The sequence below is a fragment of the Cicer arietinum genome, chromosome 6 (assembly GCF_000331145.2).
Source record: "Cicer arietinum cultivar CDC Frontier isolate Library 1 chromosome 6, Cicar.CDCFrontier_v2.0, whole genome shotgun sequence".
Lineage (NCBI taxonomy): Eukaryota > Viridiplantae > Streptophyta > Magnoliopsida > Fabales > Fabaceae > Cicer > Cicer arietinum.
The window spans coordinates 67435256-67506245 of NC_021165.2; the positions used below are offsets into that span (position 1 = coordinate 67435256).

General features: G+C 31.9%; 9 protein-coding genes and 1 long non-coding RNA gene across 18 annotated transcripts in view; 5 read left to right on the plus strand and 5 right to left on the minus strand.

Annotated features, from left to right (window-relative positions):
* Positions 1-989: 989 nt before the first annotated feature.
* LOC101489335 (E3 ubiquitin-protein ligase SDIR1-like) lies at positions 990-6101 on the minus strand. Of its 6 annotated transcripts, none has more exons than XM_012717697.3 (9): positions 5852-6101; positions 4708-4944; positions 4526-4580; positions 4381-4433; positions 4048-4276; positions 3777-3891; positions 3058-3103; positions 2525-2650; positions 990-1712 (listed from the first exon to the last, which is right to left on the minus strand). In XM_012717697.3, exons 2-9 carry the CDS (start codon positions 4939-4941, stop codon positions 1587-1589), a joined length of 984 nt encoding a protein of 327 aa, XP_012573151.1. In that variant the 5' UTR covers positions 4942-4944; positions 5852-6101; the 3' UTR covers positions 990-1586. The 6 variants fall into 6 exon arrangements, with proteins under 6 accessions (XP_012573151.1, XP_012573149.1, XP_004507171.1 ...); XM_012717695.3 differs by having other exon boundaries at positions 4708-5068; positions 5852-6099; XM_004507114.4 differs by having other exon boundaries at positions 4708-4835; positions 5852-6091.
* A 6665-nt stretch (positions 6102-12766) lies between these two features.
* Positions 12767-14346, minus strand: LOC101489011 (E3 ubiquitin-protein ligase RDUF2-like). Its single transcript, XM_004507112.4, has one exon. The coding sequence runs from the start codon at positions 14269-14271 to the stop codon at positions 13165-13167; it is 1107 nt and encodes a 368-aa protein (XP_004507169.1). The 5' UTR covers positions 14272-14346; the 3' UTR covers positions 12767-13164.
* A 2421-nt stretch (positions 14347-16767) lies between these two features.
* LOC101488797 (uncharacterized) lies at positions 16768-18445 on the plus strand. Its single transcript, XR_190096.4, has 2 exons — positions 16768-17951; positions 18239-18445. It is a non-coding gene; the product is annotated as an uncharacterized lncRNA (long non-coding RNA).
* Positions 18446-29382: 10937 nt separating this feature from the next.
* On the plus strand, positions 29383-35732 carry LOC101515591 (pumilio homolog 2-like). Of its 3 annotated transcripts, none has more exons than XM_004507109.4 (10): positions 29383-29587; positions 29836-30590; positions 31643-33123; positions 33209-33350; positions 33429-33536; positions 33635-33847; positions 33932-34042; positions 34375-34569; positions 35013-35187; positions 35269-35732. In XM_004507109.4, the coding sequence occupies exons 2-10, from the start codon at positions 29961-29963 to the stop codon at positions 35304-35306; spliced, it is 3093 nt and encodes a 1030-aa protein (XP_004507166.1). In that variant the 5' UTR covers positions 29383-29587; positions 29836-29960; the 3' UTR covers positions 35307-35732. The 3 variants fall into 3 exon arrangements, with proteins under 3 accessions (XP_004507166.1, XP_004507168.1, XP_073226094.1); XM_004507111.4 differs by having other exon boundaries at positions 29912-30590; XM_073369993.1 differs by having other exon boundaries at positions 29383-29547.
* A 1695-nt stretch (positions 35733-37427) lies between these two features.
* Positions 37428-39940, plus strand: LUX (putative transcription factor LUX). 2 transcript variants are annotated; one of them, XM_004507108.4, is made up of 2 exons: positions 37428-38669; positions 39726-39940. In XM_004507108.4, exon 1 carries the CDS (start codon positions 37722-37724, stop codon positions 38634-38636), a length of 915 nt encoding a protein of 304 aa, XP_004507165.1. In that variant the 5' UTR covers positions 37428-37721; the 3' UTR covers positions 38637-38669; positions 39726-39940. The 2 variants fall into 2 exon arrangements, with proteins under 2 accessions (XP_004507165.1, XP_004507164.1); XM_004507107.4 differs by having other exon boundaries at positions 37429-38669; positions 39518-39940.
* A 1412-nt stretch (positions 39941-41352) lies between these two features.
* On the minus strand, positions 41353-43585 carry LOC101514716 (pentatricopeptide repeat-containing protein At5g59600). Its single transcript, XM_004507106.4, has one exon. The coding sequence runs from the start codon at positions 43201-43203 to the stop codon at positions 41551-41553; it is 1653 nt and encodes a 550-aa protein (XP_004507163.1). The 5' UTR covers positions 43204-43585; the 3' UTR covers positions 41353-41550.
* A 512-nt stretch (positions 43586-44097) lies between these two features.
* On the minus strand, positions 44098-48040 carry LOC101514388 (protein TOC75, chloroplastic). Its single transcript, XM_004507105.4, has 7 exons — positions 46822-48040; positions 46497-46718; positions 46294-46401; positions 45979-46170; positions 45635-45883; positions 44749-45003; positions 44098-44632 (listed from the first exon to the last, which is right to left on the minus strand). Exons 1-7 carry the CDS (start codon positions 47986-47988, stop codon positions 44393-44395), a joined length of 2433 nt encoding a protein of 810 aa, XP_004507162.1. The 5' UTR covers positions 47989-48040; the 3' UTR covers positions 44098-44392.
* Positions 48041-50205: 2165 nt separating this feature from the next.
* On the plus strand, positions 50206-52732 carry LOC101514063 (uncharacterized). The gene is made up of 4 exons (XM_004507104.4): positions 50206-50343; positions 51056-51343; positions 51551-52399; positions 52525-52732. Exons 1-4 carry the CDS (start codon positions 50259-50261, stop codon positions 52566-52568), a joined length of 1266 nt encoding a protein of 421 aa, XP_004507161.1. The 5' UTR covers positions 50206-50258; the 3' UTR covers positions 52569-52732.
* Positions 52733-52870: 138 nt separating this feature from the next.
* Positions 52871-56947, minus strand: LOC101513727 (D-xylose-proton symporter-like 3, chloroplastic). The gene is made up of 14 exons (XM_012717708.3): positions 56624-56947; positions 56439-56542; positions 55481-55559; positions 55319-55378; positions 55153-55219; positions 54918-55042; positions 54733-54834; positions 54277-54654; positions 54085-54132; positions 53927-53989; positions 53759-53839; positions 53562-53660; positions 53283-53420; positions 52871-53172 (listed from the first exon to the last, which is right to left on the minus strand). The coding sequence occupies exons 1-14, from the start codon at positions 56819-56821 to the stop codon at positions 53038-53040; spliced, it is 1677 nt and encodes a 558-aa protein (XP_012573162.2). The 5' UTR covers positions 56822-56947; the 3' UTR covers positions 52871-53037.
* Positions 56948-67546: 10599 nt separating this feature from the next.
* Positions 67547-70990, plus strand: part of LOC101513414 (uncharacterized) — a 7589-nt gene continuing 4145 nt past the window's right edge. Inside the window, exons 1-8 of the mRNA XM_073370031.1 lie at positions 67547-67866; positions 68271-68360; positions 68554-68676; positions 68955-69122; positions 69226-69312; positions 69450-69577; positions 70456-70512; positions 70751-70990. The exon at positions 70751-70990 is cut by the window's right edge and continues 555 nt beyond it. Coding sequence (XP_073226132.1) covers positions 67846-67866; positions 68271-68360; positions 68554-68676; positions 68955-69122; positions 69226-69312; positions 69450-69577; positions 70456-70512; positions 70751-70990 — 914 coding nt within the window. The 5' untranslated portion in view covers positions 67547-67845. The remainder of the gene's footprint in view (positions 67867-68270; positions 68361-68553; positions 68677-68954; positions 69123-69225; positions 69313-69449; positions 69578-70455; positions 70513-70750) is intronic.

The window sequence follows — 70990 nt, forward strand, 5'->3', positions numbered from 1 at the left end:
AATTTTTTGTAGATCAAATTATAATTCAGATGTCTATTATAAAAAATCGGAGGGAATAATTTATAAAAAATTACAAAAGCAACTATTATAACTATAAAATAAAATAAATTTTCTAACCTAAATTCCAACTAAATTATAATTATTAAAATTTGATCTACTATCTTTCTTCAATATATTTTTGTAAATTTATAATTTAAAATTCTTATATGCAATATAATAGGCTAAATTACATTCGTGGTCCCTTAACTTAATTTCAGGTAACGTTTTAGTCTTTTATCTTTTTTTTTTCCCGACTTGGTCCTTTATTTTAATTTTAAGTGACAATTTGATATTTTATGTTTTAAAATTTCAACAATGATATCCTTTTTTATACAAAAATTCAAAAAAAAATTTAATCAAAACTCATAAAATTAATTATATTGTTTAATATAATACAAATTTCATCAAATTCGTAAGGCAAATCTTCAAATAAACTCATATTTTCATACTTTATTTGATATTTTTAAGAATAAAGGACTAAATCGGGAAAAAAAAAGATAAAGGACTAAAACGTTACCTGAAATTAAGTTAAAGAACTATATGTGTAATTTTAGCCCAATATAATATTATAATTTTTATTTATATATTAAAATTTTAAAATTTCGATCACCCCAATATTTTCGTTCAAAATCTGCCACTATGTGAACATGTGTTGGGTTATGCCTGGTCCGAGAATCACCGCATTAGACAAAGAGCAACCACAAAGTAGGTTAAAAATCACATCTTCCCGAAAACTTCAAAGAACTTTTTCATTCAAGTACATTGGCACTGCGGTTGGCATCGCATGAATAGGACACACCATCTAAACATCGTTGTTGGAAAGACTTTTGATACAAAGAGTCGATCACATCAAATCATTGACTCTGATACTAGAGTTGAATCATGAAGGAGTTCGAATGATCGTCACATTGAACTAAGAGCAACCATACAAATCGATTTAAGACCACATCTTCACCTAAAACCTTAAAACATTTAGTATACGGATCATCTCACTTACATAGTATTCAATATCTATTTTTCTATCAAAGTAATCTTTGCTTTACACTTATACACCAACACCATATACATATCAGTATACCTTGATAGTTGAAAGGAAGAAGTCAGAATCCAATATTAGCTATTTGGTAAAGTCCTGAAGGCGTAGTTTAAGTAGAGCCTCATGCATACTGATACTGCTCAAATCTAATTAACAAAATATAAATCTAATGCTATCTTGTAGTACTCAGTTTAATCAAGGAATTGCTAACACGAGTAAAGCCTACAAATTTCTGACACAGTAAAAATCATGCTGGAAGGAGTAAAGACTGCAGGCTAATGTTCTAATATGTATCACACCGTCATCACCTCTCAGTCCCACTTGATGAATTCATCAAAATTCAAGAATTTGTCTGAATAGAGTGCTATACCTTCATTACTTTAACAGACTATAGATAGATTACATTCTTATATATGTATGCCAAGCTATGGGTGTAATCCAATTCCGAAAATATATACATACTTATGTAACTATATATATCGCGCACTTTACAGCCGTATATGAATTAATACTACACAATATTTGAACCATCTGACCCTCTCTCCCTGTTTCCCTGCCTTACCAACTGCATCCTAAATTTGCACACAGGACATGTTCCTTGCTGCCGAAGCCATTGGTCAATGCAGTTAGCATGAAACTGGATGGAAAGAAAGAAGTAAATTGATCATTTATGTATTGTGCAGTACATACAAACCACTTGCAGCTTTGAGTAATATTCAATTACCAAAGATAAGGAGGAATGAGTTGCAATTGAAGTAAAGTGGCAGCAATCATGCCTTAATAATACAAAAACCGTAAAGGATTTTTATAAATGAATCATGGTTACTTCCCTTAGTTGATGTTTGACTTTAAATGGTGTAGTCAGTAATTACTGCAGTCAATGAATTCAAATCATTTGATAAAGATCGGATGACTCATATTCCAATTTTCAACAAATTAGGTTCAAAACACAAATTTCAAATATGAGCTCTCCGATCTTCGTTCAACAGCTCCAATTTGTTGACCGCATTAACTGCGTCATTTTTTAAATCTGGAAGGGACATGTGCAAGGTATCCTTAGGAACACCACAGATACCTGTTTGGTGAAATATTTATTGGCTTTTGGTTTAGACCAATTATTAGTAAATTAAGTAGCAGAAGCTGACCGGAATGACCAAAATTGACAGCATGATTTAAGAGTTATGGAGAACTATTCTCCCAATATCAAAAAGAAAAACAAAGTAGAAATTAGCAACCACATATGCTTTAGCTTAATTGGTCAGCTTAATGGATTTGACTTGGATGTGGCGATAAAACTAAGCAACAGACAACTATACATCTTGGGAGGTGGCATTGAATTAACACAATAAACCTGTTACTTCCAGAATCAATCACTAAGCTCCATTGATGCTAAATAATTTTTTTATAACAAAAAAAATTGATGAAAGCAAAAGATAGGCAGTACTAAACCTGATGCAAGCATGGCAAGCTACGCACAAGTTCCGCTCTCTTAACATGGTCCAGGCATACAGTACATGTCAGCTCATCTTCTGGACCTCTGACACTTCCCTCTGTTCCTTTGAGGTCTTGTTTAATCTGATTGAAACATTGGAAAAAAAAAAACTAAAAACCATTTCGTTTCCAGGAAGAAAAAAAAATATAGGAGAGCCATTGAGTGGGGAAATTCATCCTCAGCTTTATATGAATATGCCATTATCAACATGCATTAAGAAGACTCATATATCCATAAGCTATTTGTTTTTCCAAAAGCATATCAATGAAATACATTACACCATGGCTAATTATCAGATAATTACAGTCTATATGCCAGGGGATTGCCTATAATATTTATAGCAAGCGAAACATCACATACATAAAGCTAACTACCAAAACTTAAAGCAATAGATACATTGACATCATTAATACCAAGAAACGCCTTCATAGCTCAAACAAGTGAGACCGAATAAACCAAAAGCAAAGATTGATATAACTGAGATATTTACCTCAGCTGCCTCTGAAGACGAGGATGCCAAACCAGTGGAGCCATCTCTGTTAATATAAACAAATTATGTCAACTTTTTTATCATGGCTTAACACTTCTTTACAAAATGCATATGCGGAAAAAGGAGAAAACTAATTCTCTTAAGTCTTAACCACTTAACCTACTTTAAGAACCTTAAAAATATAAAAATGAAACAGACCACTGGAAACATTTTTCTCAAGAAACTATTATTAAATACTGCTTCCTAAGCAATGCCATAATAAGGCAGCCTCTTCCTCAGAAATGGTCAACTAGTAAGCAATGCCCACCAATCCGTCCTTCTAGATCATCATTCTATTACCCAATGAATCAATGATTGTGTTTATTGTGCACAATGCTTAATTATCTAATTTGAATTGCAATCAGCGGTTTCTGAACAATATGTCATTAAGTTTCCAAAATACAAAATCAGTAATAATTATGGCATATAAATTCTAAACCTCTGGTAAAATAAACATTAGCAGCATCCCAGAGGCATGTCTATTTCTGCATGGAGTAAGATTTATATTTTATACTCGGTAATTTCCTTAAAATAGAAGAACGTGAAAAAGGGTGGATTGACCCAACAAACACTGTCTTGCAAGAAAAGAAAATAAAGAACAAAGATGCAAACAAATACAGCAAGCCTTTTTTCTGATTCATTGGCATTAAAAGAAAACTTAAGAGACTATCACGACTTACATTGCTGGACCTGGAACTTTATATTTGTGAATAGGCAAAGCATTTATCTCTTCCTCAGTCATTGAAGGAGTACTAGAAGCAGTATCAGAGTTCAGAGCATGCAAAGTGTCATAATCTGCCACAAAATAAAGGAAAAAGCGAATGAATATGCATATTTGAACAAAAATAAAGCTAAATAAGCTTTCATCATCTGGCATACATTTTAGGCATTGTCAACTTAAAAGAAAAGGCCAAAATACACATCCAAAAGTGAAACTCAGAAGCATACTACCTAGCTCATCAAATTCTCGGTCAAGAAGTGTGAGCTGAAGTCTAAGTCCCTGCAATCTTCCTCTAGTTGCAATTGCAATAGATGGTGGCATGTGAAAGCGTAATTCAGCATGGCCGAGAAGCCCAGAGGCTGCTGCAGCATGAGCCCTGGCATGTGCTTGCAGCTGTTGACAAGTTGCATACATCCTCAGACTTGTAGCCATCACGAAGACAGCCAGTACTATCCAGAGCTGAAAAGGATATGGGTTAATGATTACTTTTTTAAATTAATGAAGAAGAGAGGTAAGATGAAAACTAGTAGCATATGTACATTAAATTATAAGTAATTACTTACCAAAAAATAATGTAACATCTGAGGGGAGTTCAATATCATGAATATAAAAATAACTGTCAATTAAGTATATGAGTAAGTCAAATATAGACTAAGATTCAACATATATGAAGCAGTAAAGTGTTAGATACAGAAGATATTAGCTTACCTGTAATAAGAAAAGCTAGAGAATTGCTATTAACAGGCCGAGATGGATGAACACGCTGAGGTTAAAAAAGAGCAACAAAAAATTAAAATCTAAATATATACAAGCTGAGTTGTATGAGAAAAAGCTAGCACATTGTACAAAGATTAACATCAAGACACAAAAATAAATACGAATTAGCATACCATTGAGGTTCTTTCAGGAACATATTCTGAAAATCCGGTTTCAATATCTCCCCTGCTCCCTCGAAAAGCAAAACTCATGACTGCAAAGGAACTCTTTCGACTAGGAATATAGACAACAACAACACAGGCTGCAAGTATTATTAACACGATACACTTATCAAGATAGCTTTGGCAATCTCTGAAGCATCGACACTTCTGATCGAAGATGTGTCCTGGTGTCCGACACCGACACATTGACTACAATTCAATTCATTCATTTTCTCAAATTATTCCCGGCATTGATGTGTTAGTGGCATGTCTGTGTTAGTATACGTGCTTCATAGTTGGCAATTAACATTATACAGAATCCCAAGTTATTGAACTGATTATGAAAGAATCAATAAGCACTCATCCATTCAAGGAACAAACAAGCATATATAAAAACAGAATTTCAGGCATGCATTTCTGAAGCTGCAAAACTTCAACAGATTAATGATTAATCACAGCAAATATCACTTTCTTTTTCGAAGCACATCCAATATTATAATAACTCATCTTGACTAATTTTCCTACAAATATATCATTAACTTCATCAAGTAGAAAGCAATCCAACATTCCAAAAACTACACTTTAAAGCTAAATGGATCTATTTTGAAGATTACATTTTAGTAGAAAGCATATGCTTTTATTAATTGAAGCATAAAGGGCACTTCAATTCCATCAGATATGTAAATTAAAAATGCAAATTGTAGAAAAAAAAATCAAAATTAAAAACAGATAGAGCAAAAATAAAAAGAGAAACAAATTACATAATCAATTTCATGCAAATTCTCAAACTTTGAAAACACGGAATACCTGAAAAGTTTATAAAAATAGGAAAAACACAATCATCGTTGCAGCCACCAAAATTAAAACCCCGATACTACTTTTGATGTGATGATTTCAGAGACTAATATAATGCATTGCACTTTTATATGAATAATTAACACATAAGGTAATTTAACTTCCCTTTCGTTCAAGTTTCTCGACGATTCTAGTTTTCTGAGCATCCAAAAAACAGTGTACAGTACGAAAACAGTGACAATAAAGCTAAGAAAACGACGCTTTCACACTCCTCGTGAGATGAATAAAAGAAGAAGAAAAAAAAAGGGTTAAAAATACTTACACGAAAATTAGATTGTAGCGGAGAGTGGATGAGAAGTGGTACGCTTGTACTAAAAGCGTTGGTTTGTTAGTTTCTACGTTGTTCGTGTGGTGTGATGATGCGGTGGGGTACAGTGACGGAATGGGAAATGTTATTTGTAAAGCAAAAATGATACTCTCACGATATACAAATAATATGAAAGTTTAATTGCATTTTTTATCATGTGTTTTACTCAATTAAGACTTTAGTGCCTCAATTAAGACATTGGTACCAAAATTTGAGAGTTCCATAAAAGATATGATAGTAGTACGTGATAAACAAGTTATTTGATGAAAAATGCATGCTTGACTAGGATCTAAATGAGAAATTTTAGACTTTTAATCTCATTTAGCATGTCATGTACCTATGTCAGTCTCTAGTTTCACGTCAACTTGAAGAGTGCTAAAAAATCTATTGCTAGTATTTTTCTAGGTGAACTTGGGTAACACCTTGGATTATGAAGAAAATCTATTTTGGGAATATTTGGATTATGGATGACCAACCTACAAATTGAAATTTATGTGCTAAATATTAAAGTTGTATTGAAATCTTACGATAAAATTATCGGACTAAAGTTATTGAATTGTTAGATGTATAGATATATTTGGACAACCTCACATTTGAACTAGCTTTTAGCAATGAGATCCGAGTTATGTATTTTTCAACAACAAAAAATTGTCAATGAAGCATACATGACTTTAATTAGTGGTAATACTTATCCATAGTTTTTTTTAAATAATATAGAATTTACCTTTTTCTTCTTGTGTTAAAGACACACACAAAAATAAAAAGGATCACACTACATTTAAGATTTTTTTTATTCGAAAAAGTCTAGTAATAAAACTCACGTATTAATTGTGAAAAGAGATATTTCAAATTCAAATATGCTTCTCAATATATCATGATTCATGTGTCTCATAACCCTTTTACCATGTACTTCAAGACCACACTAGATGTAAGGTTGATATTGTTACGCCTCTTATAACTAAAATTTATGAATGGTTATTGGGAAGGGAGAGGTCAAGCTCTCAAATTCTTGGAGTAGAAATTCCATTAACATGTTTATCAATTCTCCCATAACATAATTGTAAACTCGCATTTTGTTTAAATTCAATAAAGAATTCAGTTTCCCCGTTTCATTTATGTATTAAACAATTCCAACACTAGTATCACGTAACAAAAATCAAGAAAAAATTCATGGTAATTACGCGCAATATGGAAGCTCGTATGGAAGTTGTTGGCTTTGCGTGAAACGTGGGAAAAACATATGAAACAAGAGAGGGCGAAGCGGTTGGAAACCAGGCGCCAATTGAATGACTTGGCTAATGTTGTAAGGCTAATTCACGCGAGGTAGGAAGATGATTCCAGCGATGGGAGTCGCAATGTGTTGTATGAAGAGAGGCTAGGAAATTCCCTAGACTCGCGAAACAAGGTCTAAAGGTGGAGAAAATTAGAAATACTCGTCTTTGATGGTGAAGATGCATATGGATGAAAGACTAGGGTGGAGAGATACTTTGATCTAAAAGGAATGTCTCGGGTAGAGAAGTTGCAAGCGGTAATGGTGGCTATGGAGGGAAAGGCTTTGACATAGTACCAATGGTTGGAATTTTCTGCTCAACATCCTACTTGGGACGATTTTCGTGATGTTGTGATTAAGTGTTTCCAACCATATATGGTTGAAAGCCCTTTTGAATTGTTACTAAGTCTCAAACAAACAAACAAGGTCAGTAGAAGAGTATCGAGAAAAGTTTGAATTGTACGCAGGCCCACTCAAATGTGCATAACCAACATATTTGAAAGGAATCTTTTTGAATGCACTTAAGGAAGTGATAAGAGCATAATTAAAATTACACCTAGCAGAGACTCTTGCAGAATTAATGGACTTTGCTCAAAAAGTTGATGAAGAGAACAATTTAGTCACCAATGGGAGTAATTCCGTAAGTTTTGGGGGTAAACCAACGAGAACTTACAATAATACTAGAACGGTGACATGGGAACTAAGGGTAAAGCAACAAACACAAACTACAATGTCATGAGTTGGAAGTTCTTCAGGGGAAGGAAGTGTTGCAAAGTCTCTTGGAACTTTCAAAGGCAGAGAATTCCAGAAGGTTAATCGAGGCTAAAATGCAAGAGAAATCACATAAGGGATTATGTTTTCGCTGTGATGAGAGGTTTAGTTCAGGCCATGTGTGTGTTAACAAGCAGTTGCAAGTGTTGGTTTTGGGTGAGGAATCTGAGAAATGTGAATTGCAAGAACTGAATCTAGTGGAAGTTGTAACACCCCAACCCTTACCGTTACCGGTGATGCTACCTCACGACCTTCTCGCCCCCTATCCACCCAGTGAAAATAGTGAGTTTTTGCCTTCTGTGGGATTCGAGCCTAGTATGTGGGAGATAAGTATCGCCTCTACACATTTCCACTACCAATTGAGTTGAGTTTTTGCCTTTCGTGGGAGTCAAACCTCGTACCTAGGGGATAAGTACCTAGGAATATGTGGAGGCGGTACTTATCTCCCAAGTACCGAGCTCGAATCCCACGGAAGACAAAAACTCGTTATTTCCACTGGGTGGATAGAGGGTGAGAAGATCGTGAGTAGCACCGCCGATAACAGTAATGGCTAGGGTGTTACAGAAGTGGAGGGAGAATTAAAAGAACTTAAATTGTCTATTTGTAGCATTGTTGGTCTTACTTCGAAGAAAACCATTAAGATTTGGGGAATGATTGGCGAGGAACATGTTACAGTCCTTGTAGATTGTGGAGCTTCACATAATTTCATTTCAGCCATTTTGTAAAGGCACATAATTTGCAAATGTTTGCAACCTCCATATACAAAGTGGAAGTAGGAGATGAGAGAAAACTTGATTGTGAAGGAGTGTTTCCTCAATCAAGTAATGTTGGGGATGGAATGGTTGGCTGGCCTGGGAGAAATGAGAGCCAATTTTTGTGAGTTGACACTTAGAATTCCTATTGGAAAAGGTTATCAAACTTTGTAAGGGGACCTCGATTTAACTAGAGTTGTAGCATTTCTAAAGTCCCTTTTGAAAACGTTAAATGATCAAGGCCAAGGATTCTTAGTGGAATACCATCAACTACAAGCCAAAACTCAAGTTAAAGATGAAAATCTAGAATGGACAGCAGCTATTTTCGAATAATATGGTAATGTTTTTCAAGAACCTCAATGTCTACCCCCTACTAGAAGGCAAGACCATGCTATTATCTTGAAGGAAGGTGCCAATATTCCCAATATACGACCTTATAGGTACCCTCACTATCAAAACAAATGAAATAGAAAGATTAGTGGATGATATGTTGAATTTTGGTATAATTAGACCAAATGTAAGCCTCTGTTGTAGCCCAATCATTTTAGTGGAATAAAATGGCAGGTGGCGCTTTTGTGTAGATTACAGGGCTTTGAATAAGATAATCGTACCATATACGTTTCATATTCCTATTATTGACGAGCTGCTGGATGAATTGGGAGGCATAGTGATCTTTTCAAAATTAAACTTGAAATCGGGGTATCATCAAATTCGAATGCAGGAAGCAGACATTCCAAAAACAACTTTTTTAACTCATGAAGGACATTATGAGTTTATTGTCATGCATTTTGGAATTACGAATGCCCCATCTACTTTTCAATTCCTTATGAATGAAGTGTTAAGGTCGTACTTGAGAAAGTTTGTGTTGGTTTTCTTCGATGACATCTTGGTTTACAGTACAGATGAACAAGAGCAGCAAAGACATTTATGGGTTGTTCTAACTTTGTTGAAATAAAATCAATTATTTGCCAACAAGAAAAAAAATGTACTTCTGGGCAGACTCAATTAGAGTATTTGGGTCATATCATCTCAGTAAGTGGAGTTGTAAGAGATCCAAAGACATCAATGCCTTAAGAGGGTTTTTGGGGTTGACAGGGTATTATCGAAGATTCGTCAGAGATTATGGCAAGATAGTTAGGCCCTTGACCCAACTTTTGAAGAAAGACAACTTCCAATGGAATAATGAAGCCAAGGTTGCCTTAGAACAACTCAAGATTTTGGTTGCAAAATTACCAACACTCATTGCTCCAGATTTTTCTAAAACCTTTATCATAGAAACTAATGCATCTAACAAGGAAATGGGTGCAATTTTATTGCATAAAGGGAGACTAGTGGCTATTCTTAGACAAACATTATCTAACAGAGCACAGTCTAAGTCAGTTTATGAAAAAGAGCTTATGGCTATTGTGATGGTTGTTCAAAAGTGGTGACATTACCTGCTAGGAATGCATTTTGTCATCATCACCGATCAGAAAAGTCTAAAATATCTAACAGAACAACGAGTAGTGGGTGAAGAATATTTCAGGTGGACTTCAAAACTCATGGTACTGGACTTTGAAATCCATTATAGGCCTGGAAAAGAAAATGTTATGGTTGATGCACTTTCCAGAAAGATGACATTTGCAGTTTTGTCTTCAGTTCACTTTGAAGAGGTGAAAGATTGGGAGTCAGAAACTTATTGAGATCCTAAATTACAAAAATTTGATACATTATCTAATCCAAGATCATAATGTTCATTCAGGCTATACATTTCAAAATAAAAAATTGCTCTATAAAGGGAGATTGGTGCTACCAAAAGGATTTTCAAGGATTCCCATTTTGCTAGAAGAATTTCACAACTCAGTGGTGAGGGGACACTTTGGTTTTTTCAGAACCTATAAAAGAATTTATGAGGTTGTGTATTGGGATGACATGAGAAAAGATATCCAACAGTATGTGGCCAATTGTGAGGTGTGTCAACTGAACAAGTATCAAGCCTTATCTTATGCATGCCTTCTTCAACCACTGCTTATACCCAATCAATCAGGTTTGGACTGATATATCTATGGATTTCATTGAAGGATTACCTAAGGTTCAAGGTAAAAATGTATTTCTTGTACTTGTGGACATATTGACAACATATGCTCATTTTCTAGAACTTAGCCATCATTTCACTGCAAAAGATGTTGCTAAAATTTTCCTTCAAGAGGTAGTAAAGTTACATGGCTTCCCTTCTATTATTGTGTCTGACATAGATAAGATTTTCCTAAGTCATTTTTGGTCAGAGTTGTACAAAATGGTGGGTCCGATACTCAAATTTTGACATGCTTACCATAAATAGATGGACAAACTGAAGTAGTCAATAGGTGTTTGGAAACATACTTGAGATGTCCCAAAGGCACTAAGTCCAAACAATGGCCCAAGTGGCTAAATTGGGCAGAATTTTAGTTTAATACCAATTATCACAGCTCTCTAAAATTAACCCCATTTAAGGCACTATATGGTCGAGACCCACCTCATCTCCTAAAAGAGATTATTATCCTTCGGTTATTGAAGAAGTTAACATCATGACACGAGATATGGACCAAATGTTGCATGATCTAAAAAGCAATTTGGTCACAACTCATAATCAGATGAAAAAGTACGTTGATCAGTCCAGGCATCCTATTTCACTAGGGGTTGGAGATTGGGTTTATTTGAAATTACATCCCTACAAATTGCGGTCCTTGACTAAGAAGAGAAATGAGAAATTAAGTCCTCATTTTTATGGACCATATCATATTTCAAAGCAGATTAGAGCAGTTGCATTTGAGTTAGCTCTTCCACCAAAGAGTAAGATACATCCAGTGTTTCATGTGTCCCTACTTAAGAAGGTTGTGTCTTTTTCAGCTACCCCTCAACCTTTGTCACCTATGCTCTTAGAGGAATTAGAATTGCAGGTTACTCCAGTTGTTGTACAAGATGTCTGCAACGCTCCCAATGGCATATCAACAATGTTGATTCAATGGAATGACCTACCATATTTTGAAGCAACATGAGAATCTGTTGAGACCATTATGGAGCAATTTCCTTCTTTTCACCTTGAGAACAAGGTGACTCTTTTGGGAGGGAGTATTATTAGGTCACTTATAACTAAATATTATAAGATGAGGGTCAAGAGTTAGAATTTTAACTGGGAACTGAATTTGTATGGTTGTTATTTTTTATGTAGGCAGTTATTGTGTCAATTTAAGTTGTAAATCAGACAGTAATTGATGCTCTATAGTAGTTATGGAGCAAATAAAAGTAGGAAATTAGAAAAAGGAAAAAGAAATTTTTCTGAGTGATTATTGGAAAGGGAGAGGTCAAGCTCTCAAATTCTTTGAGTAGAAATTCTTATAACAAGTTTATCAATTATGCCCCTAACATAATTGTAAACTCGCATTTTGAATTTCTCATTTCATTTATGTATTAACCATTTCCAACATATACCTAAAAGAAGAGCAAAGTGAAATAATACATCATACCAATACAGTGTCAGGTTCTCAACGTAATACATCAAAATCAAATGTAGAAGGAAAGAAAGTATTCTGCAGGGCATGGATAAAACAGCATGTTATTCAATCTCATTCAGCCCAATTTCGAAGTTTGAGAAAAAGAGGGTATACAATGAAATAGATGTTTAACACTTACCATTTCATTACATAATACATAATTTGTTTTAATACCCAAACAACGAAAGATCGTTCCACTCAATTTCATTCCATCTCATTTCTCCTCATTATATCAATTTAAACATAACCTTAAGGAATCCTCGACACCGTCAAGAAGAATTACCACCGTATCAGACCAAAAACAGTGAAGAATACATATAACTTGACAAGGGAACTAAAGAAACATAGCCTTTATCTTTTGATAGCTTGGTTCATGATCATGTTGCTATGAGTAGTAAAAGTGAAGGAATTCATGAAACATTGGATACAGCCTACACACAAACTCTATCAAGCAAGATCCCAAAAAACAAATCATAGTGGATTATACGCTATCATCATTATATTCTCAAAGCATCAATAGTGCACAAGTTGAGAGAGGCAAAAAACAATAATGAAAGAATTCTCAGAAATAATAACATGTGACTAACATGGTATAATTATATAAACAAATCAAATAATTAAGTTCACGGGAAAGAAAAGCATTATTCTTCTTTTCCCCTAATGTATGTCCAGTCAACTACCACAGCTGGTGCCAACCAGAAAATGCAGAAGTAACAACCTTTCTCAGTTCTCGAGTTTCAAAATTGCAGCTTTCAGTGACCAACAAACAAAAAAGCATAGCTTCTATTGAATTTGAATTTAAATCAAACCAAAAGAGTCCCCACAGAGATGTGAAAACTAAACTTGCTTCTATAGTTGCTAATTACATGCTATTTACAATATGAATCTCTAAAACCCAAAGTAAAAAACAAAAAAATTGTATTTTTTTTTTTTGCAAAATTGCATGTCAATTCCATTACATAATCAATCTTCCAGAACCAAAGTCCTCCTACGTCTCCTTGAATTTCTATTGAACATTGAATTCACTAAGCTACGGCTTCTACTCACAGAAACATTCTCAGAACCAGAATACGAAGTTGATAGAGAGGACGAAGGAGAACCAGACCTAGAACCGATTCTTCCAAAGAATGAGAAGAAATTACGAAAAGCTCTTCCAAATCCACGACTTTCCCTAACCCTATTGCTTCTAATCGTTCGAGAAATTCTTCTCGGAGCTCCGTTTGCGTTAAGACCGCCATCCATCTCCGTGTACACAACCGGAAAATGACTCTCCCCCGCACTCCGTCCACCGGAAAATCTACCGACGGCGAATCCACCACCAGGCAACCTCCATATCGTTAACCCTATCGATTCTTCGTCGATTTGACCAGAAACCCTAGTTTCCATAGGGTTAATATCGGAAGGAAGCTCGTGGCGGCACACAGGGCACGAGTTCCGCACCGTTAACCATGGAAGAATGCAATCGGAATGGTAAATATGCTTGCAGGGTAGTTCACGCGCTTCCACGCCCAGTTCAAACGCTTCTTTGCAAACTGCACAGTGCATTTCGCAACTAACTTGCGCCTCACAGATCTCAACCGTCGGCATCGACTCGATTGCCGCCTTTGAAGCCGGCGGATTCTCCGGCCGTCCAAAACCGTTCATTTCGATCTGCGAAAACTGCTCAAGCAACCGATCGAAACCAGATCCAAGCAAAAACTCTGAAACTGTCGGCGGCAGAGGGCGGAGACCTGAACCGTCGCCGTCGTCGTAAAAAAGTTCGAAGGCGCTACCGCCGTCTTGATCGGGGCCATCGTCGCCGGTTCCACGAAGGACGATGACAGGGTTGAAAGGGGAACGACTTCCAGCGTCGCGGCGTCTGCGGCGGAACCCTTGCCTCCTTGAAGAGATGGTGTCGTCGGAGAAAGGACTGAGACGGTGGTGCGGCGATTCACCGGCTTGGATCTCTTCAACGAAACCGCCTTCGCAGTGAGGGCATACGATGATGGTGTGATCTGAAAGGTTAATGAAGCGGGTGCAGCTGTAGCACCAGTACGACGCCGTTCCGGGTTGCGTATCTGAATTCATCATCTTCTTCTTCGATCTTGTAGAGAGAGATAAAAAAAGATAGAGAGAGAGAGAGAGAAAGTAATGTGAAAATGATAAGGGTTGCGTCAATTTAAGGGATTTTGAGAAGAAAGAGAGGAGCGTGTGTGAAACTGTGAAGAAAGAAACGAGAAACGTTTGCGTGTTAGGCCACGCGTTTCTGGTTTACAAAGAGGAACAAACAAGGCAATTTCTCACTAATTACTATACTAATTCGTTAATCAAATAATTAAATATTAGTTATTTAATTATTATTACTTGAAATAGTTACAAACAAAAATAAAATCTCAAAATAAGTAAAACGGCCCTCATACAAAAAACTATGAAGTATGACGGACTTGGTGACCTAAGGCTTGAAAAAATAAGCATGATTTTATTCTTACAAAGAAAAGATAAGTATGGTTGAGTAGAGACATTAGCCACTCTAAAAAAAGAGCAGAGACATTAGCCTTATCCCAAAATAATGTAGAGGGAGATAGTAACATGAATTTCCTAAAATAAATAGTATCTTTTTCTGAGTCATTTACATCAAACTCAGATATTAATCTCGTATCAATAGCAAGTCTAGATAATGTGAGTTGTAAGAGTATTTTGAGGATTATTTCGGGTCAATTACATTAGTTACAACAACGAAATTAAATAAAAATCAAATTATTTAGGTTAAATTATTTCAAAATATTTAATTTATTAATTAGACTATCATTTTATTAAGAGTAATCTTTATAAAATAAAATATCATCTTAATATAAAATAAAAGATAAATAAAAATTACTTTTTTATTTGTAAGAGAGACAAATATAAAACTTTTGTATATATTTATAAACATTTAATTAGTTTCATTTTATTTTTTTGGTTGAAATACTATCTCATGGTCCTAATTTTCATCTATATAAAAAAAGAACAAAAATTATTTCTCTATCTCATAATAGTTATTTCATTTATTACTTTTCTTGGTATTAAACTATTTGTCATTTTGTATTATCAATATTAATTACCTTTGTCTAATAATATACTTTCATTTATTATATATAAATTCATTACATTTATCTATTAACTACAATTAATGAGATTATTTGAATAAATAAAACTTATATTGTCATTAAAATCAATACAATTAATTTTTTTTAATGATTATGTACAACTCAAATAGAATATTTTAAATGAGACAAAATAAATATAAATTATTAAAAAGAAATATACAAATAATCATCTCATACATCAATTGATTTTGTAAATTATTTTTTCAGTTTGTAATTGATTTTCGATTTAAAATAGTTTTATAATGATAATTATAGCATCGATGAGACTAAATTTAAAGTATTAAAAGTATAATATATTGTATGGTTTGACAGACGGAGACAGAAATATTAATTAATAATTAGATTGAGAAAATGTGAGCCACAAGTTAGGGTAAGACTAAGAGGGGAGAGGATGGTACTATAAGATGTTGAGTGTTGACCGTGGACTGCGTTGCAAAGAGTATAGACGCCGATTTTGATTTGAATTTGAATGAGAAAATTTTGAAATAGTGTTTACGGAATACATTACTGTTTGCTGTGAGCGGAGATAAGATTCTTTAAACGAGGAAAAAGAGAAGGAAGTCATTCGTCATTATACTCATCTCCACGCCTCATGATGTGGCGTTGTTCTTCTTCATCTTTTCGTCTAAACTCTAAACAAACATCAACAACTTTCCCTTCTTAATACACATGTATCTTGACCGATGACCTTTAGGGTCCCACTGCAAAAAAGTTTTTTTGTTAAAATTTAAATTTGAATTTATTAAATAACTGATTCTTAATTAAAATTTAGGTATATATTAATATCTTTAGTAATAATTCAAAAAATTCCGTTTACTATGCTATTAAAGTTTCATTTTATATTATCACTAATGTGTCACAATTCTTTAAATGTATAGAGTATAATTTATCCCCAAAAAGAAAGTGTAGGGTATAAAGAATGGATGCCCACTTTCAACTCATTGTATTATATTGAAATTGTTATATTCAATAATTGCATTCATTAAATGATATTATATTATATAAACGTATTTTAAAATCAACTGTAAATTAAAAAGTATTATTATATAGATCATTTGTAGAAATTTTGATTTTAATCATAATTTTTATTTATTAAAATACATCAGAATTAATATTATATACAATCATATTATTTATGTAATATTGTCGTTTTTCTATTTTAAACTATTTGAAAAAATATTTTACATTTCTATTTTATAATTCAATATTTTTATTATTTTAATATATGATCTCAGTTTTCATCTAATTTAAACGATGCAGCATATTTAAATAATATATCACGTGAAAATTTAAATGATGCAACATATTTAAATATCATGTAACGTAAAATTTTAGTGGCACATGACATTGAATTTTTACGTCGTGAATATAAAAAAATTATAAAATATGCATTATATTAGTATAATAGTATTGTATTCCATTTTTGTCTTGATAAAAGTTTAAGAGGCAAATCAATTAAACTAGATTTAAGTTTTTTTAATTTAAAGACATGTGTGTTTTTTGTACATGTTAGTGAGTAGTTTTGTTAGTGAAAATGGAAAAATGTTAGAAGCATGGATTGAACCTTTTTTACTATGTCAACACAATTTTGAATCGAATCTCTTTCAACTATGTGACTGAAAGAGAGAGAATAATTAATAAATAAAGATCAACATAGAATTTCACCAAATCCCATTTTCATTTCCCCCTTTTTATTACTCATTTTTTTAAGTAAATAAAAATTCCATAACTGAACCTTTCCTAAAATTCCTAATCTCCTCTTCAATTTCACAACCTTCCGCCTTCGGCTTCAGCCGCGCCGCCGCCTTCGCCTCCGATTTCAGCCACGCCACGACGCCTCATTTGTCTCCTACGCTGTTAGCGCAAATCCACGTCGTTTTCATTTTTCGTTTCTTAGTTAGGTTTTGTTGAATTGTAGTTTTTTAGTTCTCTTGCTACTTCCATGGATATTGTGTGTGTTTGACATCAAAAATCATGAAATTAACTTAGTATTGAGTGTTTCAGGTCTATTTTGTGGTTTTGATTGTTTGGCACTTCGAAGGACTTTTTGTCTAAGAGCAAAATTTGTGGTAAGTTCGATGTTCTTCTTTTAGTTCTACATTCCTTATTTGTTTATTTTTTTTTTTTTCTTAATATAAATGTATAAAAGAAAGTAGAGCTATTGATTCTTTCTTTGCCTTGCATAATTTATTTGACTGCAAATGTTTTAAACTTATTTCTAAGTATGGTTGTATTTGTTTTGGCTTATTTACTGTCATAGGAGTGTTCCTGTGATATAGTTTTGGTTTTCTGCTAGATTTTTATTGGATTCATAACAACCTTGTAATAATTGGTGTCTTAATAGCTTGTGGAGTTTTTTTATAGGAAGAGAGATCTTGATAAAGAAATCATGACATCTTGAAAAGGTGCAATTCAATGCAACTCATGAGGCTACACAGTGGAGATTTTGAAAGGACTCAAATTTTGTTTTATGTTTTTCTGTCTTGTGTAGATGGTTTTTCAATTCTTGCTTTCTGTTTTGCTTATGATTTTGTCTATGTCAAATTTGGTTCTGTTTTGCTTGTGTAGATAGTTCTTTCAAGCTATTTGGTGTTCCTCTTTGCGGAAAAAAGAGATTGCATCCAGGTAATGCTGATTAATTAATTGACAAGAATAATTAGTTTCATGTTAAGAGCTTTTCATGATCATTGTTAAGTTTGTGTTGGATACTGATGTTTTTTTTTTGTTAACATTTGAAGAGAACTATCTTTTCATGTATAGCTGAGGCTGATATTTTTAATTTCGATTAATTAGAGTTTGTTATTTTTTTAAAATTTTCCATTACTTATATATATATATACTAGATAACCTATGTAATTTAATACTTACAATAAATTTATGATCTGTTTGTTATATGTTTTTATGTTCTACAGTGTTTGGGTCATGATGAATAAATTGACAAGGAAGCTATCTAAAATTCCAGAAAAGGTCAGAGGAGATAGAATCTTCCTTTAGTATAAGACTTTTATTAGGCAACTATGACTTTTGTGTTTTATAATATCACATTGAACTATAAATGTTTGAAATACATGTATATGATTATATTTTTAATGGAGATTCGAGTACTTTGATAAAATTAATTACATATTTTATACTTGCTATAAATTATAAATTAATTTGTGAAGGTTAAAAACTCCCGCAAATTAATTAAAAAAACCCGCTAATTAGTGTTTTTTAGTGAAAATATAAATAATAAATTTTTATTGAAAGTTGTATATTCATTATATTTTGAAATAGTTAACTTTTTCAATAAACTCTTGTTTTATTTAGAATTCTTAAACAATGTCCTTATAATTAGTAAGACCCAAAATTATAATCGAGGCTTGATGTTTTGAAATGTTCTATATTTTTTAAGATTTAAAAATAAAATGTTATTCCATGTAACATAACAATTGATACCATGCCAATTAAATTAAAATTCCTCTATAATAAAGTCATAAGAAAAAATACAATCTGGATACAAAATAATTGTATAAAACATACAAAAAATATAGCAAAAGTAGAATCCTACATAATAATATTGTACACATAAAAAAAAATTAACGATACTAATAATATTAATTTCATTTAACTCATTTTTTAATTAATTTATTTGCACTATTAATTTTAAACACTTCTTATCCGTATAGAAATATTACAACTTTATTTGACTCATTAAGTTGTTAATTTATTTCATTAACAAATTCATTGTAAAATTCCAATACTGAGATAAAAATATATTGTAAAACATTTAATAGTCCAAATTGTGTAGCTTATTCAGCACAATCAACTATTCTACCTTTCAGGTATCATCAAACATAAAGACAAAATCACTTTGAAAAAAGATTAATAATTTGGTGGGGTTTGGGGTCGCATATATAAGATGCAATCCTCCACCACCCAAAGCAAACAAATATATGAAAAAAACCAAAAATAAAATAAAAAATCTACTACTAAAAATTAAAATATGTTTCTTTATAGGTGACATTTTGGATATACGACTTAACGAGTGTCCTAAAATATAGGATATATTAGTACATAATTTGCAAAAGCAAGGCAGACTGATATTTTTTTAAATGGATGTTAAACAAAAATCTTACCCAAATTTTAATAAACTAAAAGGTTGAAAAATTTTAGTTTATTGAAATGAAATATTAAATTAATAGATGAAAAAGTCGAAAACCATGAGAAATTTGTGAAATGGGAATAGTCAAGAAATATTAATTTAAGCTCAAATTACAATTGTATTATCAATTTTGAAATGATGAATTGTATCGAAAAATGTAATTATTGCTATAAAATTAATAATCAATAGTGAACCTTTTTCATAGCTGCTAGTTTCAATCTTACTATTATCTCCCAATGCTAGCATTTATTTGATTTACTGCAAAAATATATCCCAAATATACGGGGAAGTATGTAAAACTAAAAACAAATAAAAAATCAAAAAAAAGTTAATTAATTAACAAAACTTTTTGAAAGTAAATTACATTAATACTATCTATCCCCTCCAATGCTTATCGTTTTAGTTACTTTATTGATTGATAGTATTAAATATTAGTAGTACTCAATAAATTATAATGAAAAGATAAAAACGAAATGCAAAGTACAATATAGCCACTTGTTTGGGCGAGAAAAAATCACTATGTGACTACCTTATTTTATATCTTATATATATGTGTGATATTTTTTTATTACATGAGCCAGAAAAATGAAAAAACAACCCAAAAACTAAGGCCTAATAAAATACACTTTTCTAGTGTCTACTAGAAGTGACTATTAATTATAATTAAAGAGTTGGTTGTCAATAATATCTGCACAAAGTATTCTCTTTACACACAAAAAATATATATATTTGTACAAGTATTTTTTTCACAAAAATATGTTTCAAAACAAAAGTTCTATCCTTCTTCATGTAATTTTTAATAATCTCCAACATATTAGCATATTAGTAATATCGATATGTTTCCTTAGTCATCAACTCGACCACATGAAATAAATCAAAACAAATATGACTTTTCTAAAATGTGTTTGCCATCACAACTTAATATCAATTAAAGCTAGCTTGAATCTCTGCATATAACACATTCGACCAACCAACACTCCCATAAAAACCAAAATAAAAATGTATGCATGATTTCTCACTAAACCCCTAAATCCTAATTGTCCAGGATTAGTCAATGCACTGCATACTTTACGAGTAGATCCAGAAGTAGGAAGGGAATGTTTTCCAAATGCGTCAAGAGTTACTTGCAATTGAGTAGATATATATACTATGAGTGAAACTTTATGTGGTTGAATATCATCAAAAATATATTTATTACGAGAAATCCAAATATTTCACATAACCAAAGGAGCAAGGACCTCAAAGTCAAATACTAAAATAGCAACTAATTTTGATGTATTCTCTAGGCCAACGCGCCAACAAAGAATTGGAACTTGATGAACTTCACAAACTGTCCAAAGATCAGTAGCTCAAAGACAAAAAAATAAACAATGAAAAATGGATTCTTCCTCAGTAATACATAATGAACAAGTCGGAGGAACATTGATACCTCAGTGAAAAAGAATAATTCTAACAAATAGAAAATTATGAAAAAAAAATTCCATATAAAGAATTGAACACTAGACAAGGTGTTGAATATATGATCTCCGAATAATATTTCTCTTGTGGATAGGCTCCATCCACCTTCCGTTCGAATAATATTTTTCTGAAAATGATTATGTATTTTTTAGATTTTTAAATTCTCTAACTTAAAATTGATACATTAAGTCAACTAATACATAGTAAAAAATAATTTAGGCCCAAAACCCTCTCTCTTACTGAATTGGGCGTTGTGCCGAACATGTGCATCTTTCGTTGACCTTATTGAGAGAAAATAGAGTATGTTTTGAGGATAAAGGAAAAGTAAAGAGAACATAAGCGTGAGTAAGTACAGAGTAGTACTCTATCTTGTATGTAATTTTTTTTTTATTTTTGAATTAAATATGTTTTTAATTTTTATAAAATTTTAATTTTTTTATTTTTTATTCTATATAAAATTATCATTCATTTAACTTTAGTCTCTACAATTAAATGGACATATATTTTTGAATAATTTTTTTAAGCATACTAATAAATGACCCATGGGGTTTAGTTCAAAACATATATGGTGAATAAAATAATTAGTTAAATATTATATGTTCTTTTAAATAGTTGATTGAAATCAATAATTTTATAAGTATATTTTTTTATTTAAGTGTTTTGCATAAATATTAAAATAAATTATAATATTATATTGTTAACAATTTATAATTTATATAATCAAAACACGATACTATAGCGTTGAAACTTACATAATCAAATTATTATGCAATAAAGATAAATGTCAAGTCAAACTTAAAAAGAAAATTTGGTCAACAATACATAAATAGTTAAAGTCATGATTGTTAATGAAGTTATAAATTCATGGTATTGAGAAAGATTTTACGAAAGTCATATGTCATATACACAAATGACTTCGTATTTATTTTAAAAATATGAAACAAATTATTCTGATTAACTGTCACAAATTTAAATTGAATTTGATTTCTCGATGAGAAGTCATCGTGTATAATCTAAAAATGAATAACGAAATTAATTAGATGTAAAGGGGGAAACAAGAATAAAATACATTAACAATATTTAACTAATTGTGTTCTTAAGATCCAAAAAAAATTAACTGTGATATGGTTGTTGTATATTCTGATAGAGTAACATCAAAAACATTATATGCCAAATTTAATATCGGTCTCTTGACTTAATGAGTAATACTACTTGAAAAAAAAATTAAATCTGATTAATTAATTATGATTAATAATTTTCTCGTGTATATTTTTTTTACAGTTAGTGTATTATAATTGTTCTTATTTTTATATATAAGGTGTTAAAAAAATACTAATATTAACTATTTTTTTAACCACAAACATTTGTCCGGTGTATAACTTGAACACTAAATATTTCTCCTTTGTTTCGTGCTTTTTTAGATTAATCAGCAACAAATATTTGTGTTGTCTTATTTTATGTATTAATGATGTCTTTTTTATGTATCAATGATAAATATTGGTCCGATAATTTTTTTATATTTATCGTTAACAAATATTGGTCATGTCATTTTTTTATATTTATCGTTGACAAATATTTATTATATGTATTTTTAATATTTATCGACAACTAATATTTGTCCCATATTTTTTTTATATGTCATCGATAACATATATTTCTTTTTTATATTTATTAGTGACAAATATGTGTCACGTACTTTTTTATGCATCAATAACATATATTTGTCTCATATTTTTTATATTTATCAATGATAAATATTTGTTCCGTATTTTTTATATTTTCAGTGATAAATATTTATGCCTTATTTTTTTAATATTTATTTGTGACAAATATTTAACTTATGCTATTTTTATGTATCAATAACAAATATTAGTTATGTATTTTTTAAAACTTATCTGTTATAAATATTTATCTCATGTTTTTTATCGTTGTTAAACATGCATCTCATTTTTTTTATATATCAATAACATATATTTGTTAGTGTTTTTAAATTAACCAATAATAAATATTTATCTTGTATTTTTTATATTTATCAATGATAAATATTTATTCTGTGTTTTATATATACATCTGTGAAAATTTTTTGGCCCGTGTTATTTTAATACATCAATTACAAATATTTGACTCATATTTTTTATATTTATTAATTATAAATATTTTTCTCATGATTTTATTATATTTATTACTGATAAATGTTTATCTCGTGAATTTTTTAAAAATTTATTCGTGAAAATTATATGTCTCGTATTTTTTTATTTATCAATTACAAATATTTGTGTAGTGTTTTTTTATGTTTACTTACGATAAATAAATTTTTTGTGTTTTTTTTTATATCTATCGGGGGACAGATAAGTATAGTATAATATGTATATATCAATAGCCTATATGTATTTTTTTTTTCTTCATGTATCAATAACATATAGTTGTCACATATCTTTATATTTATCGGTGATAAATAATTATCTTGCATTTTTTTATATTTATTATTAATAAATATTATCTCATATTTTTAAGCATACATTTATGACAAATATTTGTCCAATGTTATTTTTATGTATCATTGGCAAATATTTTTCTTGTATTTTTTTTTTATATTTATCAATTATAAATATTTTTCTATTTTTTTATGAGTAATAATTATTTGTATTGTATTTTTATCTTATTTTTCCAGGATAAATATTTATTTTGTATTTTTTTGTATTTTTTTTCGTGACAAAAATTTGTTTTATGTTGTTTTTATGTATCAATGATAAATATTAGTCATGCGTTTTTTTTAATATTTATCTATTATAACTATTTATTTTATGTTTTTATATTTATCAATGATATGTGGTTATCAATAAATTATTTTTTAATTTATCAGTAATAATTACGCATCACATATTTTTTTATGTATTAATGACAAATATTTATCCTGTAATTTTTTATGTTGATTATTGGTAAATATTTGACCGTATTTTTTATATATTTATTGTTGTTAAATATGATGCCCGTATTTTTTTATGTATCTATAATATATATAATTGTTCAGTAAATATTTATCTTGTATTTTATATATACATTGTGAAAAATATTTATCCCGTATTATCTGTATGCATCAATGACATAAATTTAGCCCATATTTTTTTTATATTTATCAATTATAAATATTTTTATTTTTTAAAAATATTAATCAATGATAAATATAAACCCCTAAATCCATTTTTTAATTTCTATTCATATTTTTATGGGTCGTGGTAGTTTATTAGTTCTTTTTTACAAGGACTAAAAATTGATATATTTGCAGAGACCAAATACATATTTAAACTATATATATATATATATATATATATATATATATATGTGATAAATATTTTTCTCGTATATTTTAAAAATATTTATTGGTGAAAAATATGTGTCCCATATTTTTTTACGTATCAAGGACAAATAGTTGTTTGGTGTTTTTTTTTTTGTTCATTAGTAATAAATATTTATCTCGTGTTGTTTTTATATTTATGAGTAACAAACATGTTCTGTATTTTTTATCTATCAATAATCTAAATTTTTTATATTTATCGATGATAAATATTTGTCCCGTATTTTTTTAAGTATCGATGAAAAATATTTATGTTGTTTTTTTTTATATGTATCAATAACAAATATTTTTTCCATGTTTTTTTTTATATATCAATGACAAAGGTTACTTTATAATTTTAATATTAGCTTTTATTTTTACAATTCGAACTTAGGAGTTCATGTTTGATTTTTTTATGAAGGAAAAATAAAATGATAGAAAGATGAAGCAAGAGGGAGGTTAATAAGATTTATGATTTGAAATGGAGAAATGTAATGAAAAAGGGAGAAAAAAAGGGAGAGAAAATAAATAATCCACTAGTTAATAGACAATGTAGGGGACTTTAAAAGATTTTACATAAGTTTTGGTGTTCATTGTTTCTCTTGATTTGCTCTCAAAATTCAAGTATTTTCAATATCTCTTATTCCCTCCTAAGGGTGTGTTTGACAGATTAGGAGGAGAGATAATATTTTGAAAAGAAAAAAAAAATGAAGTGAAAAAAATGAAGGATTTCCAAAGGGGAGCGACTTAGAGATTTATTTATTTTCATAATACAAATCACCATAATTTAAGGGAACTTAAAAATTATATTGAAAAAGGATTGGGAGGGAACAATATGTAGCATGATAACATAGGATTGATGAGACACCTTTCTTTCGAGTTGTATCTGAAAGGTCCCCAAAGGAGAGGAACAATCAATTGATGAATGTGCATTACCTTTTTTAAATGGACTATGATGAATTAAGTTATGAATGTGCATTACTTTTTTTTTAATGGACTATAATGATGAGTTAAGTCATTTTAATATGTCAAATGAGAAGTTCATGTTTTGAATTGATTTTAATTGAGAAGTTCGTTAGACGGTTATATTGAAGTTTATTATAATGTGAAGAAGGAATTTCATTAAATGTATTATTGAATTGTATTGAATACTTTCTAAAAAGAGATTACAAAGAGAAAATTTATCTTCTTTTACTAAAAAATCATATATATATATATATATATATATATATATATATATATATATATATATATATGAAAAAGAAAACATAAAATAACTTCTTAACTAACTTGTCTATAATTAATTCTAATTGTATAACAGACTAATTAAAAAATTAGAGGTTTACGGCTACAAAATTGTCACTGCCAATGACTATTTATTGTATAAATTGAAAACATTCATCCTAAATGCAGCGTGGTCACTATGGTTAATTAATTTTTTTTTTGTCTTCACTTTGTTTATAATATTTATACACTATTAATATATAAATTTTTTTAATAAATATTTGATTTTATATTTTTTAAAATAAATTTATATTTTGTGATATACGTTTATGTATCAGAAAATTAAAAAAAATTGATAAATAAATATGTTTGAAAACTTAAAAAAAATCAAAATATAAAGTTTGAGTTTTCTAAAAAAAATTATATTATATAAAACTTGAATTTTTTTTCTATAATACATTTGTATTTCGAAACATGAACAAAAATTTCATAACATAAATTTTGAATTTCAAAAATAGAACTATATAAAATTCAAAATTGAATCTATTGAAATATGAAGAAAAAAAAATTATTATTATTTTTAAAAGAAAAAATAAAATAGATAAACGTGTGTAAAATATAGAGGTAATTAAGGATATAAATGTGGAGGATAGAGTTTATAGGGTATAGTTTTCTAATATATGTTTACGGCTACAGAAATTTTCACCGCCAATGACTCTTGTATACAAATTGAAAAAATTAATCCTAAATGGGGCTCAAGCACACAAAGACTTTAAGCTTAAAAAATAACTTATTTATTAACAGAGAAACAAAATATTTTTTCAAACAAAATAGTTTATAATATTGTTAGTTATATTACAAAATTATTAACATTCATTTGTTAGCTCAAATATAAAGTGTAAGGATATAAACTCTTTTGTCTGTGGTTCAAATCCAATTTATGCTATTAATTTTTGTTTATTTATAATTTTAAGATCATTCATTAAAATAATTTTGATAAAAAATTGAAAATAAAATAATTTTAGTGTATATTTTAAAAATATATTTAATTTATATACACGTTGTTAGTATAAATAATTTTTATTTCGCTAATCAATTACAACCGTTATATTATTATAAATATTTAATTTGTATTATAATTATTTTTAAAGTTGCATGCACGTTGGTAATATAAAACTTTTTATTTTGATAATATATAAAATTAAAATCTTTTAAAAATAAAAAATATTTCTTTGAAAAATGTTGTTCGTATAAAACCTTATTTTTAATATACATGTGTAACAAATAACTTTTTAATTCATTTTGTAAAACTTTTAACGTTTGTTATTATTTGATATTTAAATAAACATTCTAAAACAAAAAATAACTCATTTTTAAGGTTTATCATAGACTTTCAAATGTTTGATGGATATGCTGAAATGATTATTTACAATGTACTTTACTTTATAATAAACAAGAGGTATAATTATGTGGTTTCTTAATTTAATATCAAGTAACACTATAATTTTTTTATTTATTTTTTTCTTTTAATTTAATATTTTATTTAATTTTAAGTACCAATTTAATCATTTATATCTTAAAATGTCAACAATGTTATATGTTCCTTACAAAAACTTATAAAGTTCATCAAAATATTCCAAAAAAATTCCATAAAATTCAATACAAATTTTAAGAAAATTCATACATTTATCAAATGCATAATTCAAATCTTCAAATAAACTTATATTTCAATCTCCAACAACATCAAATAAAGAATAAAAATATGAGTTTATTTGAATATTTAAGTTATGAATTTGATAAAATTTGCATTATATTGAATATGATGAATTTTTTGAAATTTTATAAAAAAAATGATAACATTGTTGACCTTTTAAGACATAAACGATCAGATTGTTACTTAAAATTAAATAAAAAAGTTAAATAAAAAAAATAAAAAACTGAAATATTACCTGAAATTAAATCAAAATACCGCAAAAACAATTATGCCTTCTATATATACACCATAAATGAATTCATTTGTCATTTTAAATATACAACATATATACTAGACATTGCCTCAGTTAAAGTTGGGTCAAATAAAACTTTTGGTCCTCATGAATATATTACACTATATTTTTAGTCTCTTTAATTTTATTTTTCAATCAATAGTTCTTAACATATTTTCTATCACACATTTTTTGTTTATACTTTTAACTCAACTTATATGTATTATTCAAAAATTTTAATGTTTTTTAGTTGAAAATATGTTTATAATATTATAGAAATATCCCCTACAAAAATTAAGAATTTTTTAACAAAAGATAAATTAAATATAAATTTTTAAACGCTAAAAATTTAATAAATTCTAAATTTTGGTAGAATAAATTATTATATTCTAAATATACATCTAAAAAATCATTCAAAACATAAAAAAAAACACATATGAATTGATTTAAAAATAAGAACTAAAATTGTTGAGAAAAAATATTTGAGAAACTATTGTTTGAAATTGTTTTTAAAAAAAATTAAAAACCAAATACAATATTATATGTTTATATATAAAGATTAAGAAAAAAATTTAACTTAACCATTTAAAGTCTATTAGCCTAACAATTAAAAGCCTACATGATTTTATATCTCTATGGAGTATGGACCATTCATGCATGCAACTCATTGCATGCTAACTTGTGATTAACACTAAAACGTTTATCATATATTTTATTATTAATAATAAATAAGTGTTGTTACAATTAATTAAATTCCGACCACGTAGTCATGTATTTTTGCAATTCACAATTTCGACCATTGACCTTAATTGAATATATAGTTATACAATGAGATACTGCATCTGAACTTAAATATAAATAGATTTAAGTTAAGTATAAATAAAATTTAATTAAAATATTGATATATTTAATTAAAAATTTAAACAAAATATATTAATTTTATTAAAATTTAATGTTATTTATATTTAAAATTAGAGAGAGTGTATATATATTTATTTTCCTAAACTTATTTTTTATCACAATAAAATAAAAATATATAGTATGAAAGCCATAATAACCAAATAATTCATTAGTCCAGCATGTCAATGTCTACGTTCAATTTTTATAGGGCTGTTGTAATTTTTTCTTCTTTCTAGGTGACTCTATTTATCACCATTTAATCGTGCAAGTAAATAGTGATCCTCATTATCAAAATACTCTTTTTTTCTTAAATTAATTATTGTCATTTTAATAAAATAATTTATCTTAAATTTCATGTTATTTTATATACTAATAAATAATTATTATTTGTTTTCCTATCATATTATTTATTATTTATTTTTCAATTCATTCATTAACATATAATACTTTTATAAAATAATTCATAATTTTTCTTTTTCATACAACGTTATTTAATTTGTATGAAATTCAAATAGTGACATAATTTGGAGCAGGGTAATAAGTTACTAGTAAAATTATTTATATTCTTGCATTGAATTTATGAATAAATTGCTATATCAAGTAGGAATGATTTCACAGCCCAAGAAAAATGAACCACTCCTACAATTTTGACAAATTTGGCATGACTAGTACCAGAAGTAACATACCCTTGTACCAGTTTGAGTAATAAAAAGGGAAGGAACAGAACCTAGGAATAAAGTGTGGAGGAAATTGGAAAAAACTCATGATTCACAACACAAACAAAACATAACAGGAAGTGAAGAGAGAAAAGAATGGTAGTTACTGTTACGAAATTTTACTGTTCTTTGCCGATTTTACTGATCTAGCGAATCTATTACACCGACGTGTCAGTCGGTCACAGATACTTGTTGTGAAAACACTTAACACGAGGATTCTCTCTCTATGGCAATGGCATTAGTCGGTTATCACTTGGTCAATTACCCTAAGGTTTAGGAAATACATAAAATTATTATTATTAAAATAATAATATTCTGGAAAAACTCTCCAAACCTAGAAACAAAGAAAATTAAATTATATTTTGGGTTTGTTTGGGTTGGGTTTTTTTTTGCTACTATCATCTGTTAATTCACTGGTGTATTTAATCCTCCTTTCTCGACATGGAACAAAACCCTAAAGGTTCTTGCGATAACCAATAGCCGCCAGATTAATTTCTAACGTACTTTCTCTCTTTCTGTTTTTCAATTTTTTCATCATCTTAACCTCATTTTTCTCTCTTATATTGCCATAGTTTATAACTCTAATTTTGTTGTCAACAATTATGTTACAAATGAAACTTGAAGTTAATTTCACTATCATGCTGTATGTTTGATTCATGGGATAGTTCTGTTTCACCTTGAGAAATTAGTTATATATTTTAAACTTTTTCTGATTCTAGTAACTGAAAGTGTAATTTTTTTTTTGAAGGTGCAAATATGGGGTATCACTGTTTAGCTTTGCGATGAGAAAAGTTTGAATTTTTTTAAATTTTTTTTTGGATTAGGGTTTGATATCTAGTGGTGGGGTAGTGATCAAATTGAGATTTTGGAAGAATGTTGTCTGAGTTGGGAAGAAGACCGATGCTTAGCAATAACGAGGGTTGTTTTGGTGATGAATTGGAGAAGGAAATAGGGATGTTGCTCCGCGAACAGCGTAGACAAGACGGCGATGATCACGAAAGGGAGCTTAATATATTTAGAAGTGGATCAGCTCCTCCAACTGTGGAGGGTTCTTTGAATGCAGTTGGAGGGTTGTTTGGTGGTGGTGGTGCCGCCAGTTATTCGGATTTTCCTGGGACTAAAGATGTGAATGGAATTGTTTCTGAGGATGAGCTTAGGTCTGATCCAGCTTATCTGTCATACTATTATTCCAATGTGAATTTGAATCCTAGGCTTCCACCTCCTTTGTTGTCAAAGGAGGATTGGAGGTTTCAACAAAGACTTAAAGGTGGAACTTCAGTTGTTGGTGGAATTGGTGATAGGAGGAAAGGAAACATGACTGATGATAATGGTGGTAGATCAATGTTTTCGACACCGCCGGGTTTTAACTTTAGGAAACAAGACAGGAGTGAGGTGGATAATGAAAAAACAAGAGGTTCTGCTGAATGGGGCGGTGATGGTCTTATTGGTTTGCCTGGATTGGGGCTTAGAAACAAACAAAAGAGCCTTGCAGAAATTTTTGAGGTAGTTTGGCTTCCCTTGTTTGTTATCTGTTTATATATAGTTTGCTATCTGTTGACTAATTGACTCTTTTTTTAACTTTGATAATAACTCACTTTGTTTTTATTAGTTGTTAAGGTTGGTTGATAACAGATTTAGTTAGGTGTTCAGCTATTTTTCTGTTGGACATAAAAGATGGTACTTTTAACTTTTGCTATTTAATGATGTATTGGATAATTGAATTCAATAATTTTGTCTGTATTCTACAGTTCATTTTTATCACTTCCTCTGCTCTCATCTTGTTATACTTAACATGGTATCAGGGGACAGTCTTCTATACTGCAATCTATTATTTTCACCATGTCCATTCTCTACTGTATTTGATTATTTTGATCTGCTGGATTTTGGTGTTTTTGTTTATCTGTTTCATCCTTGACCCATCATAACAGACTGGGTTATGAGATGGAAGGTATGGATGGTTAATTGGTTCACATATAATGTGAGGTTGCCTATGCTCTTTTCTCATTTGTGCACTAAATATTGATTATAATATTTTTATGTGTGATCTTGTTCAACAGTTTTGATTAATGACTGCAATTCTTTTGATTAATGGAATGCTAACTGACAACATGCATCTGTGGCTTTTGGCTTCTATACCGTTATTTCTAGCTCATTGTGATGGAAATAACAGCATAGCATTAAATGAATTTGACATAATCTTTTTTTATTTTTTATATACTTCTCTACTATTGTTCCTTATATTAATTGTCCTTTGATTGATTATTTACCTACATCTAGTTAATTTGTTGCATTCAGCATAAAATATCTGGGCTGACACTTCTTTTAGCCGAAATTTTGTACACTTCTATAAAATTTCAAACTTATGTGCTTTTTTAGATTTTAGTGATTGACTTGGCTTGTGGTGTTTACACTTACGTTCAACAGTTTTTGATGAATTTTATATGGCACATTTTTATACCTCTCAGTGTTGAAGCAGAGCTTTGTAAAGAAAATGTCTACATTGAATTTTGTATCCTTTTTCTTCTATCCATAGTTTATGACCATTAATTTTGCAGGATGATATGGGACGTAACACCTCTGTCACAGGCCATCCTTCTCGTCCAGCAAGTCGTAATGCATTTGATGAAAATGTCGATATCATAAGTACAACTGCTGAAGCTGAGTTGGCTCATGTGCGCCATGATCCAACAGGATCCAATGTTCAAGGATCATCTGCAACTCAAAATATTGGTCTGCCAGCTTCGTACTCTTATGCTGCCGTACTAGGATCATCCATGTCTAGAAGCACTACACCCGATCCACTACATGTTACTAGGGCTCCTAGTCCATGCCTCACACCTATTGGTGGAGGGAGAGGCGTTGCTTCCGACAAGAGAGGCATTGTCAGTCCAGATGCATTTAACGGTGTTTCATCTGGCCTAAATGAGTCAGCTGATCTTGTGGCTGCATTATCAGGGATGAAATTGTCATCAGATAATATGTTAGACAGTAAAAATCATTTGCAATCACAAGTTGAATCAGACGTTGATAATCATCAGAGATACCTTTTTGGTATGCAGGGTGGTCAAGATCACAGCAACCAACAATCATATCTAAAAAAATCTGAATCAGGGTATTTGCAGAGTTCAGCAAGCAAGAACAGTAGGAGTGGGTCAGACCTCAATAATTTATCCCTGCATAGACAGGCTGAGCTACAAAACTCTACCTCTCCTTCCAACAACTCGTATTTCAAGGGATCACCTACCTCCCATTATAGTGGAGGAGGTAATTTTCCGAATTCATCGTTTCCTAACTATGGCATAAGTGGTGGGTATGCTGGAAATCCAGCATTGACATCCTTGATGACTAACCAATACGGCACAGGTAATCTGCCACCGCTTTTTGAAAATGTTGCAGCGGCGTCGGCATTGGCATCCCCTAGAATGGACTCAAGAATTCTTGGAGGTGGTTTGGCTTCTGGAGCTGGTTCTTCTGATATGCATAGCCTTGGTGGAATGGGAAATCAAATTGCAGGTGGTGCTCTTCAGGCTCCGTTTGTTGATCCGATGTATCTTCAGTATGTGAGGACATCCGAGTACGCTGCAGCACAACTTGCTGCTCTTAACAACCCCTCTGTGGATCAGAACTACCTGGATAATTCATACATGAATTTGCTTGAGCTTCAGAAAGCTTATCTTGGGTCTGTTCTCTCGCCTCAGAAGTCGCAATACAATGTACCAATGGGTGGTAAATCAGGCAACAGCAATCACCATGGTTATTACGGAAATCCAGCTTATGGTGTTGGGTTGTCTTATCCAGGAAGTCCAATGGCAAACTCTGGTTCTCCTGTTGGATCTGGAAGTCCTATTAGGCACAATGATCTGAACATGCGTTTTGCTTCTGGAATGAGGAACTTATCTGGAGTCATGGGACCTTGGCATGTAGATACTGGGAACATGGATGAAAGCTTTGCTTCTTCGCTGTTGGAAGAGTTTAAAAGCAATAAAGCCAAGTGTTTTGAGCTCGCTGAAATTGCTGGTCATGTTGTTGAGTTCAGGTATGTTTGTTGCCTGTTGGTCTTTTGATATAATTTATTCTGCCACCATGAAAATTAAATTGTATTTATTTACTATTGTTGGCAGTGCTGATCAATACGGAAGCCGATTTATTCAACAGAAGCTTGAGACAGCAACTATAGACGAAAAAAATATGGTTTATCAGGAAATCATGCCACATGCTCTTGCTTTGATGACTGATGTCTTCGGTAATTATGTGGTTCAAAAGGTAAAAAATTATTACAATCTCAGTTCATCATTCTCTTTCATGGATGTGGTTTTGAGCGATAGTTGATGTCTTGTGCAGTTTTTTGAGCATGGACTTGAATTACAGAGAAGAGAATTAGCCAACAAGCTTATTGGTCATGTTCTGACACTTAGCCTTCAAATGTATGGTTGCCGGGTAATCCAGAAGGTATTGATGATTTAGGTTGGCAATTATTGATATGTTTATGTCTTGCTATGTGTTATTTTCTTGAATATCTGATCATTATTCCTCTGTTCTTTCACTAGGCTATTGAAGTTGTTGATCTGGATCAGAAAATAGAGATGGTTCAAGAGCTTGACGGAAACATCATGCGCTGTGTACGTGATCAGAATGGTAATCATGTCATTCAGAAATGTATTGAATGTGTCCCTGAAGATGCAATCGACTTTATTATTTCAACATTTTTTGATCAAGTTGTGACACTCTCAACGCATCCATACGGCTGTCGTGTGATACAGGTAAGATTTCTGAACTGCTTATGTTTACTCTTATCATCAAGAATCTTAAATTCAGTTGTCCCATAACAAACCTTTACATGGCAGAGAGTACTGGAGCACTGCGAAAACCCTACAACACAACAAAAGGTTATGGATGAGATTTTAGGAACTGTTAGCATGTTAGCTCAGGATCAGTATGGAAACTATGTCGTTCAGGTTTTAAACTTTTCTGACTACTTTAGCTTATTCTTATTGCTTGTTACCACGATTGTCGAAATATGTGTTGATGATTCTCATATTTTGTTTACTTTTAATAATTATTTATTTATAAAAATCTGTTGCTTTATATTATATCATCCTGTTAACATGTCATCCGAGGTTGGTTCTTCACATATGACATGGGTTTTAGGTTTCTACTCCGACCAATATGACGATCACCTCTGGAACACGACAGTGTTTGCTATCACTTTCTTTGATATACAATATAGTATACCATTTAAATATGCGAGTTGATTTCTTGTTTTGTTTCACTTTCCGCTTAATAACAGCATGTACTGGAACATGGGAAGCCTCATGAGCGTTCTACTATAATAAAGGAATTAGCAGGGAAAATAGTTCAAATGAGTCAACAAAAGTTTGCTTCCAATGTTGTGGAGAAATGCTTGACCTTCAGTGGTCCTTCAGAACGTCAAATACTAGTGAATGAGATGCTTGGAACCACAGATGAAAATGAGCCTCTTCAGGTATTTTCAACTATCTCTTTCTAATATGTTTCTACCCCTCTTCCTTATTTGAGATAAATTGGAAGGCAATGCCAAGATACATTTTTAGATCCATTATGATTGTTAATACCATCATGAATTATCTCATTATTTCCAATCCTATTGCATGAGCTGGACTCATAACATCGTTTTGACTTCATTATAACATGCGTCTAGTTCGAGTAGTAAGTGACTCAGACACATTAAACAAATGGTCAAGGGTTCAAACCTTGTTCCTGTGTATGGAGAAAACCTTGTCTGGAGAAGAGAATTCACCTTGTATGTCCAACTAGTTTTTCAACACAGACTAGTCATTGCTAAATGACTATAGATATTTCGTGAATTTCAAATCACAATGTTGTGAATGTTTTAATTAGTTAACTCTACAAGATGTAATGCTAAAATCATATTCCACCTATATGCAGGCGATGATGAAAGATCAGTTTGCAAATTACGTTGTCCAAAAGGTGCTGGAAACATGTGACGACCACCAACGCGAGCTGATTCTTTCACGAATCAAGGTTCATTTGAATGCATTAAAAAAGTACACCTACGGAAAGCATATCGTCGCTCGTGTAGAGAAACTCGTTGCTGCTGGAGGTAAGTAGCCCTTTCCATTCTTATTACTCATTGTAATTACATGTTTATAGTTTGTTAACTGTTCATATGAATTTGTTGCAGAAAGAAGAATTGCTGCTCAGACTCCTCAACCTGCCTAAGTAACATAGAGAAATAATGTTTGTTTGTACAGCTAGCTAACAGAGCCTAATGAGTGCTTCTTCATCAAAGAGTCTTATGTTTCCTATTTCTTTGAAATAGGTGATTGGAAATAAAGTTGTTAACTGTACTGCGCGAAAACTGTACATTTGTAGCCTTCTAAGTTAATACATAGTATTCAAGCAAGATGATGAGGTTCAGATGTTTATGATTATTGATGGTGATGAGTATAGAAGCCTTTTTTACGGTGTAAAGAGTTATGAAATGGTGAGGTAGTTTGCAACTTTACGCACTGTACAAAATCATGCCATGTGGAGAAATGTTCTTGTTTAGGAGAGGACATGTTTTTTCTTTTATTCGTGTACGGTTATTTAGACCTTGTCATTTTTCATTAAGAGTATAAATTTTCTTGGAGGTTTATTTGATTATTTTTCCTTTCTCTCATGACAACGATTGAATTCTATCCCTTCACAACGAGTGTTACATTTGTTTTATAACCTAGGAACAGAAATACATTGATGCACTTTGTGTAAGTGTTCATTGTATATTTGTGTTTTGGGTACATAACATCGCATTAGTTGTTCTAACGTCATATATCTGAACTTTTTCATTTAATTCAGTTGTATTTTTCAGGAACATCTAATAAACAACGTTATCTACTCGTTTTGTTTATTTTATATTTGCAAATCGATAAGTTTAAAAATTGGCATATATCAGAAGGTAGATGGCAAGTTGGGTGTAAAATATAAATATTTGTCTTGATGCATAATTGCACACGTACAGGCCACTATTTTACAGAAAAGTCCACGTTAAACTATTCCATTTATTAATATATCTCGAACAATCATTGAAATAAATTATAAGCTAATTTATATTTTTGTCATTGAGTTTTTTATTTTATTTATATTTTACAATTATCTTTTAAGTTATTTTTAGATTTTATTTAAAGATGATTTATTTCATCATAGTCTAAAAAATCGAGAAATCTCAACCATTCATATTTATATACGTCAATCTTATACTTAATTGACATATGATGAATTTTTGTGAACAATTTTATAACGCTGATCAAGTCTCGGATAATATCAAAGTTGTTTTGTAGTATTGACTCAAATATAGAAGCAAATGATTTTATTATGATTTCTTATTTACATCTCACCGTATGTTCCAATAATTAAGTGTCTTTTATGTTGGTTTAAGGCTTCCTATAATTAAGTGTCTTTTATGTTGGTTTAAGGCTTCCTTTTGTGGGAGAGATTGTTCTATTTTTAATAACTTTAGATTTTATATATTTAGTATATTGTGTTTAAAATACTTTATTTAATTATTTTGTTCTTTAAAAAAAACCTACGTGTTTCCACTATGTTCTTAGCAACTTTTCTACATCTGAAAATAAATCAAAGTTTTCTCTTTAAAATCATATATGAAGCTCTCAAAATAATAACACTAACGTTAAAATTCAAATGCTATCATTTGCTGAGAACAAAAACAAGTGGTTAAACTATTATACATATACTAACAAATTAATATGTTAATGGATATAAATTCTAATTAATTTGAAATCTAATATTACAACTTTTAGAAAAATATAACATTATAAATGTTATATTTTAATTTTATTTTATAATAATATTTTAAAATATATCAAAAGCTAATGTTTGTAATATTGTATTTAAATTACAGAAAAATTTACCTAATTTATAATTAACAGATAGTACAAAACTTAATGTAATAATAAATAAAATTATTTAAAACTAAAAAATTTATTCATGATTAATTAAGTAGGTTGCCATGATACACTATAATATTATAATGTTGAGAAACTAAAAGCGAGTGGGCCCGTAACTTTTAACTCTATCTCTCTTCTCTATCAAATAAAAATATTGTCTGTCTCTCCACTTTCTCTCTTTCCATTTCTATTATACCAAACAGACACTGCAATTTGCAAAATGTACATTGTGGAGAAAGATCGAGAAAGATATTTAGAGACAGAAGAATCAAAAATATCTAGCTAACTAGTACACGCTGGCATCGCCACTTGTTCCATCTCCAATAACAATATTGCACTTTTTCTCCCTTTTTCACTGTTTCCTCCAAATTATTAAATAAATAATCATCATTATTCACACAGACTCGAACAAAGCAAAATAATAATAAAAATAAGTTGAGAGTGCGTTCCTAACCTTGATTATTATCTCTTCCTTCTTTCTTCCTTTTTTCCTCACTTTTCTTCTTCGAATCTAAAAAAAAATATCTTAGATTTATTATTATTCTCTTTCCATCTCTGATATACTCGACCTCCATCAATTCAATTTTCAATTTAATTCAATTTAATCCAATCCCTATTTATTTTCTCGATCCAAATCAAATCACAGAGTTTCGTTGTTGCGATTTGTTGAAACCGTTAGAAGAAGTGAATGGGGGAAGAGGTGAGAACAGACGAAGAACGTGTAACAGAGTGGGAAAAGGGTTTACCCAGCGTTCAGGATCTCACTCCACTTTCCATGGCTCTGATTCCGCCGGAGCTCGCTTCCGCCTTCAGCATCTCCCCGGAGCCCCACCGCACTCTCTTCGACGTCAACCGCGCTTCCCGCAACACACTCTCCATTCTCCGCGCCAGCGGAGGAAACCACCACCAAACAATCTCCTCCACCAACGACGACCTCGACGAAGAAGAAGATGAAGAAATTGAAGAAGGCTCCGGGTCGGATTCCCGAAAACATCGGAAGATCGATTCCGCCACAGAAGAAGCCGATTCATCCGTCCGAACAGAAACGACGCTAAAACGGCCTCGTTTAGTGTGGACCCCACAGCTTCACAAACGATTCGTGGACGTGGTAGCTCACCTGGGGATTAAAAACGCGGTTCCGAAAACGATTATGCAGTTAATGAACGTGGAAGGGTTAACACGCGAGAATGTTGCGAGTCACCTTCAGAAGTATCGTCTGTACTTGAAGAGGATGCAGGGTCTTTCAAACGATGCTCCTTCTTCTTCTGATCATCTTTTTGCTTCCACACCTGTTCCTCAGAGTCTGCATGATTCTGCTAATGCCAATGGGAATTCCCATTCACATCATTCTTCTGTTCCTATTCCAATGCCTTATCCACCTCCTCCTTCTATGATGTCTATGCCTCTTATTGGTATGCCACATCATGGTCATAGTCATAGTCATAGTCATGCTCACATGGGCATGCCATTACCTCCTCCTTCTGCTGCTTCTTCTTATCGGTCTCATCCTTTTAATATGATGCATCATAGGGATTGGCCTCCTCATCCTCACTCTCACTCTCACTCTCACCCTCATCTCTCTCCTAATGATAGTAATAAATAAACCAAAAGGGATTTTCTCTTCTCTTCTCTTCAGGTCAGCAATTGTGCTTCAAAACAATTGTTTAGTCTTTTTATTTTAATAAATTTATTTACTTACACTTTTTCAATTGTACTATGCTTTTAGTAACTTATCAAGTACTAACACAATACTGAACACCACATTGGCATTAATATGTAAACCACTCATAATTATTGTATGTCGTGTGTCTCACATTGATATTAATTGAATGTACTTAATTCACTCTTACACCCACCTAGTATTTAATTGCTGATTATGGTAGTAGACTAGACTTGTGCATTCAATTCAAACAGAGTTAGTTAATGTTCTTTTATTAGTATGGGTTGTTAATTATGTGGGGAGTAGAATAGCAATGAGTTTTTGTTTATTTTTTCTGTTTATGAGTGGATTACATTGAGGTACTGGATGATTATTTATGAGATCAATTTGCTACAAATGATTGGTGGGTCACTTTAATGCTGTCGTTACCTGTTACATTGTGTTGTCATCCTCATATGGTAAAGTTGTATAACATGGTCACTGAAATGTCGTGCATATTCAGTTTCTGGTTTTTTTTTCTTTTTTGAAAAAATGTATATTTATGGATATGTTGTGATTCGAGAGGAAATTTGATCTTTGTTTATAGCATGATTTTTTAGGGTTGTCTTTGCTGTCTGATGTAGAAAATATATATATATCATGGAATTTCTTATGATTAGTGTTATTTCCATTTTAGTTTTGGGGGGCTAGATGTTTTTCTTCATTTGGATTTATATCATCATTCCCGGATTAATCAACTTTCTCATTTCTTCTCGCTTACTGATTGTATATTTAATAGGCAAGTAGTAATTTTATGCATTTTCTATCTGATGCTTCTTTTGTAGATATCAATGTTTGATTTGTTGGTTGTAACTTAAAAATGTCTGGGAAGTAGTTGCATTGATCATCCTTTTCTTCCCACATTCACATTCTTGAGGAAGTATATGAACACTTTATGGAGCTAAATTACAGTCTGGATCAGAAGTATGTACCGTGTCCGCAGATCTACAAACTTCTTGGCACGCATATCTAATTCCTGTTACATAAATGTAGGTGGTGATTGTGAATTATGGCATGTTTCTTCTGGTCTACCGAAACAGACAGCTGATTCTAAAGTAAATTCTAAACTAGTTCTCTGATTCATCATAAATAGTTAAGTGCTATTATACTGTGTAACGTGTACTCGTTAGAATGATAACCCTCCTTTTCACAACCATTGCAACATTGAATAAAAGAGACTGAAAAACAGTCAGCAACCATTTGTAACATGTTCTGTGGCATTAGTTGTATCTGCTATATCTTTATTTTCTTGATTACTATTTTATTTGACAAGATGCTCCATTTTATTAAATTGGGGGGTATAGATTCTCATGTTAGAATGATACAGTGAGAGTGCAAAGGGGATTTGTATTTTTTGTGTATATAGAGGCACTAAAGTTTAAACATACACACACACCACAACCTTTACAATTCTTGTTTTACTTGTGTGACAAATCATTTTTCTGGGTTTTATTTCCGTTGATGGTCCTGAGTAGACGTTAGCCAGAGAAACGTAGTGTACATTTTGATCAAAAGTACTAGGAGCTTGAAGAAGATCGATCTTTGCTGTTTGTAAATTTTGCTTATTTGTTTTTATAGCGGCAACCTATTACACTTCATTTGTACTTGTATGAAGCCTTTCTTGTGGATAAGGCTTGTTTAAGTTTGTAGATTTCTTATACTGCTTTGCTATTTGAATTTCTTAAACGACAATGAAAAAAATGGTAGCTAAAAGATTCAAAGCAGAACTTGGTTGGAACTTCGAGGTCCATTAAAGCAAACTTGAATGGAGTAAAAGAAAAGGCACCTATGCATCATTCACTTTTTAAATAAATAAAAGAATGGTGGAGGTCATGGAATCTATCACAAAGGCGCAAATGCCTTTAGTGGATTAGGTTTCTTGGATTAAAATGTAGTCTGGAGTTTTTTTTATACCGACAAAATCTTATAAGTATATTATTAAGGGAAAAGATAAATTAGTCTTTAAAAGTGTAAAATATTGATCAAATAGTATTTCAATTTTATGAATCTGTAAATATTGATCATTTTCTTAACTTGTGTTTAGAGATCATTATATGATATGTCAAATATGTAATGTTTTAGATGCATCTACGTCGTTGTCAACTTTGCAGCTGTCATCTTATCCAAACACGTAAAATGATTTTTACCTCAAACTTTAGATGAAATTTAGTCCATGTGACATTTGATGTAGCTCTAACTTGAAAGCTTTTGACTAGTGTGTTACAATTCACGGATGTATTTCATATTTATAGAATTCAAAGAGTATTTTGAACAAAGTTCAATTTTGAGTATCAATTTCTTATTCACACATAATTAAATTAACTGCGAATAGTTTACATTAGAAATGGTAAAGTTTTGTTTAGTAAACAAAGTAATGGAAAAGTTTTGTGATGAGTGAAATATTCAATCTGTTCGAACAAAAGTTTATGCTTCACCTCATTGCGAGTATGTGACATGCAATCGAATGAGCAGTACCATGTGCTGCCTAAGCAGCCTTTGGAGTGTTTGTCTAAATTTTTTTTGCAACTTATGAATACGTAGTATTTGATTCTTATAATACACCAAACGGGCCAACCCTCATAATACAGGAACACGTGATTAGATATTCTTTAGATTGAAATTGTGCATTGCGAACGAGAATTGAATTGCTGTTTACTTGTCTGATCAAGAAAGCAATACATCCCAAATTGTTTCAATAGGTTTTGCAATCCAATTCTTTTTGAGGAAACATAACCTGTGGCCCTACCTGCAGAAATGTAGCAAATCAAAGTAACCACCAGCATAAACAATCATTCATCTACCTATAATACAATATTTATTATACATTATCTATCCAACTCAACCCTTGAAGTTTTCTAAGTTTTCCTTTCTTTATCCTTTTCTTGATTCGCTCAACCTTTCCCCATTTACCAGCATCTGCATACAAACTCGACAACAGAAGACGGTTTGCAGCACTCTCGGGTTCCAACTCCAACAAATGCTGAGCAGCCACTTCTGCAAGCTCCAAATGCCCATGATTTCTACAAGCAGCCAACAATGCACCCCACACAAACAAATCGGGTTCCATAGGCATTGTCTTGATTATGCCATACGCTTCCTCAAGTTTCCCTGCTCGACCTAAAAGATCCACCATGCATGCATAATGCTCCAGTCGTGGCTCAATGCAGTATTTCTCTTGCATAATCTTGAACAGCCTCTGTCCAAGTTCAATATCGCCAACATGGCTACAAGCTGTGAGAGTTGCCGTGAAAGTTAAATGATCCGGCTTTACTTCCTCTTCCATCTCCATCCGATTGAAGAGCTCAATAGCTTCTTCGCAATACCCATGATTCGCATAGCCAAAAATCATAGAGTTCATTGTCACTGTGTTCTTCTCCGGTATCTTATAAAACAGTGTCCTTGCTTCAGAAATAAACCCACATTTTGCATACATGTCAACCAAAGCACTCCTTACATATACATCACCCTCCACACCAATCACCAAAGCATAGCTATGAATTTCTTTCCCAAACCTCACTCTTGCAGCAGTAGCACAAGCTGGCAGAAGGGCGCTGACAGTAGCCGAAGTAGGACATAACCCATGACCCAACATTTGCTTAAACGTATCAAAAGCTTCGTCGTTACAAAAGTTCTGCACAAAACCAGATATAACAGAAGTCCATGACACCACATCAGGCTCAACATCATCTTCAATCATCAACCTGAAAATTTCAGAAACCATTGCTCGGTCACATCTCTGTGCAAACCCAGATATCAAAGCGTTCCAAGTCACCACATTTGGGTTCATACCCATCAATTTCATATTTTTCACTAGACCGAATGCCTCATTCGGAAGTCCTTGTTGAGCATACCCAGAAACAACAGCGTTTAACGCCACCAAATCCTTCATAGCCATTCCATCAAACACCTTACGTGCATCCTCAACTTTACTACACTTGGAGTACATAACAATCAACGCACTCGAAACAAAAGCATCAATCTCAAATGAACACTTCAAAACCAAGCAATGTATTTTCTCTCCGGAGATTCGGTCACCGACGTGGCCGCAGGCTTTGAGAACACTAGGAATCACGAAGACATTATTGGGTTTCAATCCATGGAGAGTTTGCATCTCGGAGAACACGGATAAAGCGTGATCATAGAAGCCGCAACGAGCGCATGTACTGATGAGGGCAGTCCAACGGCGAACATTTGTTTGGGGAATTTTGTCGAACAGTTTTCGGGCAAGGGAGAGTTGGCTACAGCTTGCATATAGAGCTATGAGATTGGATGCGACAACGTTGAAACGCGCGTAGCCATTGATGGTTAAGTGCGCATGAAGCTTCTTTCCTTGCTGCAGTGATCGATCACGTGTGTATGTTTCGATGAGTTCAGCGTAGGCTTCAGGTTCTGAACGAAGGAGTCGATGGTTGAGGATAGCATTTTTGGCGGGAATTTTTATGGATGTTGTGGTTCTTACAAGAGCGTGCATAGCAAGCACTAAGCCAGTAACTGTGCAATACGAGTGTCGAATTAACAGCGGTTAAAACTAAAAAGAATTAACTATATAGCTAAATTCATTGTGTTGGTTGGTTGTTTTGATGTCTCAAACAACTGCCAACAACCAAAATATCCAACTTCTTTGCTTATTTTATTTCTTCTTCACAACTGTTACCGGTTGGGATTCAATGTATTTCTTCTAGTCTTCTACTGTTCCCAAGATACTCAGAAAGGATTAACCACCTAAGAATTTTAGGAGATTAAGGTTTACGGCTTGAGCTTGCTTTAAGATTCAAAATGATATTGATATTTTTTTGGTTTGAGGCCCTAGTAATCCAAACCGAGAGGTAAATAAAATTTAACAAAAAACTATTTTAATTAGAATTTAAATTCATAAATTGAAATTGATTAACAATTTGAGCTCCATGGCTTAATTAAATGAGATTGATATTAACCACTTGAATTCAATCATTTGATTAAATAAAATTGATATGTAATTTATGTTTAAATCTGTACATTCTTTTCAATCAATAGAACTTTACTGCCACCAAGGAAAGTAGAATAGTACCAGGTAAACATAGTGTTCACCATAAGAATTTATCCGATGCAAAGTAGAATAATAATCCTGTCGTAGTTGTTAATAAACTTCAATTAGACCCAAATAGATTAAGTGTACCAGAGATTGTTCCCTCCCAACAAACTTTAAATTATCAAGGCTCATTTTCTAGGACAATTAGGGATTAAGACAAGAAATTTAGGGTGAATTCGTAGACCAAATGGTACGAAAACAGAAGAATGAGTGCAAATTTTTCATCAACTACATGGGATACGGTAGACTAATAATACCAAAACAATTATTGCTAATACTCCAACAATCATCACAACAGAAAAAAAATAACGAAGTACATTACAAATCACAATGTTTCCATCCATACTCATAAATTAGACATTGATTATAAGCCGCCAAAATTATCAATAGTAGACAGCAAGATAATCTATAATATTTAATATTTTCATTGAACCCTACACTGACTTTGAGAGTGACCTACAGAAAACCAAGCTTGTTACCAGCGTGGAGTTCACTTAAACCAAATTCTACAAGTTTCAAGCACCTATAGCCGAAAGAATTCTTCCACAAAAGAAAAAGAACCGAACATACACTACTACTACTCATATGCACCTCAAAATCTTTCTCCAAAACGGAAAAATATTGCACCTGTTCCTGAGTTATGATCAACGGCATATTCTGCTCTCACTAAACCAAGCTTCATACCAACACCATAAGAGGACCCCTGACCCATTCTCCTATAGACTTCTGTTGGATTTCCTTTGACATATTTTGAACTTCCTAGATCAGTGCCGTGTTCTGCAAAGGCGTACACGTGTGTACCTTTGACAGGTACTCGTACCTCAGCTGCCAGCTGCAGGAAGAACAAGAAATCGGATAAATGTTTGCTGGATAATGTATAGATTGGAAGAATTAAAACTACTATTGTATCTTCATAGAAAATCTTAAGATGTACACGGCTATTCTTACCTCAAGGATGTTTCTGGCTGCTCCAATCTCACCCATGTTGTAACCCCTAACAGAGTAGGGACCCCCAAGAGTAAAAGCATCATAACTTGGGAGGTCGCCTACGCAGCCACCGTAGTGGCCATGGAGGACAAGCACTGGCGGCGGTGGTTTGCCAGCACCTTCCTCAACAGACTTCAGTTGGAAAAACCGTGTCACGGTTAATTGGTGACGGTTAAAGAATGGGAAATTGCTGCCAACACCAAGTCCTTGATCTACCTGCAGTTTGTATAAAGAGATAACTTTATCGACACAGAACATAGCATAGCAAACTTCAAGATCATAAATTCATGAAATGCAATCTCTTGTGTCCTCAAAGTTACAGTAATATAGTGTTTGCTTAGAGGGAATGAAGGTGGGGTGATTTTTATGAATTTTTTTTGTTTGGTTCAACAATTTGGAAGGAAGGGGGGTGGAAGGGAGCAAAAATCATCCTTCTGAATTATGGCTCCTCTTCAAATCGGGGATTTGGAGGGGGATTTTCATCTATATTTAGTCACTGAAATCACCAAATGGAGACTAAACATGGATGAAAATTGTTGTAGAGACTAAACTTTATAATATGATATTTTATTAGGGTCTAAAATTATGTTTAACTCGTAAAAATTAGAACATATATATGATAAAGGATTTTGAACATATTGGTGTCTCAATAAAATAATGAGGCTCGGCTCAAACCCTACTTGATGCATCCCTTTTTTTTTTTCTCCCCTATCGGAAGTCTAGGTTTATTTTCTAATGCAAAACAGGAAATGCAGCAAATATCTACCAAATATGGTTCTCTTATTTGAAAGAAAATGAAATTTATTGGACAATATCAAAAGCAATGATTATAAGATGAGATAGTCACCTGGAACATGTTCCTACTTCCAATGATAGCTCCATTTACAAACCTTGTGTTATCCCGCGTAATATTTGCCTGTAAAAACGCCATCCTATCGATACCGGTACCACTTAGGGTGGTTGGAGGTCCATCTGCACTAATTCCTCCATTAGGCAAAACTCTTTGACCATTGGAACAGATATTATTGGTTTCATCGCGTGTTATTATCTCTTCCATTACTAATCCATAAGTGAATTTACTCTGACGAGAAAAATTCTGCATGGAAAACACGAAATGCAAGTTAAAAAGAAAACTACCAAGCCCAAATAGCCAACTCAAGAAGACTAATCTAAAACAACCAGTAAAATTACCTCAGTGATATTGGTTTTAACACCAGCACGGTCAACCCATATTGAGGGCACTTCATCCACCCCTGGCCCCCCAGTGAACACCGGGCTCAGTTTTCGGCTATTGAAACAGTTTACACGGAGAGTTCGGTTGCGTGGATTATGTACACCATCCAAATACGGATGTGCATACTCCATTTTAAATGCAAGATCATCCTACAGCAGTACATAAAGCGCATTTAACTAATTACCAATGCATACACCTACATAAATAAGAAACTAAAGTACTGCTATAATAAATGGGAGAAAAAACTCAACAGACTAGTAGTATAAGAGTACCTGAGGATTCCAGAAGTTGCTAGTTGTCACTGAACCAGTAAGAGATCTATTCAATCCTTGCAGATTCCGATGTTCAAAAGTAATAGTCCCTCCCGGCTGCAGGGAAGCCTGTACAAACATTAAACAGAAAACAAACACATAAATCTAGCAAACAAAAATCAACATTCAACAAACAAAATCAACATTCGGTTCGCCGCAAATACCAATGTTGGACGCCCTCCTCGCCCAGGAACAATACTCCACTCAGTACTAACTTCAGCCGACTTCTGCTCCAACTCTTTGACCTTAATTTCAACAATTATACTTCCCTCATTCTTCTCATCGGGCCTTGGATTCACCTCAATGTTGGAAAACAAAGCAAGGGAATTTATGTTCCTCAAAGCTTGCTTCCCAGCTTCAATGTTAAAAATATGACCCGGTTCAAGCTGTTATGATGTCAATCCAACACAAATAAACATTCACATTCACCAAGTCAAAAATAATAACCATAGCCAAACAAGCACATATTAGAAACATACAATTACAAACCTGTCTAGGAAGTTCTCTTTGAACAACAGGGACTTCAGTATTCCCTTCAACAACATTACCAAGTTTATCCAAAAACTGAATAGACAACTGAGTAATATCCCCTTCAACAACCTCGCAAACAACCTCACGTGTATTAAGGTTACCAAAATTAACAACCTGAGCACAAGCATAACCTTCATCATGATACCACTTCTGAACACGGTCCCTTATCCTCTGCAACAACCTAGCACTAACCCTACCTTGTTTAGACAACATCTCCTTAATCTCCCAATAAACCTGAGGAGCCAAAAGACAAGGTCTGGAAGTATCGATTCTCCTCTTATATTCCCTCTCCTGTCTTCTAAAAAATTCAAGCTTCTCCCTTTCAGTCATATCAGGGTCCATCTCAACCGGTTTAGATTGACCCATTAAACCCACATTGATACATCTGAACCGTTCTGCTTTCTCCCACATACTCTCGGCAAACGAAATCGTCAACGACATTGACCCATCTGCATTGGTTTTCCCTTCCATGTCAACCTTCTCGAACATTCCACAAGAAGCTAAGCTTTCTAGCTCCTTCTGAAGCTGAGCTTTAGTGTAAACTCCACCAGGTTTAAGAGACACCATGTCTAGAAACGAATCTTCGGTTCCGATTTTCCTCTTCGTTTTCCGATCGAAGAATGTGATTTCTGAGATTTTGTATCTCTTAAACCCGCTCAGTTTGTTAAGTTGAACAGTGATGTTCACCGGAAGTTCGTGTGAATCCCAATCTTGTGATTTAGGTTCGTCAGCGATGGCTCTTGATGGAGAGAGAATTCTTGACCAGAAGGATCCTTCGTCGCCGTTAAACCAGTTACCTCCTCCTCCGCCGCCGCCGCCGGAGGAGGATCCACCACCACTTCCACCAAGACCTCCGTTGGCATTGCCACCGGATAAATCGGGGATGAGGAAATGGAGAGAATCGGTGAGAAAAAGAGCGGATGCGGCGGATGAGACGGCGAGGGTGGTGGAGAGGGTTTTGAAAAGGGATGATGAGTTGGAGGAATCAGTGTGGTCGTCGGAAGAAGAGAGATGACATTTGAAGGAAGAAGGACGAGAGATACGATTATTGCGGCGACGAAGGGGATGGGGAGGGGGTGATAGGGTAGGGGTTAAGCGATTGGAAGTAATAAAGGAAGAAGACATGGCTTCAGATGAGGTCGCTGTAATGCGAAACAAAGAAGAGATAAACCACACTGGGGTTTTGTTTTTGCTTTTAGCTTTTTATTTTTATTTTTATTTTTATTTTTATTTATATTTATTTTTACAATTTACAATAATTACATTATTACGTCTACTAATATTACCAACTGCGTCTTTCTTCTTTATTATACCTCTCACCGTTTTTAACTACTCCCCAAACTGTTAAACGACATAAATCTTAGTATTAAACGCTGTTTATAAATTTTATTACAACAAATAATTTTTACAATTTATAATTACATTTATTAACTTTCTTTTTTATGAGATATGTATTTTTTTTTGTCTGAAAATAAATAATTATTAAATTATATACATTTACGAAATTTTAAATTCAAGTTAAAATAAAATGTTTAAATAAAAATATTAGTATTTATTAAAATTAAAATTTAAAAACAAAATATTAGTATTTATTAGTTTAAAAATTTAAAGTGAAGTAAAAAATATTATAAAAATTAAATGCTAGTAAGTAAATTTTATAATATTATAAACATTTATGAAAGATTGTAAAGATATCTTTAAATGTTTTTATTTTAACCAAGATGTCTTCAAAAATTAAATAGGCGATAACTTCAATGTCTTTTTTCGGCTGCTAGTATTTGGTAGAAAAGGGCACTTAGCACTATTTTAAAACTAGTATTTTAAATATTCATAATCAGATCATTATTGCATTGATTGTTGTTTCTTATGATTAATGATTAATTTCTTACCGATACAATGGGTCTAAGGCAAGTGATTAATCTGCTGTGTCTGATTATAGTAAATTTCGGGATATTCAGTTTTATCAGCTGAAAGGTAAGGTCATTACTCATCAAGATAAACATATTTTAGTAAAACAAAAGTTAAATAAATAAACTTTATCATGTATGATGTAAGCGCGTATAAAATTTTACACATCACATTTTTAATGTAATTATAATAAAATTTATAGATTTTTAATGATTTAATAATTGAGATTAATAGATAGAACTTTTTTATATTGTCAATATATACAAATTAAATTTTAACTATATTATATCTCTAAGAAAATAAATTTTGTATTCGATCAAAAAATTGTACATTGTAATTAAGTCATAACTCAAAGTAACAAATATTAAATCGAATGTACTGTTTTGATTTCAAACTCATCACCTCACAATTACATGAATTAATTACAGTGATATTTATCAATATTTAAAAAAAATCACATATTTCACTATTTTCAAAACTAATATTTCTATTTTTTAGAAGTCAAAATAAATGTATTATAATCAATTATCCAAAATAAAATGTGTACCAAAAATAACCCAAGCAAACCATCAATAAAAACTCACCATTAGTTAATAGCATCACCCAACAAGCCCACCACAAAAGAGCCAAATAAAAAAAGTGATCATAACTAAGACAAACCATCATATCTAAGCTACCATTGATTAAAATTGAACTAATAAAAAAAGTGATCATAACTAAGACAAACCATCATATCTAAGCTACCATTGATTAAAATTGAACTTATAACTTTTGGCCTTAGATTTAAGAGCCACCAAAAAAGAAGTTGTAGACGGTCCACCAATTGACCATAAGTAACATGAGTTGTTTAAAAAATATATGATTCTAAGTCATCCAAATTGTGTCTAAGTGGATATTATTTTTCATGTCATTTTTTTACACTCATTTCATACATTTCTCTTATATCCCCTCACAAGTTCATCACTTTTTTTTATCACATTCATATTTACATAGGTATTGTTAAATGTGAATCTAAAAATAATGTGTGAAGTGAAACACTCATTTTCCTCTATATTATGCTTAAATCCAAATCAATCTTTTTATTTGTGGCAATAATTCCTATTTATGAGTGTCCTTAAGTTTTATTTTTCTCCCTTCACGGATTTGAACTATTTAATTGCTTGATCAATGTACATTAAAATGGAAGGTTTTAAGCAATTCTATCATATTGACAAAATCAAATTACTAATTGAGGGGATTACTTGTTTTGAGGTTTAATTAGAAAGTAAAATAGTTATTATACACGTGTAGAAAAGGAGACCATAAATATAAAACTCAATACTGGTGTCTTGATCATTGCGTAGTGCTAGAATTCCGCAAGCAATTACACGAGCACGTTTCATTTTGTGTTGCATTTCTGCCTCTTATTATTTTTGTCCAAAAGAGAAACAAATATAAAAGCAGCGTTATTCAATGATTGACACAATTGATTGTGCTATTCAGAAAAAATGGCTCAACTTGAACGCCCACATAAATATATTGATGCTTCAAAAAATCCTGCCTCCATCCAAACTATGGAACAACTCCTCAGAGGTAATAAAATCCTTCATTACAATCAATGTTATTATAACAAAATAACAAATGCCGTGCAGATAGTGCTCTCTATGTAAATTAATTATGTAATTCTGCTCTCTATGTAAATTAATTATGTAATTCTATAATGGTATGTATGGACAGTATGTATTTTTGGACACACATCGCCACAATGTGATAACAAACCGGCACTAATATCTCTAGTGCGGTTTAGTACAAACATTTTGATAGAGAGTAGAAATAATTTATTTTAAAAAAAAATATAGTAAATATCACTATAAACTCGCAAAATTTTGAGATTTTGAATTCGAACCTGAAACTCAAAATTTTGAGATTTTGAATTCAAACCTGAAACAAGACGTTTAACTTAATCATAGAATGGAATGAGTGAAGTTGCATAAAATGAATAGGAATGCATGGAAATGTAGAGACGACAAAACTTACCCCCACTTTTTCTTGACCAATTAGTGTCGAAATTAATACCTTAACACTTGAGATTTATGATGATCCAACTACATTTATTCATGCTTTGGTAGAAAGTATATGAATTTCCTTGAAGAAAAAAGTTATGACAGAGAAATAAAAATAGAAAAATGGTATAAAATGAGAACAAATGTGAGAAGATTGGAAATATTTTGGGTTATGGTTTGAACATCAAATGCATACAAACATTATATTCTCATTTCAAGTTTATGTTTTTGACATATAGCAGGAGAAGCCTCAAAGCCAAAGCTGTCACCGTGCAACTCCTCCTCTTCCTCAACCTGTTCTTCACCATCGTCTCCTTTTTTCCAGAGGTTGAGGCACCATGACTCAGAAGAAGACCATGGCCAGAATCAGAAGAAATCAGTTCTCGCCAAAGTGAAGGAGAAGGCCAAGAAGTTACGCCATAGCCTCAGCAAGAAGAGACACGAGGATGGAATTGCTACTAGTCCTTCTTCGGGGGTTGGACTAGAAGGTGATGGCATAGAAGATGATGCTGAATATTATGGAGCTCCAAGTAATAAAAAAAAGCATATATAATTTGTCTTATCTTCCTTTTTATTCATCTATATTGCAGTATGGTGTTACAACACTAAGTACCATTAGATTTAGAGAGAAAAACTTTACCTTAGATTTCTCATTAAATCTAACGGTACCTACAGTTTTAGCCATACTGCTGTGGTAGAGGACCTAGGTGTATAATTGTCTCAAATTAATATTTCAGTGTATGAATCCGAGAAAGTGCCTGAAGGATACACAGAAAATGAAAGGCAGCATTCAAGAATGAGTCCAACAATCCCACAGAAGCATGTTATGTCAAGCAATGACAGACTTGGATTAGAACAAGTTAGAGAAAAGACACTAAATCGTTCATTGTCCAAGAAAGCAACACAACCAGCTGCAACTACATTTTCTGGTCCAAACAAGATATCGACCAAAGCTGCTGCCGAGAAGAATCTGGCACCAGCTTATACTGAAGGATCAGAAACAGCTCACTATACAACCTCAAAATTTCAAGGTCTCTCGGTTTCCAAACCCAGAGAGCATCACAATTCATCGCCAACAGGTGCAACAACTCATAAAGCATCATTGTCCGTCCGTGCTTCACGTACGCCTCCAGCTAAGATGCCCTCTCAAACATGTCCAAGCACCCCTCAAACTTCATCAACTCCAATGGTGACTCCACCTCCTTCACCACCCTCGTCTGCTCCACCAGGTGCGGCCAATAACAGCCCTACCTCTCAGATATGGGATAAGGGTGTTTCTGTGAAGGAATACTTGATGAACAAACTTGAACCAGGTGAAGATGAGAAAGCTCTTTCACGTGTGATATCTGAAGCAATGAGTCCTAGGAGAACTCCTGGGGATGTAGGTGTGATCGAGAAGGTGAGAGAAGCTGTAACATCTTTACTTCGAACTGAGGTACCAACAAAACATGCAGATGCAAAAGCAACAACAAAACTTGCAGACACAAACCCCACCACTGCTGCTCGCACGCCCTCCCAAGTCTCAGCCTCTACCAGCACTACTAGCGCTTCATCTCAAGTCCCTGTATCTTTCAACCCTCACGAAGGTAATTAACCAGTTCGTCAATCTTTGGCTTTGATATCTATTTCATGTATTATCTGATTTTTTCCCTATACATTATTTTTGCCTCTACATAAGTCAATGTTTCATTTCATCATTCTAAATATGCAGTGGCTCAGGAAGAAAACCATGGCAGGATTCTTCAGGCAAATTGAAATCCCCCATGATATGTTTGCTGCATTTTTGTATATGTATTCAGTTTCAGTTCAACCTTGTTGTATATGTACCTTATAATTAGGCTGGAAAGATAGTTTCCCTTATATTTGTAAAATTTAATTGTATGAAATAAGTTGTGTATTTTGGGTGTAACGACCTTGACAGATACATTGTATATTTGTATAACAATGCATATACTTATATTTTTTTGCCTTAGAATATTTTGTAGTTGCAAAAACAAAAAATATGGCAAGGTTCTCCATCAGTATGGTAATCCCCCTTGGCAATGAATCACGAAAACTAAAATCATAATTTAGCACCCTTATGTGATTTGAGTACCTTGGTTAGAGATTATAATATCATCATCTTATTGCAAATATTACCATGAATATCAAATCCCACACAGGAGATATACACAAGGTGAAAAACTATAATGCACTCACATCAAAAAGGTGCTAGTTTCTGCTGTCACTTCAAGAATTTGGATTCGATTTCTTCTAAGCTCAAGCCTTTTGTCTCCGGGACAGAAAATACAATGAACAGAAGTGACAGTAAAGAAATGGCTGCAAAAAGGAGAAAAAGGTTCTCTGCTCCTAGATACTCCTGTAATGGAATTCAACACAGATTATAAACTCCCACAGCAATCAGACAAAATTTAAAATGATAAAATTACCTATCTAAGAAAATAAAACTGGAAGTAAAGAATCTAAAACCTTTAATGGTGAGAATGCAAAGGTAACAACAGCATTTGCAGCAAAGTTGGTAAGAACAGCCATACTGATCCCCCGTCCTCTAGTGCGAAGTGGGAAGATTTCTGATACCATAAGCCAACTTATTGGCCCGAATGATATCTGCAATTCAAATGCAATTTGACATAAATGTCCAAATTCTATGGCCAAGATTAATAAGTAACATACTACTGAAGAGGACTTTCATCCTGGTGGAATATTAACGGGAAAAAGTTGCACAGACAATGATCAGAAAATCTTTACCTGGTAACATCCAACGTAAAGAAGTAAAGCCGCAACAGCAACAATTGGTAACCCTCCGAGAAACTTATAATAAGCAGAAAGCAAAACTAGAGATATGGCCTACAGAAATAAAAGAAAAGTGAATAACCATTGCATTTGACAAGTTGCAGTTGAAGTACTATAAGAATATGTTAGTTCAAATGCTAAAGGATTCCTACAATGCCACTGACACCTCCAATCAGCAAAGGTCTTCTCCCCAAATCATCTACTTTCAGGACAGCAATCCATGTCATTGCTAACTACAGGTTGATCAATCACAAAAACAATATCGTCAGTGTAAAAAAACAGTTGCTCGTCCTATAAGTGAAAAATCTAAATCAGTATACCTTGAATAAGCCGATAACAACTGAAACTTTAGCCGCATCAGATGCAGCAGAAAATCCAGCACTCTAGATATATAACATATATAATCTACAGTGAGCAAGATGGAAATAAGAAAGTTTCATTGAAAGTAAAGTGAAAATGTATTTTAACAATTAAGTACCTGAAGAATTGGACCCGCGTAATACAGAACACTAGGTTGACCTGTTATCTATTGTAACATGGTGTCTAATCAGACAAACCGCAGAAAAAGTTATCCATATTTTCTTCAATTATAACATGAGTAAAGCGGAAGTATGCAAACACAATTATGATGATAATTATGAAATAACTTATTGCACTGAAATGGAACAACCTGTTGAAATAATACTAGCCCCCCACCAATTACGAACGCTTTCAGATTTGGACCCTGAAACACCTCTAAGAAATTCTCCCCGGATTCCTGATCTTCATAGGCAGACTTCAACGAGACAACAGTCTCTTCAATCTGCCTCTCAGATTCTCTGTCACCAGGTGGTCGGCCCCTTAATTTGCTAAGAGAAACAATTGCCTTTTCCTTCAAGTCTTGAAAAGAACCTTTTCCTTGTACTGCTTTGAGAAGCAACCACCGTGGAGATGAAGGGAGAGTCCACATTCCAAGCCCCATTAGCATAGCAAGCGGAGCACTAAATCCATACATGAACCGCCATCCCCCAACTGAACTAATCTGAAAGCTTCCCACAAAATAACCTAACTGCATGATTGTTCAATCCCTGACTCAGTAAACTCTTTAATTTATAAAAGATATACATAAAAGGCAATAATGTAATACCAGAATCCCCAGGACAATGAATAGTTCTTTTAATGATACTAGAGTCCCGCGAATTTGTGATGGACAAGTTTCTGCAATGTATAAAGGAGCTCCATGCATGGCCTGTATGTAATTCATCTCGCTTGTAAGATGGTGCATAAATAATCTATTTTACCAAAATTATATAAGGGTTTAAAGTAGCCTACCAGACCTATACCAAGTCCATAAAGAAGCCTTCCTGCTAAGAGAACACCAAGTTCTGGTGCAGAGGCAGTGATTGCACTACCAAGTAGATACAACACGGCTGCACCAATGAGTTGCCGCTTCCTCCCTAGTGTTTCAGCCAAATTAATATATTCAAAATAATAATAAATAATAATAATAATCTAAAGAAGTTCAGTTTATGCCTTTCTGCATAATTTAAGTAAGCAATGCATTTACCAATGTAATCGGCAATGGCAAATGCAAGAAGTGATCCAAGAAGAGCCCCATATAGGGAACCACTGACCTATGTTTGACATTAGGGGTTAGATTTTAATGTGTAAAGATGATCATAACTTTTCCATTAATTGCAAGATGTTTTCCAATTATGACACAGAGATCATACCACAAGACCGAGCTGAATGGCAGAAAGATTGAACCAACTGATACCGCTAAGCTCAGGTGACTGAATTAAAAATAAAAACAATATGAAAAAACTATATATGTTACTGCACTAACAACAGAAAAAAAATGCAATTGACATACACTGATTGAATTTTTTGTTTACCTGCAGTGAAATTGCAGCACCGGATGTGGCACCAATATCATAACCAAATAACAAGCCTCCCAATGCAGGGAACACAAACCTAAATATTGAAACAACATACCAAATTAACTGGTACACGTGGACCAGGAGTTGATACATTTCAAAATTTTCGACGCTTAATCACTAGGAACGATGTTTTCTGACTATGAAAGAAAATAAATTTAGCACAATCAATAAAACATAATTCCTGTACCCCTTACTCTAGAAGAAAAAGTATTAATTCCAAAATAACAATGTGTTTGCTTTTGGTCTATAGTTTAAATATGTTAAGATCCCACTACAACAAAGTATATGGTCAAGTTACTCATTATAATGATTTGAACAGTTTGAGCTAGCTTATGGGTTAATTTAAGCCCAGCAATTCTCAATTCAAGGTGATGTTCCTGATCAACCAACTCTAATAACCTCATACACTAAATGTTATGAAATCAAACCCAAACTTAATTAAAATTCGGCCAATAATCTAACTCTTGCCTACTTAAGTTTACACTTTTGCACATATAATGGAACCAACCCTAATCTCAATTGAAATTCAGTCAAGTATGTTACTCTTGCCAACTCAAACTTACCATTCTTTTCACATTTCCTATTAAAAGCTTTGTACTTAACTTATGTAAGTCTAAATTATTCATGTAATTAAGTACTTATTCTCATTGTCTGTGAAGCAAGAGCAAGCAGCACAAATTTCGTAACACTGACACTTCATATTAAAAGGCGTGTTAGAGTGTCCAACATGTGTCATTGTCGACGAACACGACACCGACCGACACTTGTGATTGCATGTGATCACTTCTATTTTCTTAAATTATTATGAATGGTGTCCACGTATTGGTGTGAGTTCGTGTCTGGTGTCAAAGCCTACACATCACACCTCTCTTATTGAAAGCCTTAAAATGAAAGGGTAGTTTCAGAAACGTACGGAAGAATCACAGAAGACCAAGAAAATTCCTCTTTGTTAGTAGCGTCTGAAACAACCGACTCGGAATTGTTCCCTGCAGAATACTCCTTTTGCTGCGCTTGAACCTGCTCAGAAGATGAATAGACCAAATTAGACTAATAAAAAGAGTGAAACTTTGATGAGTGTTTCAGTTTTTGGATGCTTACGTGGAATCTTCTGCGATTATGAACAGAGTGGGAGGTGAGAAGCGGATAAGTGACACGTGTTGGCGCCAAATGATTGTTAACGGAAGAAATGATGATGCGAGAAGAAAATGGGGCTTTTGACCTATTTACCCTTGGATGGTGAAGTGAGTTGAACAGGGGAGGAAGCTTGAAATTGAAGAGAGTAGTTGATGATGCCATTTGAATTGAGGAAGCAAGAATGAATAAGAGAGAGTGTGTTGGTGGAATCAAGAGTGAGGAATCATCTTAGTTTGTGATGCACGAATGAAGGACAATCAGATTAGGCAAGATATTTGATTTTTGTCAAAAATGTTTCTTCTTTCAACGATTTGTTATTCCCGGTAAAAAAGAAGAAAAGAAAAAAAAAAAACTTGTAATTTCCTTGAGTTTAATGACCATAGAGTTCAGAGTATATTGTGAAAAAAAGTTACTATAGATTGAGTTTTTTTGGAAAAAGATTACTATACATTATCTTTACACTATTCCCCCAACTTATACTTCAGTGTGTATATTACATATGTCACAAAGTAACACGTAGCACAGAATATTGGAAGAGACACAACAAGTTGGATCAAAGCCGAATTTTGCCTCTTCTTCCACTTTCCCACCTCACTAATTGGATAAAACTCATACTCACATTTTGTATAGTAGATGTGAAATTTAAGATTCATCTGCACTTGCAATGGAGTTCGGGTTTCTCTGTCCATATCTACACTCACTCGTATATATAAAATTTAAAATTTTTATCTATTATAATTAATATAATAAAATAATTATTATTAGACAATAATAAATTAAAAAATATTTTTTTATAGAAATAAGATTATAATTTTTAATATTTTAAAAAATTATTAAGTATATTCAATATGTATATAAATTTAAAAATTACAATAATATTACTTGTAGAACAGATTCGGGTGCAGGTGGGGGTGGATCACCTCAAACACGTCTCCACCTCTAGATTTTAATTTCGGGAAAAATCTGCACCTGCACTCAATCAAAACGGGTTTTCTCCGTCCAAATCAAGTGGGTTTGGGTGGGTACGCGCGAGTCTGAATTATATTGTCATCCCTAATCATTGAAATAATACATTGGTTTTTCATGATAGAAAAATGAAACAAGGGATAAATTCATAAGGTTTCAGTCGTTTGTCCTCCTACTCTTTTCCTCTTTGCCTTTTCGATCAATTTTTCATTTTTCAAATTATGATCAAATTTTTTGTTTAATTTTTTTTTATTCTTTATTTACACATATTTCATTTTTCTTTAGTGTTTTATGTGGGTTTGTCCTCTTAGTGTGACAAAGTGTTTGACTTGTTGTTTTGATTTCTTGTTTTACTACAGTATTTTGATTTTCTGTCTTGTTGTGATGTTATTTAGTTTAGATTGATAGATAGATTTGATCAAGAGTCTAAATTTAGTCAATGATTTTGTCTTCGTCAACGTTACAGTCTCGAAGACATGGATATTCATGTCACTTCAATTTTGTTGCTTTATCACATTTGCAGATATTATGTTGTTTTATGTTATTAATATGAGTGTTGTGAGTTTGTTCGCAGTTGCATCCTTTTTGTTTTTAGCGATTTTGAATTGTAATTTTCTCGATCGATATAATTTTTATCAATTTAAATAAATGAATATCGCTATTTACAAAGAAAAAAAATGACGATTTAATATTAATAATACAACGAAATTCACTTCTGGTCAAAATGGTTTAAGTTCAATGGACTAGTTAATTGCTCCACATTTTAGTGTGGGTTAGATAGTAATTAAAAAAAAAACTAGACAAAAAAAATGTACGCACAGATTGAGGATGGTATCACTGTACCTAAGAGACATCCATTAACACAGCGAAGGGTTTTCGATCTTTGGTCTTTGTGAAGGTTTGGATCATGAAGATGCATATTCAACTTATTTAAGTAATGTGAGAGTTATATTGATATATAGTTGTATTATATTTTGATTTAATCTTATTCAATTTAGTTTGTTCCACGCTTTGTTTAGCTAGTTAGTTGTCCTAATTATATATATACTTTTTTAATGTAATTAGCTTTTGAATTTTTTTTATATATATTGTAAGTACAGAAGTACGCCTAAGAGGGGGGTGAATTAGGTGTTAGTAAATTTTTTTATTTTCAGTGATATGGTAGTTGAATTTTCTGAGTTAATATAATGTCTACTAATAGTAAGGTGCAATAAATAAATGAACACAATAGATTTATCCTGGTTCCCCTTATAACCAATGGTACGTCCAGTCCTCTTGCACACCACAAGAGATTGATCCACTAATTGTCAGAAAATGTACAACTCCCACCCTGGGATTCTTGCTACAAACTTCTAACAACGCTTCTAAGATAGCACACTACTATCTTAGATTGAGCTACTTTTAAGAAAGTATTGCTTTCTTTTACAAGTGATACAATATGATTTGAATAAGAATAAGGAGAGGTATATTGATAAACAATCCAATAACAATTCAAGTACTTGAGAACCTTTATGAATGATATGAAAATGAAATGCAAGTACTTTGTAAAAAATCAGAATTTTGTTCAAAGTTGTTCAAGGTATTGATTCAAGGATTGTGTGTTGTTTGATCTGAAGTTATGGGGTATTTATACTCCATAAACATCTCTTCAGATTCGTGGCCATTGATCCAAGAGGTTTGATAAAAAAATATAATGATTTGGAGTCATTCCAGATCTGAAAAATTGTATTGCTTCCAGTTGTATTCGAATACAGGATGTGTGTATTCGAATACACCTCTTTGTAACGTTCAAAAATATTCAAAAATTACACCTTGTATTCGAATACACATGTGTGTATTCGAATACAGATTAGTGAAAATTTGCCACTGACTTACTTTGTATTCGACTACAGAAGGTTGTAGTCGAATACATATATAAGGATTTTGGCCATTGACTTGATGTGTATTCGACTACACATAGTCGTAGTCGAATACAACTTTGAGACTTTTGTTTCTGACTTGCTTTGTATTCGAATACAGGATGCTGTATTCGAATACACTTGTGTATTTTGTAAAAAATATTAGTTTTAAGACTTTGTTAATGCTATTTTGACTTTTGAAAATACTTTATATGCATATGTAAATATGACTTGTTCTCATGTAATTGAAGTATTGGTTTGCATCATACACCTTTACATTTTAACATTTAATATTTGAATTTGAAGCTTTATTAATGAAGATATTTGAACTTCTTTTTGAGGTTGTTGCTTTGACCATAATGGTTGATCTTTGTCATCATCAAAAACTTATAGTTTACATATATAAGAACTCATTCTTTGTAGTTCATAACAATATATTTTCAATAAATAAGAGATAAGTTATTTAGTAAATTTCCTTCTTCAATTATCAAATAATATGGCATTAGATTTTAACAATTCTTACTTCTGCTTTATTTCTCAAAATCATAACGCTTCCCTATTTTCTTTCTAAGATCTCAAACCTGGAATTGTAGGGTAATCTTTAGTAAAAACTCTTGTTGGGTAATCTTTAATAAAAACTCTTGTTTTATTCAAGATTCACATGCCCATAAGATTATTTGCCCTTTGAAGAATCTATTTTGCCCTTTGATGATTTTGTTTTACATGATTCTATTTCTTATAATAAACATGTATATAGTATGAACTCTAATTCCTTTGATATTTGACATTATAGGTTAGGTCATCTCATTATTACTATTTTACTCAATATATGTAAATTGTTTCCATCAATAAAAAAGGTGATTTATGATTCTTGTCATTTTTTGCAAATTTTCTAGACTTATTTTTCCTTTAAGTTCTAACATTTCTTTACATGCTTTTGATTTAATACATGTTGACATTGGGTCTCATTGGTGACATTCAATAGATGGATCTAAATATTTTTTAACCATTGTTGATGACCGCACAAGATTCACTTGGATTTTCCTTATGAAAGCTAAATCATAAACTAGATCTAAACTCCAACTCTTTATCACCTTTCTTTCCTCCCAATTTTCAAATAAAATTAAAACTATTAGAAGTGATGATGGTGCTTAGTTTAATATACCTACTTTTTTTCTTTCTTTCTAATTTAGGTATTTTGCATCAAATTTCATGTGTGGAAACACCTCAACAAAATTCCGTTGAGTAGAGAAAACACAAACATCTATTAAATATCACTAGAACTTTATTTTTTCACTTTAAACTTCCCAAATATTTTTGGTCTTTTACACTTTGTCGTGCTACTTTTATTATAAAACAAATTACCTACATTTGTGTTACAAAATAAGACACCTTATAATATGCTTTAGAACATGCCACCTACTTTTAATAACTTAAAAGTGCTTGATTGTCTTTCTTTTGCTTCAACTATATTAAATCATAGGACTAAGTTGGATTCTAGAGCTGGCAAATGTATATTTCTTGGATTTTAAACATGGGATAAAAGGTTATGTTTTATTTGACCTTCATACACGTGATATTTTTACTTCACGAAACATTATTTTCTATGAGCATATATTTCCTTATACTCAAATGATTTTGTGAATGTGCATTGTATTCCTAATTATGTCACTGATTATACTACACTTCTTTTTTATGATCTCATTTATATTATATATATTACTGGTCATGTTTCTAATATATTTCATAATTCACATTCTGATAACCGCATGTATATCATTACCGATTCTACTAATAGCTTTGGACATACCTTAAGAAGGTTCTCTAGACCAAGGTAACAACTCGCATATGTGTAGGATTTTCAATGCAATATGGTTGTGGTTGATTCTTCATCCAATCATTTATATCTGATTTCACTATTTTGTTTTATAACAATTTATCACCTGCACATTTTTCTTTTGTTTATGTTATTTCTGTTGTTCAAGAACCACACACTTATAAGCAGGCGACCAAACATCCTTGTTGGGTTCAAGCTATGAATTTCGAAATTCAAGCTCTCACCCAAAATAATACTTGAATTTTGACTTTTCTCCCATATGATAAGAAACCAATAGGATGCAAATGGGTCTATATGTTAAAGTATAAAGTTGATGGTACAATAGAACCGTATAAAAGCTAGATTAGTTGTTATGGGTTTTACCCAAGTTGAAGGTATAAACTTTTTTTACACGTATTCCTACCGCTAAACTCACAACTGTAAGATTACTTTTATCTATTGCTTCTTTCCAAAATTGGCATATTAATCAACTAGATGTGCATAATGCCTTTTTACATGGTAATCTAGAAGAAGAGGTTTACATGCAATTATCACCTGACATTTCTATTAATAACCTTACACATGTTTGCAAACTTTTAAATCCTTGTATGGCTTAAAACAATCTATTCGTCAATGGTTTGCATAAGTTTCCACTGCTTTACATTCTGTAGGATATTCAAAATATGCCTATGATCACTCGATGTTTAACAAACAAATCTTCTATTGATAAATTCACAACCTTGTTGATATACATTGACGATGTTATTGTTTCAGGCCATGACATTGTTGAATCAATAAATGAAAGATTTCTTCGACAAGACATTCAAAATCAAAGACTTAGGACACTTGAAATACTTTTTGAGACTTGAAGTAGCTCGTTTCAAGGATGGTTTGCACATATCACAACGAATATACACTTTATATATCTTACATGAAGATGGTATTTTGGCTTCCAAATCGGCTTTTGTTCCTATTCAAAAAAGCAAGGAATTTTCCAAAGGTGAAGGTTCATTCCTACCTGATCCTACATCATATAGGCGTCTAATTGGTCAGCAGATATATCTCACCAATACACGCCCAAATATAAGCTTCTTTATTCAAGAATTGAATCAATAAATGACAACACCAAGTTTCCAACATCATTAAGTTGCTCTTCAAATTCATCGTTACCTCAAATCATCACCAACTCAAGGACAATTTTTTCCAGCATCTTATCCTCTTCAACTCAAGTCATTTTGTGATTCGAATTGGGCTAGTTGCTCCGACACACACAAATCTATTACTGACTTTTGCATCTTCCTAGGTGATTTTCTTATATCATGGAAATCTAAGAAACAAGTTATCGTCTCTTGTTCTTCTATTGATATCGAGTATAAGGTCATGGTGTCCAGTGTTTGCGAGCTTTAATGACTCCCATATATTCTCAAATGATATTAAGGTTCCTTAACGAAACATGCCCTTCTCAATGACATACTGCCTCAAATTCTTCCTTCCACGAACGCATCAAACATATTGAGCTCGATTGTTACATCGTTCGTGAAAAGCTTCAACAACATCTTTTTTGTTTACTTCCAATTTCTTCGCTTCAACTTGCATACATGTTTATGAAATCTTTGGATCTTACACAATTTTATACCTTTTTATCCAAACTTAGACTCACATCTATATGTTCATCAGCACGAGGAAGGGTATTGATATATAGTTGTATTATACTTTGACTCAGTCTTGTTCAGTTTAATTTGTTTTACATTATGTTTAGCCAGTTAGTTATCCTATTTACATTCTCGATTTTCTATGTAATTAGCTTTGGGATTTTTTTATATATAAGAATCTATTATCTATAATTTATAACAATATATTTTCAGTCAATTTAGTAAATTTTCATTTTCAATTACCAAGTAATAAGTTAATTGAGTTTAATTTCTATATATGGTATAAGTAAAAATAATTTACTCGCTATGACATATTAAGGAGAATTAATCATTTATTTTTAAACTCGTTAAATAATATAGAAAATAATCATGAAATACATGTGCAATATATTTTTTTTGGAAGAAATGTAAATATTTGTATACCTAATAACAATTATTAAATTCCTAATTAAATTAAAGAGTTTCATTACTAAGGAATATATTTCCGCCTTGCCAACATACTAAAGTGTAATACAGGGTCATAAGCAATAAAATTTAAATATATATATAGATACCCCTGTGAAATCTTTTTTTTAATATTGTTTGAAAACATATTATATAGATTTTCAAATAAGAAAACTTGTAAACATGTCCAAAAAACTTGCAACAAATTTCTTGCAAAAGTAATTGTAGGTAACCATGTAAAATTGTCCATAATAACAGAGTTGAGTAAGACAACTCATATTACGCTTATCGTTAGTATAAATTTAGTTAATAAGACAATAACGATAAACAATTGTTGCATATGATTCGATATACAAGACTAAGACTAAGTACGCGATTGTTAGTAGAGCGAGACACACCTCCACTTTCTCCTCCTTGATTATTCTCCAAGGAAAGGAAAATTATTGAACAATATATAACAATAAACTGAATAATAAATTAAAAAACCAAAGAACCTTGAATGCGCAAATAAGTGGTTTCGAGACAAGTAATAATCCTACAAAAGCTATGAACCAACAAAAAACTCAAACCCACTTTTCCGTTTGTTTTGGAAACTTAACTTATTTTCCATCTTCTCTTTCTCTTAATCTCCACCATTCCTTTTAAATCCTTGCAAGTTGTAACTACATAAGCATATATATGAATGTGTCTATATGAAAAGTGATTGAAAATCTTATCTTATTTATACCCTATATCTTCCAATTTTCTAAGAAAGATTAAATCAATACATATAGTGCTTCTTGCAAAGTGCAAATTATTTTTAAGAAATGGAGAACAAAGCAAACTTGATAAATATGAGAACAAAAGGATGCTCCACAAGGCTAAAGAAACATGCCCCATCGTTTATTGAGATAAGTGACCGACCCACTAATCCTTTTGCTCCTTCTATAGATTCTTCAAATGCAATTCCTTTATTATCTCCACTTATATTAAATCCACAAACAGAGACTACTATACAAACTCAAATGTTACAAAATAATGGCAACTATGGTAATGCCATTAACAATGAGGCTATGAGTTCACATTCATCCTCCAATATGCAAAGCAATGTATGGAAACATCCGGCTATGGCCCCATTTTCGGAGTCTTCATCTTTATGTAATTTTTTACAAAAGCAATGTGTTATTGTGAATAATACCCAATGAAATGGACCACCTCAAACATTTCTTTATTCTCTTATTATGTATATGATGTTGAGGTTATTAGCTGGTTAGGGGTTAATTTGATTTTTAGTAGTGAAATATTTCAACGTGATATATGGGGTTAATTATGCTCTTACTCGCCGTTTGTTTTTACTGAATTAATCAATTGCCAATATCTTCAATTTAATTGTTAAGTTTTAATTATAGTTATAAATTGTATTCTATTCCATTCAAAATATGATAAACATCTCAATTACTTCCTGATGATATGGTGTACAAGGTTTTTGAGAAACTTGTATATATATACCCACTTAAAATTAAAAATTATTATGGATTATTTTAAATTACTTATATATAACAAAAAAGTATCATAAAACCGTTGAATTGTTCAACATTTTTAAGAACCTCTAAGAGCACATAATCGCCAATCATACTTTTTTTTTTACTCGGTCGCCAATCATACTTGGCTGTTGAATTTAATATAAAAACAATAAAACATATTGATTATTTTGTAAAAAAAAAAACAAATTATAAATTATAAAAGTGCATTTGCATTACTAATCCATATATATTAGTAGAATCTAGGAGATAAGGTATTGGCATGTGAATGAAAATGTCGACAGAAAAACAAAATGATGAAATCTGGAGTGTAGTAACAGTAAACAAGAATTATGTAATCGAAGCTTGTTGAAATAAAAAATTACAAGACTGTCCATTATTAAGAATTATTTTAAAAGTAAAATATTGATTTTATTGTCTAAATCAAAAAAGTGCATACCACTAACCTACATCTTCTAATATTGATTTTATTTGCATTATGCATTCAATTCAAATGCTTTATATCAATGATTGTACGGTTAGAGATTAAACAAAACTTGAATTAAACTATCAAACATTATACAAAAAAGTTTCACTATTTTTCATTTAAACAAACATCACGCATCTCATTAAATTTCATGTCACTCTTACAAAAAAAACTATACAATTTTTCATATATCATCATCAATTAGGGTTTAAATTTTGTGCGGTTTAAGTTTTTGGTAGATAAGAAAATCCAAAGCAATAAAAAATAATCAATCTGTTTTAAGTTTGATTTTAATAATATATTCTTATGAAGTCCGAACAAAACCAATTCGATAAAGAACAAAATAATTTGATTTGGTTGAATTAGTTTAATAATTTTAAATTTTTTGTAAGTTATTTTTAAAAATTTAATTTTTTTCTTCCAAATTCTTTAAATTTTTTAAATTATTGAAACAAGTTCATAAACTGTAACGAGAAAAAAATATATCCAATGATTAAAAAAATATACAAGTATAATATATATTTTTTTAAAAACATTATGAAGATAATGTGAAGTTAAATATAATAAATATATTAATTTAGTTTGAGTTTTGGATGATCAAATTTAAATGACGTAAAATCGATATTCAAACTAATATAAAATTGGATTTGACTAGTTTGATTTAATTTAAATCTAAAATTTGAACCAATTTAATCGGTTTGGATTGATTCTTTTGTTTCATTCTTACACCCCATATCACCAATAATATTTAATGATCAAGTATATGTTCCACATAATAGGAAAAACAAGTAAAAAAAAAATCTTAACTTTTCTGACCAATCTCCCGCTATATAATTTCTTATGCACTTTATGAGCTTTTTTGTTTCTTTTTTCCAACACTTCCACGTAAAATACAACAACATCCATAACAATTTTGTTATTCCAACATCCATAATGTCTTTCTCTTGTCGACTTCTTGCTTAAAGGTACAACGTTGTACACACAAAAACCACTAGGAAATTCTACAATACAAAGTTGTTGTTGAAGAACGAGACCACACAACAATAGAGTTTCTCCCATTTGATTTGTTTTCTGAACTACTTGTTCACATTTTCGAAGAAGAAGAAGACATGACACTAATAGTGGATGAGGATGAAGTCCATGACGATTAAGATGATAAAGCCTTATACAAAGAAGATGAATTGTGAATTTGATGGAAAATTTATGGTTTTAATACTGAACAAGTCTTACATGGGACAATCTCAAATTAAAATGTTTAGGTACATACACATATAAAAATTAAAAGAGAAACAATTTAGTCATACCATTGAATTCTTTTTTATTTTAGTTTTTTTATTTATGTGCGTGTGTCTAAAAGTTGTCTTCAAATATTGTGCTAATGTAAATATTTTTTTTCTTCTTTTTATAAAGTTATCTATAAATTAATCACTAAATTAGCAAAGACCAAAATCTCTTTTTTATAACATGCACTAAACATACCTTTAAAATATTTTAATTGAATTAAATTAATTTTTTTAAATAATAATATTCTTCGTTGAATTATTTTTCAATTAGTTACCCATTTGAGATTATTTTTCAGTTTTTTAATTTGAGTTTAATTAAAATGTCTAAAGTTGATATGTCAAAAATATTAATTTTTTAAAATATTAATATAAAACAACTTTATATTTTCGATGTATACAAATTAAATTATAAAAAAATAAAAATAAAATGAAGAAAATATCATGAAACAAAAAATTAAAAATAATTGAAAGAAAAATTAACAAAAACTTAGTAAATAAAAAAAATAATATTTATAGTGTATTAATTGAAACATTTTTTTATTTCATTTTTTCTTATAATAAATTATTAATAACTAATTTATTTTTGATTGTTTTTTTTTTCTCAGTAACTGAATAAAATAAAAATAAGTAAATACTAAATTATCTTAGTTTAATTTTTTTGAAACTAAAAATTATTTTTATTATTTAAAAGACTAAATAAAATCTCATGACCTTTTTCTTTTTGACTGAAATGATTGTTTATGGTATAAAATTGTTATTTCTATTATTAACAAACTTGAGGCATTTGATAATTTTGTTTTGACATATAGGAATTTGTTAACATTTTTCCTGAAAAACTATATGGGTAAAATTGTAATTGAAATCGAGGGATGAAGTTGTAAATCGCGCAGTTCAATTAGGGCATGCTTCAAGAAGGTTCTTCTGAACCCAACCACAGCTTCGCGGTTCAGTGCAAGCAGTTCGAGCTCTAATTATCGAGCATCTTGGTTCACACATCACCCTTCAGAATCAGAACCTATCTCTTATTCATCTTTGTTCCCGATACATGCCATAGAAAAACCCTAATCGCTGCTCTCGAATTCTCAATCACAATCTCAGCCACACACTCTTCTCTCCGTTCGGAATCTCTTGCCGTCACAAGATGTCTGGCGGTTTCTTTCGAGTAAGTACATCGCAAACCTTTCAATTTTCAATTACTCGTTTGCCTCTTGAAATGAATCGAAGTTAGTTTATTATCTCATAATTTCTCAGATCTTATCTGTTAAAATCCTTAAGTGACTTCAATTTGATGAAAATAGAGTAGTGTAATTATAACAGAATATGAAGCTTGCGCCTAGGGTTTAAAATATTTGTTGCTCAGTTAACTGTTTCACATCGGCATGTAACTGTATCTGTTGTCAAATAATAAACTGAATGAAATAGTTGTTTTGTAATTCAACTTATTATTGTGTGATATGTATCGATGTGCATCAATTGTAGATTAGATTCATAGTCTACTTTTTAGCATTTTTAGTTGCAATATGTTACTTAGCTTATGAATTAATATACGTTGAATTTTGGATATAGGGTACATCTGCGGACCAAGACACTCGGTTTTCGAACAAGCAAGCGAAACTGCTTAAATCACAGAAGTTTGCACCGGAATTGGAGCATCTGGTTTGTTTCCTTGATTAAGTCAGATCAATTTTCTCTCTCTAGGGTTTATGACTGTTTTTGCTATTTGGAATTGGAACTACAAGAATCAATGTGTTTTTGAACTTGATATATTTGTGTTTTTAATTAGTCACACTGCCTTCGTCTCTGCTTATTGTTGTTTCAATGTGAACCGAGCTTGAAAGATGATTTGTAGGTGGACATGACGAAGGTGAATATGGAAATAATGAGGCCTTGGATTACCAGAAAAGTGACTGAGCTTCTTGGGTTTGAAGATGAAGTGCTAATTAATTTCATACACAGTCTTCTGGATGCAAAGGTAATTTACTTTTTTTGAAATATTTAGGGTTTATGGTAATCTTCAAGATTAATGGTGCTTTCAACATTCTACTTTTTATTTGCTGAATCCAAATATTATAATTTTTTTATAGTTATTAAATTGTATTTGTTGAAATCTATATCTATATCACTTTTAGGTTGAGTTGTAACCGTGCAGTCTTTTTTCCTCTAAAGGAACTACCGTCAATTTACATGCAATTTTTTGATAATTGCTTTAATGTTTTACCGTCTTGCCACATTCTGTTTGTTATGATGCAGATAGTGAACGGGAAGGAAGTTCAAATACAAATTACTGGATTCATGGAAAAAAACACTGGCAAGTTCATGAAAGAGCTTTGGACGCTTCTTCTCAGTGCACAGAAAAATGCCAGTGGTGTTCCTCAGCAGTTCTTGGATGCTAAAGAAGAAGAGCTCCTGAAAAAGAAGGTTCTTTCGAGTCTTGATTTGCCATTCATTGGGTATTAAAATACCTTTTAACCTAATATCTTTTTGGGGGGGTTTTCTGAATAAATTTGTATCCATGGATTAGGCTGAAAGTGATAGGATAACAAGTGAAATTCAGAGGAAGAAAGAGAAGGAAAGTAAAGAGATCATGGAAGAGAGGCTGAAGAAACTGGTAATACTTCTTGTTCCTTGCTGGATTACATTTTATAGGACTGAGATTTTGGTTTTAACTTCCATTTGTGTTTCCATTGCACTCAGCAAGCTTCTGCAATTATTTGGGTTCATGTCCTTTACCTCAAACTACTGTAGGACGGAGGATTAGATGCGAAGGACAATGATAATGCTTCAGACCCAACTCTGAAGCCCAGGGATTCAGGGCACTACGTTCAGGATGGGAAAGAAACCGACAAGAGGAATGGTGTTAGAGCAAGGAACAGGTAAACTGGTTCAATTCCTTATTTTTTAATCATTATATGATGATGTTTTTTTTTTTCTGTTATCTTATTGGTTTCACATGGGTCTAGCTTCAATATATAAGCTAAAATATGTTTACTGTTTCTTCCAGTGGGTTGACTTGTGTTGTGTTTTTATTAAGTAAGACACGGTGAAAGTGGCTAGGCTTCATTCTAGCAGAGGACCTAGAATCCTTACAATAATTTGCATAACTGAAAATATTACCTGTAACCCTCTTTGGCCATCACAAGACCACCAATAGGTATCATATAAACTTAACTAACAAGCTAACAAAAACAAATTTACAGGACCACCCATATGAAATTCTTCTAGTGCTCATAAGTTCATAAGTTTCCTTGACAATCATAGAATTGCTCTCATGATAATTAATTTAGAGTAGTGGAAAAGTTGCATGAAATTTGTAAAACTTCCTTCACTACGAAGTCATTTGAATTCATTGCTATTTCTTGATATTTAATATTTTGAATGTTGTATTAGATGCAGGAATAAACTACCTCTGTTCAGTTTTTCGAGTGACACCATAACTGCATGACATACGCATTAATTTTCATTTTTCTTTTAGCTTAAACTCTATTATTTTACTTTGGGTTGGTGTTTGGGCAGAGATCATTTTAGTGAAATCGGCTCTGCACCTAAAACGCCTGTTGAGTGAGTTCTAGGGTTTCTAGCTCTGCACCTAATTGGCTTTTATTCTCTTCTAGGGTTTCTAGGTCCCCACATTCACCTGCAGTTTCCACTTCACCTTATCGGTACCACCATTTAATATCACATGTTTAACACATTTTCCATCTTTTATATTGGATTAAAATGCTATAAATGTATTACTTGATATCTTCGACAGAGGCTCACCTTCAAGGGCAACCAGTAAATCATTTTCAAATTCCCGAAGTTATTCAAGGTATGCTTTTATATATGCTAACATAGATTCCTTTGGCTTGATTCCTAAATGTAGCTTTTGTCATTCATTAGCATAATTTGACGGATATAAGAAGTTCAACTTGGCCAGCTAATGGATCTTTAATTTGTTCCCTGTGCCCTTTTAGCCTTTATTAATGAGTAATATATTACACATTTAACTTTTATTTGGATTTGTCATTTTGAATTAATGGTTCTATTTTGTGAAGGAGTATATCCAGATCTCCAGAGGCTCGAGGACGTTCCTTTTCACGACGACAATCTATTTCTCCTCGAAGGCGTTCACCGCAACGATCTCCTCACAAGAGGTTATCTTATTCAAGGAGATCTAGATCTAGCTCAGACTACGAATCTCGCTCTCCTATACGACGTGGAGTGCGTTCTCCATTTCGTCGACGCAGAACACCCACTCCTGTTAAAAGACGCAGATCACCCTCTCCTGTGCGACGGCGCAGATCACC

Bases quoted from the DNA above. Each gene is read 5' to 3' on its own strand.
- LOC101489335 (XM_012717697.3), bottom strand. From the start codon at position 4,941: ATGTGTCGGTGTCGGACACCAGGACACATCTTCGATCAGAAGTGTCGA. The intron at 4,581-4,707 runs GTATGCTAATTC...TTTTAACCTCAG, and splicing joins TTCCTGAAAGAACCTCAATG to CGTGTTCATCCATCTCGGCC. The intron at 4,434-4,525 runs GTAAGCTAATAT...CTTAATTGACAG, and splicing joins TCTAGCTTTTCTTATTACAG to TTATTTTTATATTCATGATA.
- LOC101489011 (XM_004507112.4), bottom strand. From the start codon at position 14,271: ATGATGAATTCAGATACGCAACCCGGAACGGCGTCGTACTGGTGCTAC.
- LOC101515591 (XM_004507109.4), top strand. From the start codon at position 29,961: ATGTTGTCTGAGTTGGGAAGAAGACCGATGCTTAGCAATAACGAGGGT. The intron at 33,351-33,428 runs GTAAAAAATTAT...TGTCTTGTGCAG, and splicing joins GTAATTATGTGGTTCAAAAG to TTTTTTGAGCATGGACTTGA. The intron at 35,188-35,268 runs GTAAGTAGCCCT...AATTTGTTGCAG, and splicing joins GAAACTCGTTGCTGCTGGAG to AAAGAAGAATTGCTGCTCAG.
- LUX (XM_004507108.4), top strand. From the start codon at position 37,722: ATGGGGGAAGAGGTGAGAACAGACGAAGAACGTGTAACAGAGTGGGAA.
- LOC101514716 (XM_004507106.4), bottom strand. From the start codon at position 43,203: ATGCACGCTCTTGTAAGAACCACAACATCCATAAAAATTCCCGCCAAA.
- LOC101514388 (XM_004507105.4), bottom strand. From the start codon at position 47,988: ATGTCTTCTTCCTTTATTACTTCCAATCGCTTAACCCCTACCCTATCA. The intron at 46,402-46,496 runs GTATTTGCGGCG...ATGTTTGTACAG, and splicing joins GAGGAGGGCGTCCAACATTG to GCTTCCCTGCAGCCGGGAGG. The intron at 46,171-46,293 runs GTACTCTTATAC...GTACTGCTGTAG, and splicing joins GCAACTTCTGGAATCCTCAG to GATGATCTTGCATTTAAAAT.
- LOC101514063 (XM_004507104.4), top strand. From the start codon at position 50,259: ATGGCTCAACTTGAACGCCCACATAAATATATTGATGCTTCAAAAAAT. The intron at 50,344-51,055 runs GTAATAAAATCC...GACATATAGCAG, and splicing joins TATGGAACAACTCCTCAGAG to GAGAAGCCTCAAAGCCAAAG. The intron at 51,344-51,550 runs GTAATAAAAAAA...TTAATATTTCAG, and splicing joins TGAATATTATGGAGCTCCAA to TGTATGAATCCGAGAAAGTG.
- LOC101513727 (XM_012717708.3), bottom strand. From the start codon at position 56,821: ATGGCATCATCAACTACTCTCTTCAATTTCAAGCTTCCTCCCCTGTTC. The intron at 55,560-56,438 runs GTACGTTTCTGA...TTCAATATTTAG, and splicing joins TGGTCTTCTGTGATTCTTCC to GTTTGTGTTCCCTGCATTGG. The intron at 53,990-54,084 runs GTACTTAATTGT...TTATATATCTAG, and splicing joins ACGCGGGTCCAATTCTTCAG to AGTGCTGGATTTTCTGCTGC.